Source organism: Sarcophilus harrisii, chromosome 1 (genome assembly GCF_902635505.1).
Source record: "Sarcophilus harrisii chromosome 1, mSarHar1.11, whole genome shotgun sequence".
NCBI lineage: Eukaryota > Metazoa > Chordata > Mammalia > Dasyuromorphia > Dasyuridae > Sarcophilus > Sarcophilus harrisii.
The window spans coordinates 120,534,365-120,606,453 of record NC_045426.1 but is presented as its reverse complement, the minus strand read 5'-3'; positions in this window follow the sequence as shown (position 1 = coordinate 120,606,453).

Below are 72,089 nucleotides of genomic sequence, written 5' to 3'. Positions count from 1 at the left end.
AATACAGTATAAGGAAAAGTGAGGAAGGAGTGGTGGTTCAGGGAATAAGAAAAGCTTCATGGAGAAAATGGCTCTTATGTTGAGATATGAAAGAATTCAAGTCTCAGAAAGATGGAATCTGAAATATGGAGATAAGAATCCCTGAAAGATGGATTGTGGAAGACTGAGATTAAAAAAGAGGTACCATTTCAGGCACAGCAAACAACCTGTGTAAATGCAAGGAGGTAAGAAAAGGAGCACCAAATTTGGCAAATAATGAGGAGGACCATTTAGTTAAAATGTAGAATATGTTCATGGGATAAACATGAAGTAAGACTGGAAAAACAGATAGGAATCAGATTGTACAAGATGTTAATGCAATGATATAAAGAATTTGGTTATGTCCTGTAGGCAAATGGGACCAAGGTTTTTAGAAGTATATGACAATCATGGCCTTGGGAAGATTTTTTTGATAATTATCTTAAGAGTGGATTAGAGATGGGAAAGACTAGATACTAAGGTCTACTTAGGAGGCTATTATAACAAAAGATGATAAGAATACGATAGTAAGATAGAATGGGAACTACATGATTGTTCTCCTTCCTCACCTCTGCCTATTGACTTCCTTCAAGACTCAGCTGAAATCCCACCTTTTACAAGAGACCTTTCCCAGTGTCCCCCCCATGCTATCATCTTCCACTTCCATATCTTATATGTACAGAATATTTTGTCCATTATCTCTTCTGTTGGAATGTGAGCTCCTCAAGGACACAAACACATTTTCTCTTTTCTTTGTTATGGCTGTTGGTTATCATAGTATCTTGCACATAGCTAGTACTTAAGTACTTGTTAATTAATTGGGGAGGTGAGAGCAAATGCAAGAAATGTAGAACTAGAAACCACAAGACTTGCAACTGGTTGGGTTATGGGAAGGAGAATTATGGATGACTTCAAGTTTCCAAATCTGGATGACTAATGCTGCCTTCAATAGAAATAAGAAAGTTTGAAGAACAAGATGAGCAGAAAGAGAACAAGCTCTGATTTGGGCATATTGAATTTAAGAAATCTATAGATATAAAGGGGGAGATATGCTATGCTACAAGCAACTGATGAAATGTGAGTAGAGTGAAAAGAGAGAGCATCAGGTCCTTCCATATAAAGATCTGGGAATCATCAGCAAAAATGTAAAAAGGAAAGGCGACAAGGATACTAAGGACAGACAGAAGCAGGAGAGATCATTACCAAAGAAACCAAGGAAAAATAAAGTGTTTAGGAGTAAGGAAAAATGAACAAAAATAGATTCAAGAGGCTGAGAAGTCAAGCATGATAAGGAGGAGAGAAAATAAGAGTTAGCAGTTAAGAGACCATGAGGCTAATACAGCAATATGGTTTTCATGATCTGACACTTATAAGGACTATAATATTGCTTGCCTTCTCAGTGGGTGGAAGAAAGGGCAAGTATTTGGAATTCAAATTTTTTTAAATGAGTGTTTAAAAAAAAAAGAGGTCAATAATGTTGGTGAAAGCAATTTTAATTAGATTTATAAGATGAGCCCGAGAGTGCCCTGAGTCCAAATTGTCATATCAGTCAACAATCAACAAGCATTTATTAAGCACCTACTATGTGCCAGGTATTGTGTAGGAACTGGACATACAAAGACAAAAGTGAAACAATCTTTGCCCTCAAGAAGCTTACATTCTAACGGAGTGGGGGATATATATGCATATGTAAATAAATACAGAAGGCTTACAAAATGATTAAAGGTAGTTTGAAGGAGAAAAGAAAGACCCATTTATTAATTGCCTAATAACTTCAAGATAATTGTGCTAAGAGCTTTATAAATATTATCTCATTTGATTTATATTTAAATTGAGGAAAGCATTTAACTGCCCCTAAGGAGGCTTTAGCTAGGTCAACAATCCATTTAGGGTTACCCTCTTGGTTAATATCCCTGTATCTGGGGGATTTTAGAAAGAAGTTGTAAAATTAGAATCAAAGTCAAACATCAAATTGTAGAATCAGCATGAGGGTGTATATATGGACAAGCTGGAGGATGGAAAAACCAAACAGGTTCAATCCAGCCACGGACAACACTATTAGTCATAGGAGAGGCTATCATATTCAGTACATGCTCCAGCATAACCCCTGAATCCTTTCTAGTTGGGTAACCATGAGTAAGTCATTCAATCTTTGTGAATTCCAGTTTCTTTATACCTAATAGGTACTTGCACAAGTTACCTCACAGAATAGTTGAAAGAAAAGCATTTTATCAAATTTGAAACTACTTTATAAACTTTGATTTGCTATTGCTGTTTTACTTCTGATCACTGCATGCTGATTATATCACCTTCCTGCTTCCTGAAGACACAAACCAGACAAAGACCAAGATTCACACACAGACTACAAGTGAAAGTGAGCTGCTGCCTTGATCAATTGGACTCACTCACTCTTTCCCCAAAGATGGGGGCCAGTATGATCCAATCAGAGCCTCCTTTTCCTTTACCCATATCTCTAATTTTGCTGCTGAGCAGAACCTTCCAATTTTTTCCATAAAGAAAAGATCTCACAAGTTGCACAAAAAAAAAACCTTCCTGGGAAATAGAGCTGTCCTAGATAAATGGGCCTGATTGAACATCTAACAGGAAGGGGGAGCCAGAATGGGTCTGCATTAGTCTAGTGGGTGTCGATAAAATATGGTTATGGGAAACTTAAATGCAGTTAACCCAGCACCCAGTCTGGCTGGGAATTCAAAGAACGATATACTATTTGCAGCCAAAGTTATTCTGTTTTGAGAAATGAGCTTTTAAATTCATCTCTGTCTTTGGAAAAGATGGAGTACTAGGGGGAAATGCCACATCTATATTTAACTGTAAAGGATTAACTTTAGGCTTCCAAAGAAGTATTTGTCTGGTTTTGCACAGAAGAACTTGCCTCACAAGACTGAAGGTAGTTGTAAACACTGGAGACATATAGGCCAGAGACATTTCCCTCTGTTGATTAAAGAAGAGGAGATGAATTTCAGGGGCTGTTTCTGAAGGGGAACTGGACCCACATTTAAGTTCCTCATTGTGGCTGGAGAGGACTGGCTTGGAAAGGTGGCCATTCTTTCTTGATACCCGGGAGCTAAAAATTTAAATAGGTCATTGCTATTCAACAGAGTGTTTCCACCTTTCAGGTTCTTGAGCATCCTTATCCATCATAAAGTACTCTTTAAAATGAAGGAAAATTTGAGAACCATGAAGTTTCAGAACTGGAAAAGCACTGAGCCATGACTAATCAAAGATCCGCAACTTCTTCAAGAATGAGAATTCCTTCCACTCAGCCCTTTTTGTAGTGTAAAGAAACTGGAAATTGAGTGGATGCCCATCAGTGGAGAATGGCTAAATAAATTACGGTATATGAATGCTATGGAATATTATTGTTCTATAAGAAACGATCATCAGGATGATTTCAGAGAGGTCTGGAGAGACTTTACATGAACTGATGATAAGTGAAATGAGCAGAACCAAGAGATCATTGTACACAGCAACAAGAAGATTATATGATAATCAATTCTGATGCACGTGACTCTCTTCAACAATGAAATGATTCAGGCCAGTTCCAATGATCTTGTGATGAAGAGAACAACCTACACCCAGAGAGTGTGTGGGGACTGATTGTGGATCACAACATAATATTCTCACTCTTTTTGTTATTGTTTGCTTGCCTTGTGTTTTCTTTCTCATGTTTTTTCTCTTTTTGATCTGATTTTTCTTGTGCAGCATGATAATTGTGGAATATGGATAGAAGAATTGCACATGTTTAACATATATTGGATTACTTACTGTCTAGGAGAGAGAGTAAAGAGAATGGAGAAAAATTGGAACACAAGGTTTTACAATGAACATATTTTGAAAATAAAAAGCTTTAATAAAAAAAGAGAATTCCTTCCAGTGACACAGATTGCAACCCAATCTCTCCATATCTTAATAGACATTTGACATGAGTTGCTGTGGCTAAAAAATGATGAGAAGTGATGAGCCTCTTCTCATTTAGTCGAAGTGGTATTCTGTGTGAAATTCTGACTGACAGGTTTCTCCAGACGCTCCATTTTTAAGGAGGATGTCCAAAGTACCTATGAATTCATTCCTCCTCAGGATACACTCCTGATTGTTCTCCTGGACTTTTTCTACCACGTCCCATATGCAGGTATATTAATCTTTTTCCTTCTTGGCCCATTCCACACAAAGCTTTCCAAATTCCTTTTATGTGTTTTCTCCCATTAGAATAGAAGTTCTTTGCTAGAAGAGACTCATTTTTTCCTACTTGTTTTTTTTTTACTCGTAGTAGTTAGAATGATATCTAGGACATAAAAAGAGCCAAATACATGCTTGTTGATTGACTTAACATCCTTCCTGTGATCTAACCAATATAGAATTGTTGTTGTTCAGTCATATCTGACTATTTATGACCCCATTTGGGGTTTTCTTGGCAGAGATACTAGAGTGGTTTACCATTTCCTTCTCCACTCATTTTACAGATGAGGAAACTGAGGCTAACAGGGTTAAGTGAATTGCCCAGAATCACATACCTATTGTCCAAGACCAGATTTGAATTCAGGTCTTCCTAGCTCCAGATCTGGCATTCTCTCTACTACGCCATTAGCTGCTCAAAGACAGCATACAATAGAATTATTATCTCCCTTATCCTTGACACCATGTTCTTATTGATACAACACAGAAGAGCATTAGTTTGAGGTCATTGGGTTTATCTTGTTTTTCTTGTCATGTCATAGATGTTGACCATATTAACCCACCTGTCTATTAAAATCCCCAATTACACAAACTGTTGTCTAACCCTTCTGTCTCTAATACTTGTGTATTTGTTTTGTTAAACTAAGGTCTATTTTTTGATTGGCAATATTCTACCAGTCCTCTCCTGGGTTTGTGAGTGAAGAAAATCTGAGTCTCTGAGCAAACTAAAATAGATCATCATTTAGAAGGCAATGAAGGGGCTCATGATAGGCATGAGTAGCAAAGAAGCTTTGGAATATTCCTTAAAACTGCAGTAAAGTTTTGATATGTATATGCTGAGAGAAAGTATGGAGAGAGGAAAAAGAAAATAATCAAATGGAAATAAAACAGTTTGTTCTAAATATATAACAAGAGCTAAAAACCATTTATTTAGAAGTTGCAAACTGTTAAGGACTCCACATCAGAGGGTCCTTGAGATTAGATGCTCTGTGCTGTCCTATTAACACTACAAAAGAGTTTACCTCCTTGAGATAACAATTTTATGCTGGTCTGTAACATCTTAAACTTAAGTGTTAAACCAGAAATAACTACTAAATTAATCTTGATAATGTATAAACTCCACTTGATCATGTCACTTATTCAGAGTTCTTGAGAAGCCCTCGTGCAGCTGCATGAAATAATAAAATGTGACTCTAACAAATCTGATCCTAAACACAACATGAGGTTTGTTTCTTCAACAGCAAACTACAACAACATAGCAAATAAAGAACTATAAAGAATAAGAGAAAGTAAAGGATGTCATCTAAGAAATGATTGAGCAAAAAAGATGGGCTGGTCATTGAACAAGGCCAAGGCACAACCACTGGAGGGTCTTTGTACTTCACTAGGTGCATCCTCTACATGATATCATTACATCAAGAGAAATTAAAGAAGACTCACAGAATATTGGCTGAACATACACCATCACTCTCCTGTCCATGTTTAACTTATAGAAAGATGTGGAGCACAGCCATATGGGATGGAATGGTGTCAATGTAAATTGTATCATTAGATGGAACATTCACACCAATGGAATCAAAGATCCATTTAGGTATAAATAGAAACCATTTCAATTTAATTCTATTAAATTACCTCTCAGTAGGCCCTTCATTCTAGCTTGTTATTAGATTTTAACTCCGTCATCCAAAATGTTAGCTCTCCCTTCCAATTTCATGTCATCTGCAAGTATAACATGCATACTTTCTATTCCTTTACCCCAGTCATTGATTAAAACAAAAACCTATGAATACAAGGTTATCAATACATTAATGACACTACTCTTTGGGCCCAATAATTCCTCAGATTCATATCCATATAACATAACTGTATTATGATCTAGACAACATCTCTTCAATTTTTCCACAAAGATAGTATTAAAAATGTTTCCCTAAAATGTAGATAAATTACATATATTATATTTCCTCAAGAAATCTAGTTGCTCTAACTAAACAAACAAACAATAAGGAAATAAGATTTGCCTGTCATTACTTGTTTTTCACAAAGGCTGGGTTTGAGTGACCATTTATCTTTCTCTCAAATTAGTTCTTTAATAATACATTTTAGAATTTTGCTTGACTTAAAGTCAAATTATTTGACCTACTGATTTTGCCCTTTGCTCTTTAAAAAATCAGGAAAACATCTGTTCCTCTTCAATTCCCTAGTATTCTTCTCATATCTACTGTCCTTCAATGATCACTATTAGAAACTCAGCAGTCACATCAGCAAGTTCTTTTGGTTCCTCTTAGGCTTAGGTACTTAAACTGTGGACTATAACTCCTTATGAGGTCTCATAACTGAATATTAGAGTTGCAAAATTATGATTTGTTATCAGTAAATGTTTGATGTGTATATCTATTCCATATACCTATATACCTAAAAGTCACATTAAAGTTTCTCAAGCAAAAAGGAGTCATGAATGAAAAAATAAAAAATAAAAAGCCATGCCCTAGGATATAATTCAACTAGATCTGGTGGTATGAACTCATTAAAGGAAAATAGGTCTTTTCATAAATTATCTTTGATTATCTTTAGTTCTGTTGGTTAACAATTTCTGCTCTGTTTTTCCTATTCTAGTCTTTGATGATAAAAAACAGAAGCAAGCAGTTGATCAGTTCAGATTGATCATCATCTCTTTTTCATCATCCCATTTTGTCACCTCTTCTTTCCAAAAAGCTACTCTATTCTTTCTTGAGTCCTCCTTTTGTTTCCAACATAACTTTAAAGTGTTTTATTGGGAGGTTGTGTTTTTTTTAACTGAACAATCATTTTTGACTTGTGTTCGATCTGCATAGCTGGCACTATTTTTACAGGACCATGCTATCCTTTTGTAGTTATCCCCAACAGTCTGTTCATACTTCAGTTTTATAAACTCATTTTTAAAATCTGAGACAATGATATTAGCTAACATTTTTTTTTAGTTTTGAGATTTGCAAAGCACTTCACAAGCTTACATGTATAATCTCATTCAATTTCAATTGAACAATGAGCTCCCTTGAGTAACCATATAACATTTTTTTTCAGTAAGCTCCTTCCTCAGAATCATTTCTATTTGTTTTCAGGGTGACATTTTCTTGAGTGGGTCCCACCCTTCTTTTATCAAATGCTCCTGACGTATCCTTAGGTTGTTGGATTCTACTAACCTTTGAAATTTCTCCCCTCACCCAATCTGGAATGTACATCACAACATGAACCATTTTTCTTCACTTCTCTATTGTTAACTTCATAATAGAGTTGTCACTTGCCCTAATGTTACTGTCATTTCTTGTTTTAAAAGTATTACTAATTCCATAGTATATTAATAGAAAGACAGCTTGATATATCTTTATTAGGGCATTCTATTAGGTCAAAACTACCTGGTCTCTCAGACAGGAACTTAACCCTACTTCAGGCAAGAATCTTAGAAGAGATTTCATTCAATTCTGCTCTTTATTTTGATTTAATGAAGTAAACAAGGATATATTTCCATTCCTTCTTTGTATGATTCTTCATCCTCCATCTAACTTTAGAGTAGGCTCCAAAGTTGACACTGAAAAAAAGACCAACTATTCAAATGACAGACTGCCTCCTGAGGCAAATAATCATGGAAATGGGGCCAGCAAATGATACCACTGATACTACAACAATTCATTCCACTGCTCTAAAGAGGGTTAGTGATCCTAGGTGATGTTATATTCTCAGTGAATGCACTGGCTATGGGACCAATCTTACACTTTCTGGACTGTGAAGTAGATTCAGCCTGCCTTAGTGTCATAATGGTATCCTGGTTATGGAAGGTGACTATATGAAACTATAGCAATGAGAGTGACCACTCAATGACTCAGAGTAATTTATTTTTGTTTGCTAAGTATTAGTAGCTTTCCTATCTAAGTATTTTGAGGAGCTAAAAGAGGCGGAGACATGGGAGTCATTACTCCCTCACTACTGGAGACCTAGATATTTGCATTAATTCTTTGACATCACCAAATAAGCAGCTTTGGTTAATATTTATAATTTTGGTTAGTCAGGGCAAGTCAATAGGACGCCCTTCCACATGACCCAATTTAATTGATTTAATCAAGGGAAATAGATATATCCCTATCCACTGTTATATCATTATATAATTCCCTAATAGGTGTTCTGAGATGGGAGTGAGGAGAGGGAAAGAAGGCAAAATAATGAGGTACAAATGTATGTCTCTTGGTAAGCAACAATATCAAACAGACCATTTTTTTTCACTAAATAGTATTGTCCCTCTACTCCCTCTAGAAAACAAATCAGGTTTCCATGAAGCATATACTGGAATTTTTGTGAACCATGAATTTGCATCTGGACACATAGCCTGTGTTTTCCTAGCCAAATTTGCTTAAGGTCCCCTGATCCAGCAATGAATTAAAAATCTATATTTGTATGCTAGGGGAGAGGGAGAGAGAAGGGTGGAGAAAGAAAGAAGAGGTAGTATCCTGTTTAGGGAGTGCCAGAGATCCATTAGTACTTTGATCCTGGCTATAGTTTTGAAAATATCTCTATTGAGAAGAAAATGAAAAGAAAGACCCAAATCCTACCTTCATAGCTCTTTGGTCCTGTCTCTTTCCTTCTTTCTCCCTAGGACCTTTCTAGTTGGCAATCTTTGCCAATCTTGTCTCAACATAAGCCACCTCCATTGTATCTAGAAGAATTACATTCATAGCCAACTTGCCCATAGATTTGGGCCTTTTACAAATTCTTCTTTCCAGCTGAAATGGTAAGGAGTCACATTGGACAATCTATATTTAAGAAGGGCATTTCCTCAGAATCTTTCAGGGCTATATTATTGTATGAAATATTGAGAGGGTTACTCCCCTTTTTCTAACTCATATACTCTCCATATATTACATATTCACTCCATACACTTTGAGGATGTATTCACTAATTCCTTGACTAAGGCATTTCAGTAGCTGATGAACTAGAGCATGAACTTAAGACATTTCTAAGTGAGGAACAAATATCCCCTGGACTTCCCCAGGGAAGCTAGAGGAGAAGCTTATACAGTACTTTCTTTGATTAAATACATATCTATGAGACATTTAACTCTTCTTTTTTCTTCAAAGTTATGTCTGCCTTTTTGTGGAAACTGTTGAACTTTCCATCAAAAGCATTGTCTCTACTAGCTCTTGGATTTCTCCAGAAAGTATACCAAATTGCCTGGGTCTGCTTGCCTTCAAAAGAAAGCCTCCAGAAATATTCAAGATGAGTTAGAATGATGAAGGGAGTATACATTTTTCTTTTCTGTAAAATGGAGGGATCAGACTAAACCTTGAGGTGTCTTTCAGTGCTAATAATTTGTTTTAAGGTCTCTTTCAGCTTTTAACAGGTTATGAGTTTTAAATTTTCTTCTATATCTGAATATTCTGTGTTCTAAGGTCCCTTCTGCTGGATAGGACATGCATCATCTCTACTAGCTTTGTAAGGGAAGCATGCATGTCTAATGTAAATAACTTTGTATCTTCTCTCCTACTCCCCTACTTTAAGTATTTACCACAGCAGGGACTTAAATAAATTCGATGAATTATAAATGTTTAATGATCTTTTATATCATGAATTCTATGAATCTAAGAAAGTATAAAAAAGTTAATATGGTATAGTAGCTAGAGGGCCAGCCTTGGGATCAGAGAAACCTAGATTCAAGTCCAAGCTCTGACATTTAAGATATACAGATGAACCTGGGCAAGTCATTTAACCTTTCAGTAACACAGATAACTATCCAAGATTAAGTTACAAAAGACTTTCGATTCTGATTCAGTAGATATTAGGAATTCACTATACTGATGAAATTACATGTCCTGAACCCCTCCTCCTCCCCCCAAAAATTTAAGTATAAACACAGCAGAAAGAAATCTAAAGTTGTTCTCAATTTTAGGATACAGAGCTGGGACTCAGACATATTTTGGAACATGAACACAAAACTAAGCACTAGATCTTTTTAGCCAAATTGCCAATGTGAAATGCCCAAGTGAAGGGGGGGGGAAGCTGGGGATGAAAAACAGTTACTATTTCTTAACTAGGGCCTGGGGCAGAGTGAAGTAAATTACATGGATGTAAGGAAGGAGAAATAAATCTTGGGGGGGGGGAAACAAAGGTACTTTGCTTTTGAAATAAGGTAGCAAGAGTGAAAGAAGAGTTAAAATATTTATAAGAATGTAAGAGAGTCTTACATTATACACAAACCAACAGGCCACGCAGCCTTTGAGCAAATCTCTTGAGGGAGACCTTTGAAGTGATCTATGAAGGGAAGGAGTCTCTACATCTACTAGTTGATTCGCAATTTCTCCCCAGTGAAACTCCACACTCAGCCTCTGCACTGTACATATTTGTCCTTGGTGTCTGCAGCAAACCTTTTTGCTTAGCTTTAAAAAAAGAAGAAAAAAGAAAGAAAAGAAAAAGAAAGAGGGTGGAAAACGATAGTGACACTAAAAGAAATTTCACTTGAAAAAAAAACTTTCTGAGGTTCTTTTCCCCTAATTGAGCTAGAGAGAACAATGTTCTTCATCCTCTTTCCCTGAGTCTCCAGTGGGTGTAGCTGGCCCCCTTCGGCAAGCTATCATTGGAGCGGGGCAGGACCTGACGCAGGGCAAGCGGCTTGGAGGCTGTCCCTGTTGCTTCAGAACCATTTTAAAGGACAGCGGCTTTCTTCAGGGAATGCTTAATAATCTCTCCCAGCCTACAGAATGACAGCTAAGATTACAAACTCCAAAAGGATCCAAGAAATACCACCCTGCCCGAGCCCCAGACATTGCATAGCCATTAATAGCGGAGGAAATCATCTATGGAGGAGTGAGGCTTGATATATCTGAAAAAGATAACCAGGCTCTGGAGTCATTTATCAGGAGAGATGAGTAAATGTGAGAGACTGATGAGGATGGGGGTAGGGGCGGAAGGAGAGGTGCAGTACAGCCGGGACTTGCTGCGGCAGAATCTACCTAGTGGCCCTGCTCTCTCCCCAGCTTATTTTCTTCCCACTTGGGTATTTCAATATGAGAGGCCTTCTTGAAAAGAAAAACAATGTCTAAAAGCCGTAGCCTAAGCCTAAAACCTCAAGAATCACCTAGCTAAATACGCACCCAATTCTATATTAAAGGTGAGGAAAGGAGACTCATACATGGTCTGTAAAAGAACTTGCCCAGATAGTAAGTGGCAGAAACAGAATTTTAACTCAAGTCCACTGAACTCTAAATGAAATAATCTGTTCTTTCTATCAGCTGCCTCAATTATCCCCTGCATTTCCATCGATGAAGAGACCCTCTAATTTGCCTGAGGAAGAGAGAAATGACACAACTTCTCTATGCTCCATTCTTGGCTACTCTCCCCAAACCCCTCAGAATCATCTATAGAAAAATGCATCTCTAATCTTCCTTCTCAGATTACTGCTTCCTCATTCCTCTTCTCCATGCCAAAGTTCCTCCACCCATCAGTTTTCATAATCATCCCACTTAAACTCAATATCTTATTCCCAACCCAAGTAGCTATCCCATATCCTTTGGGTACAATTCCTGTTGATGAACTTCTGGTCTCCTCCACCTCAACAATTACAGTCTGTCCCTAGATTACAAAATGTAACTTTAAAAAACATAGGAAAACCTTTTCCTCTCCTTCCTTGCTTTCCCTTCTCTTTTGTTCCTCTACTCTTCTTCTTCCATATCCCACTCTCTTCACCTCTTCCATTCTCTCAGTTCCCTTTCCATCTTTCTCCCTTCCTCTCTTCTTTTTCTCTTTCCTCCCTTCCCTCCCTGTCCTACCCTCTCATTTGTGAGACCAAAAAAGGGATCATAATCATGGCTAGTAAACACAAGTACTCTTGTGAAGTTTGGAAGCAAAACTAACATAATCAAGAACCAATGCTATCAATTGCTAAAGCTTTTGAAAATGCCAGGAACTCCCATTGGCATCTTTACTCAAATTTAAATCCATCTCCTTATCTTCATCTCTTAGTCCCCTATCTACCTCTTCACTTTCCCTTAGAAAGCTTGCCTATTTCCAAGCTTTCAAGTACTTTTCCTATGCAGATAACTCTATGTCCAGTCCTGACGTCTCACCTGTATTATGTGAGCCTTAGGACATGTCTACTCAGATATCCCACTGCAATCACTTCCTCAACACTTTTAAAACTAAACTAATTTATCTCAGATCAACTTTCTCTCCCTCTAGTCTTCCCAAATTCTCTAGTTTTGGTAGATTATAGATTTAGAAGGTCACCTACTCCAACTTTTTCACTTTAGAGATGATTAAACTAAGCTCAAAGAAGGGAGGAATAATTAGCCCAACGTGACAGGTCACAGAACCAGGAGTTAGACATATCTTATGATTTCAAATCAAAAAGTTTATAAAAGAACAAGGCTTTGAATATAGTACAGACAATAAATATTTGTCAAATTTGAAAGATATGACCAATCAATCAAAAGGAAATTTATTAAATCACTTCCCACATTCCAAGCACTGTATTAAGTACCAGGGATAACAATTTTTAAAAAAGCCTACTCCCTATCCTCAAGAACCTTGTATTCTAATGGGAGGGGAAAATATAAATAAATCAGTACAAACAGGAAAAGTACAGAATAGATGAAAAGTAGCCTTAGAAGAAAGGACACTGACAGCTGGGGAAAGAAAGTCTTCTAGGAGACTCCATCTGAGTCTTAATCTTTTAATCCAAGGTTTGTAAGAGTCAAAAATTGGGAAAGGGAGCATTTCAGGCATGAAGAACACTGCTGTATACCAAAGCAAAGGCATGGAGATGAGACATAGAGTGTGAGTAAATAATAAGTAAGCCAGCATGACTGGACTCCAGAGTAGGTGGGAGGAGGGAGAGGAATAGAATGTAAGAAGGTAGGGATCAGAGTAGAAAAAAAGATTTAAATAAATAAATAAGTTGATATCCGATCCTAGACATAAAAAAGGAGACACTGGAGATTTTTGAGTAGAATGAAAAATCACTCTCATATCTAAGTGGAGGGTGGAATGGAGTGGACAGAGATTTTAAGCAGGGAAATCAATTAGAAAGCTATTATTTTACTCCAAGTGAGAGATGATGAAGGCCAGTTAGATTGGTGGCTGTATACATGGAGAGATAGGAGCAGAGGTGAGAGATGTTATAGATGGAGACATAACAAGATTTGACAACTAATTAGATATGTGGAGTAAGAAAGGTTGAGGGCAATTCTGAGGGTGTGAACCTGGATGACTAGAAGGATGGTAGTACCCTCAACAGTAACTTGGAAGCCATACTGAGAATCATCTTTAACTCCTTCATCATAACCTCTTTCCAACATTCAATATCATCAAATCTTTTTGAGTCCTTCAACATCTCTTCCTCTCTATTACTATGGACAACACCCAAATTGTCACCTCATATGTAGATACAACAGTCTCTCAGATGGCTTCCATGTCTCAGCAAGATATTCTTAATACAGCTATTTCCCCAACCAGGAGAATGAAAGGATGATTCTTTAGCTCTTAACAGCTGCAGCCTAACAGAGAGATCCAGGTACATGGTATGGGTATGACAAGTACTAGTCCTGGAGACAGGAGACCTGGGTTACAGATCCAGCTCTAACACTTACTAGCTATGTGATACTGCACAAGTCACTCTACCTCTCAGAGCCTCAGTCACCTCATCCCTGTGGAATGATAACAACATCTTGTAAGGAAAATGTTTGAAAAGTCTTAAAGAGTTATACAAACAGGAATGATTATCCTTCTCACATGAGCAGGGCTAGCCTCCAAGCACTCTAGCTTCAAAGACAGTGACATTGCCTGCAAACTGCATGGAATCTATTCCAGTAAACTCTGTACCAAATGGATCCAAGTAAACTGACACTGTTTGGTCCCATTTCTGATTCTATATATTCCCTTATGTTCCATTCCTGCCCTAAACCCAACCAATACTATGTGATACAGACAAGCTCTTTGCTTCAGCCCGTTGGGTCTCTATTATGATCAGTTTAATTCCTGAACAAGACACTTCCTCTTTTAGCTCCAAGCATTTTTTTCCTTTCTGTGGCCCATGTCTAGAATGCTCTCCCTCCTCATCTCTATCTCCTGGCTTCCATAAGCTTCTTTCAAGTCCCAAATAAATTCAAAAACCTTTCCCAATCTCTTCTAATACATAGCTGTGTCTTCTTCTGTTGCTTATTTCCCATTTATTCTGAATATAGTTCATTTGTACATAATTGTTTTAATGTCATCTTCCTCATTAGAATGTGATCATTTGTGGGGTAAGGACTTTTCTTTTCCTTCTCTTTGTATCCCTAGGACTTAACATAGTGTCCAGGATGTGGGAATTTATTTAAATGCTTATTGACTAACTAGTATTTTGCTACAGAAAACCTCAGCTCCCACTTCTTCCTAATGTACCACGAGTCAGCTTGTTTAGGCCCCGCAGTACCTCACTTTGCAATACTTTAGCCTACATCACGGCATCCTTTTAGCTCTTCTACACCAAAAACCCCACCACTATTATCTCTGGCAAAATCGGACCAGGCAGCCACTAGTTTCCCATCCCTCCAATCCACATAGACCAGATCATTCTCCCAAAACAATGGGAAGAATTTTATATTACATAAAGTTCCTTATTTTAGAAATTACTTAATACATATAGGACAAATTCCAATTCTTTTACCTCAAACTCAAACTCCTCTAGTGTCTAGACCTACCTTTCTAATCTTATTCCACAGTGCTCTCCAGAATATAAGGTAAAGCCTTCAAAATGAGAAAGAGAAAGAGAGCATACTGCTTATTATCAGAGAATTTATACTAGGGAAAAAACCTTATGAATATAATGTATGTGGGAAATTTATCAGTGGCAGATCATCACTTACTATCACAAATTCATACTGTAGAAAAACTCCATAAATGTAATGAAAGTAGAAGACATTTCACCAAAACACAAAACTTATTTCCCATCACCACCTCTCTCTTGGACTAGGGAAATAGCTTCCTAATTGATCTCCAGTCTCTCCCTCCTCTACCCATCCCACATACAGCTCCCAAATAGATATTCAAACCATGTTTCTCCTATACTCAGAAAAGTTCAATAGCTCCCTATTGCCTCTGGAATTTAAAGTCTTTTGCAGTCTGGTTCCAATCTATTCTTCAATAATGAATGCATTTTAATTTTTTTCATGTACTTCACCTTCCACTTAAATTAGCTTGATGGCCTCAGTATAAAATTTCTTCTCCTGCCTTCATGACCTTACACAGGATGTTCCATATGTCTGATGGGCTATTTCCTCACTTCAACCCCTCAACTGCCCAGTTCCTTTGAGGCATTCAGGACTCAACTCAAGAAGACTCTAGGTGACAAGGAAAACCCAGGATGAGCCAGCAGTAAAGATGTCAGCTAGATGGTGCAGTGGAGAGAGTGCCTAGCCTGAAGTAAGGAAGATTATCTCCCTGAGTTCAAATCTGGCTTCAAACATTTACTAGCTGTGTCATTTGACTTTGCCTCAATTTCTCATGGGTAAAATATAGTATCTTTGCCAAGAAAACTCCATATGGGATTACAAAGAGTTGGACATGACTGAACAACAAGGAAGTCATGGTTTTGCTGCCCAGGAAGTCAGAAGCAAGACTGGTAAATCATTCTCACTTCTCTTTTTAACTTTCCTTCACTCTGCTATCTCTGTGCCTTCATTCATGCTGTCCTGCAACACATATATTGTATCTGGGATATACTATAACATATTTAACATATATAAGACTGCCTGCCATCTAGGGGAGGAGGTAGAGGGAGAGAAGGGAAAAGTATCTCAAGGGCACTTGGACTATCCTCCTTTTGTCTCATATTAATCACCTGATCAGAACTTCTCCTTTTCCTCTTATTTATATTCTTGATGTGTCATACCATTTTTGTGTGTGCAAGTCATCATCAGAAACATGCTTGCAACCTGTGTACACCCACCCTGAGTCCTTCCATTGCTCTATGAGGCACCTACAATTTTGAATCTCTAGAGATTATAGTATTTCATGAGTCATAAACATATACCATCTCTGGAAGAATACTGGAATTATAGAAATGGGCTTTTCATAACATAAAGCAAGTTAAGATCATTGAAAACCCTGAACAGTTTTCCAGATGTGATCCAATCAGCTCTCTTCTTCCCACTAAGTTCTGGGACCGACTCATTGTCCATTTTTGTATCTCCTACCTTAGATAATTATACTAATGAACTGAGTGGGTAGCCCATCCAAATGCATTTACAGTCTGACAAAATGCATTTTCATATACTTTGTTTTGCCATTGTAGATAGTTAGTCTCAAATCTTTCATATGACTGTGGATTTAAGTAGGGAGGCTTTATCATGGTTCTAGTCTGAATGGAATTAATGTAATGTAAACTATAGAGAAGAGTTTTTCAAGATTATTGATAAGGAGTCTTGCATTTTGTTTAAATCCCAAACAAGACATACAAGGTTGCATTCATTGTTTCCAGCGTTTTCATCATATCTCCCCAAGTAGATTGCATGCCCCTTGAAAGCTGGCACTAGGCTTCTACTTCTTTCCTATCCACCTGGAATAAAACCTCAGAATTGGAAGAAACCTCAGAGGCCATCTGGTCCAACATGTACATAAACAAGAATTCTCTACAATCCTCCCAATGAGTGATCTTCAGTCCCTCTAGTGAGGGGGAGTTCACTTCTTCATGAAGCAACCCATTCCACTCTTGGATAGCTCTTCTTACTAACAAGTTTTTCCTTACATCAAACCTAAATTCACCCCCACTTCCCAAAAGCTTTAACCTGCCTTCTTGTGCCAGGCTAAATAAATCTAATCTCTCTTCACATGCTAGCCCTTCCAATGTCAAAGAAAGCACTCATATTTCACACCAAATCATCACTTCTCCAAGAAAAACATTCACAATTCCTTCCCAACCAATTTTCATATAACAAGATCTTGATTCCTTTACAATCCTTATTATCCTCCAGTGATCTTCCTAAAATGTGGTGTCGAAAATTAAATGTAACTTTGCTAACTCACCATAATGAGGTATAAGGGTCATATTTCTGTAGAAGATACAACAGTATCACATCACAAAACAATATAGACCAGCAGAAGAGAAAATGAGACCAAAGAGAGCTTGTCACTAGATATAAACTAAGCTATGTAGCCCCAAAAATATTTAGAGATGAAAATGGAAAGATAATTGTATTGGGTAGGTAAAACTACAATATATATTGAAATATATTCAATTCTTGTCACAAACATTCTATTAATATGATGTTTGTATGTTTTCATATAGACCTATGATTTTCTCAGTTTCAGAAGTTCTGACAAGGAAACTCTCTACCAATGCTGATCAGTTGCTCTGAAACTAATAATAATAATAATAATAAATATTTATATAGCATCTACTATGTGCTAAGCATTTTATAATTATTATCTCATTTGAACCTCACAATAATCTTGGAAGGTAAGTGCTATTATTCTCCCATTTTTAACTTGTCCAAGATCACACAACTAGTAAGAGTTTCTAGACCATATTTAAGCTCTGGTCTTCATGACTCCAGACCTAGTGTGTGCAGATTGTGTGTTTGTTGTACTATGGACTTCATTGTTTTTGCCATTTTCTCACATCACAAAATCTATCTTTATGCTGTTTTATAATGCCCAGGTTTTTTGCAGCATTAATAGCTTCTCAATATCATATTGTGCTTTTTTATAATTGTAAAAGATATATATGTGACATTTTGAAATCCTGAATAAATGCTATCAAGATCTGAAAGTAAGCCCCCTAGTTATTTAGAGCTAGAAAAGATCTTACAGAAAACCTGTTCATATTTTTATAAACAAAGCAACTGAATCATAGAGAGGTAAAGTGATTTGCCCAAGATTACACTCTTAACAAGTGGCAGAATCATGACTAGAATTCTGGACCCTGATTCCTAGTTTTGCGATATCTGTATTGCACCACTTGGGAACAGTCACTAGGTTTAACACATTGCTAAGTAAAATTGCTAATAATATTCTTATTAATTTGTAATTATTAATTACTGATAATGTGATTATAACATCATTATGATAATGATCCAAAATTAGATCATTGCATCCCTAGAAATTAGGGAAACAGCATCTTTAAACTGTTGAATGATCTAGATTTAGTAAGGAATACTGTAGAAACTGTACAACATATCATCACAGGTTACAAGAATTTAGTACCTACCACATATGTAGAAAGAAATGATCAAGTGGTCAGAATTATAACCAGAAGCTCTCCATACTTCATAAACTAACAGATGATAATCTCCACACTACAAATACTAATTCCAGAATATCCTTGAGAATCCAACAAACTGCTGTGGAACAAGAGTGTCATCACGGACAAAAGCTCTGCCTGCAATTTTCCTGGACATAACATCAACCCATAAAAAATGTAAGAACAATGTTTTTATTGGCTGCTGCAATGTACAATACTTATAACTTCCTACCCACATGGAAGAAAAGTTTTCAAAATAGTGGAAAAATTAAAACCGCATGAGAATGTAATAAAGAACAGATCCTCTTCTCTGCTGCTGGAAAGTTTCTCAAAATATATAGAGAATATATATTTCTCTATATGGAATACAATAAAAAGAATATACAATATTCTATATATACTATAGAATATATATATACATATATATACACTATGACCCTCATTATTTTTCAACTCTCAAAATAAAGCACAAAGATAATTGTATCTAGGTCTCTATAAATATGAATAAAAGATTCCCCATCCTCCATTTAAGAACTTGAGGTAACAATACCTATCAACTATAGAAGAGCTTTTATGTCACCTCCACAGAAAATGCAGAAGACACATAAAGAACTCACAGTAGCCCATAAACAATCTAATTCTTTTTCCTCATCAATATCTTTTCCCCCAGTCCTATGAAGTATTCCAAACTCAGAGCCTAAGTGGTCATCTGGACCACCTTCAGAAAGTAGGTAGCAGGGGGTGCTAGAGAGGCAATCCCCTAATATTTCAGTGAATCCTCATTTTACTCTAGAGGTACATTTTGGCCACAATACTTTCCCAAGGCTTAGACTTCCCCAAAAGAGAAAACAAGTTTTGAGGATTCTCTGGAGTTGACCTCCTTTCTAGACAGATGGTTAAATAACTCATAATATTAGTAGAAGATAAATTCTATGTTGTCTACTGTCTTTCATAATCATTGTTCTCTCTCTTTCTTCCATCTTGGTCCCATCTACCCTGAAGAGCCCAGCCTCCCTCTTCCTTTGTTAGAACATTGGGCACCCTAAATTCTTGAATTTTGGAGCTAAAGAGGTTATTCTGAGACTGGCACTTACCAGGAATTTCCCCTTCCCCTTCCAGAAAGATGGAATCTAGAACCCAGGGTCCAGAAATTTTCCCCTCAGGTACATATAAATCCCATGTGCCACTGCCCTAAGGCAGCCATTGATGGCTGTGGAATGGAAAAGACTATTTCCATATATAAGATTATTTTCCCAAAGATCCAGGGCTACCTACTCAGCCCCATTTCCCTCTCCTCTAACCCCCAAAAAGGCAAAAAGAAATGAAAGACTGACTCTATAACTGACCCACTCTTTATAGACCTACCAAAAAGGAATAATTCCAACCCACATCATTCTAATTCCTCCCCAGTAATCCTCAATGAAATTATAAATCACAGGGAGATACAAACACAATCCCAAACAACAGCTCACCTCCTTTTAACCTCATCCTTTTGATCAGAGAACTCTTTCTCCAGTGATTCCCTACCTATAGATGAATAGAGTGAGGTTCAGAACAATAATTTGTTCATAATCACATAATTCTCAAGTGCTGGACTCAGAATTCGAAGCCATTTTGAAAGAGATAGTTAATAAACACTTATTTAAATAACTGGAGCTGCTAACAATCCCTCATTTTAATTTCATGAGGCAATTTCTCATCAGTCAAGTGCTCTGTTGTAACCAAATAACACATCTCAGGTGATGGCTATTTTTTTCTAATACCATGGGCACCTCAAATTCTCCCTTTGGTATTCATATCTCCCCAGTCAGTGATTGTCTTTTTTCAAATACCAGAAGCCTTGGATATTGATGTAAAGATCTGAATCTATAAGTAGGTTTGTAAATTAGTATTTCCTAACCACAGGCAGGCAGGGGTTCCACAGTGTATAAAGTAAAAAATAAAAGCCATGTGACTGGAGAGGTGTCTAAAGAGGAATGTGACAAGGTTCAAGAAAAATGTTAGAATTAAGTGAGGTTCACTTGCAGTCTCAGGGGTTCATCTCTGAGGTCAGTGATTCAGAAAGATGATGGCACAGAGAAGATTTGGGGAATATTAGTTTCTTGAGAATGATGAGAAAAAAAAGTCATTGAATCTGTGAAGCTTGAGATGGGAAAGACCTATTAAATGACCTCTTCCTTCTTCAGTGTGTGTGTATGGGACCAAAAAAAATGGCCACTTATTTTATGGGGGTTTGCTCTACTTTTTCAAAGTATATACCTGTCCATGCTTTGTTCACCAAATCTTTTCCCCAAATTGCTATCACAGAGACTTAAACATTGTAAGGCTGCAGGAAAAAGAAATGTTTATTGAATTGAATTGGACCCAGTTCTGCCAAGAGAAAGAAATAAAGGACTGACCTTGGAGAGGTTAACCTAAGTTTGGGGAAGTTTGCTCACTTTGGGGGGAGTTTGTTTATTCTGTCAAGGTACCAGGTCCTACATCATGAAGGATACTATTCTGTACTTTACAGGTGAAGCTCACAAACTCAAAGAGAGTCTGAATTTCTTCCTCAGTGATAAACCTGGATCTCATCCCATATCACCCCAAACTCTAAATTTAAAAATTCTAGCCATTCATCAAGTTCAAATGCCTTCTCCTACATAAAGCCTTTGTTATCCTCCCAACTGATGTGATCCTTCTTTTCTTGGAATCCTCATAGCACTTTTCTTTATACTCTTTGAGAAACTTATATATGGCCTGTATCATAATTGTTTGTAGATAAGTCAGAGAACAAATATTTATTAAGTATGGACCAGGCACTATATTAAGTGAAAATACAAGCAAAAAGAAGGAAGTACTGTCTTCAAGGAACTTATATTCTAAAGGAGGAAGATAACACAAAGAAGCTCTGGAAAAAAAGGGAGTGGTAAGATACCCTGCCAGAGGCATGGTCAGTCTAGAGAGTGAAGGGTCACTGGTTTGAATCTTTTCTCAAAATAGAGGTTCCAAGAAGAACTCATCATTGAAAGAAGGTGACCACAGGGACAAAGGGATAAAGCAAATGAGAATGGTAGTAAAGAAAAATAAACCCTGAATGGGGCTTAGAATCAGGAAGAGCCATGTTCAAATGCCACCTCAGACACTGAATAGCCATGTAACTCTGGAGGTGTTACTTAACCTTTCCATGCCTCAATTCCCTCATCTGTAAAATAAGAGGGTTAAACATGGCCTCTTGGTTCCCTTCTAGCCCTGAATCTGTGATCCAAAGATGCTAGTATCCTACAAAATGTCCATTTACAAAATGTAAAATCTATTTTTCTATGAATCCAACTAAGAGACAGTAGATTTTTCTGTAGCAGTTTTAGCTGACTGGATTCCCCAGCAGCAAGTTATAGCCTTAAACAGAAGAAACTATAATCCCAGACAAAGGACAGTACATGGATGGTCCTATAGGAATGGAAACCTCCCCAGTCTATAAATGGCTCAGAGAAGGGAAAAAGGAGGAGTATTATTTGGAATGATCTCTCCAGTGCATGCTATATAACCAGTGGTTGTCACTTTTCTTTGTTTTTCTTTGACTAAAATTAAAAGGTGTATTTTGACTTGCAATTGTTTGATACTACAGGATCAGGAAGAATTGTGGTTGGGAAATTCAGCAATTTGGTGTAAGTCTTCAAGAAAGTCAAGTAGAGAAATTTCTTTATATTTCTAGATAGGGGTTTCAAACATCACTCTGTCCTATACCAATAAAGAAACTAGGTTCATTGTGAGACCTAAAAATATGCTCAACTATGCAAGCCATGGGACGGGATTCTGGGTATACAAAAGATGAGGCATTTCCAGTTCAGTTCCACTAACATTATTGCTTACTATTCATGGGACTTTGGACAAATCATTTTACTGGACCTCAGGGAATTTTTTGGTTTCTGATTTAAAACTAAAAAATTAGAAGTTAGACTAGATTTTCTCTCAAGGTCCCTTTCAACTCTAAATTCTCTGGTCTTATGGAGTAAAAGTGGTACAACAGGAGAAGGAAGGAAAAAGAGAATAAAAAAAAGGAAAAAGAACAAAATGAAGAATCACGAAATAAACAAAAAGAAAAAATGAGTTTACTGAAAATTGTTTTCAGGACACAAAATATCAAAATTCAAACCTATTCACCTATTCTGATCATAGATTTGGGGTTCAAAGGGACCTTCTAAATATAGCATTAGTCGATATCCCACCTGGCTACAGTAGAGCCACAGAATGTCAGAGCTGGACAGCAGACCATCTGACTCAAGTCTTTTATTTTACCTGTGAGGTGGCTAAGGCCCAGGGAGGGAAAAATCACTTACCTAAAAATCATTAGACTTTCATATGCAATAGAAAGAGCTAGGCCCTAATTTTGAGAAATCTAATAATCTAATAATAACCTAGATATTTTACTTACTCTCTGTGATCTTAATCAAAGAACATAATCTTTCTGGGTCTCACTTTTCTCACCTCTAAAAATGAACTGATTAGACGAGAAGATTTCAGTGGAGCCTTTTAGATCTAAATCTACTGAATTTACTTAATTTTAAGTTCTATAAAAGTAGGGTTCATTTCTTACTTTGTATTTCTCCCATTATTTATCACTATGCTCTACACATAGTAGATGTTTAATATAAACAGTTAATTATGCTTTACATATATAAAATTATATTATGTATACACATCAAGATGGATATATATAAGGTGTGTATAAATATATAATATAATTATTATTTATTATAAATGCTTAAAAGATTCCAGAGTTGGAAAGGACCTTACAAAGTAGCTAATCCAACCCCCCAGTTTACAAATGTGAAAATAAAAGTTCAGGAAGTGATTTGCCCATCTCACTGATGATAATGGAGCCAGGACTAACGCAGGCCCTATGGCCCCAAGGCCAATGATCTTTCTGCTTCCCTAGGCTGCCTGTCTGTTAGTAATTTCTTAGGATACTGCCTGACAGATAAAGTAGTTCTTTCTGGAACAGCACAAGAGCTGGAAAGAATTTTAGTGATCATCTGGTCTAATTATTTCATTTTGAAAAAGAGGAAACTAAGTTCTAAAGACTAAACATGACTTATTCATGGCCCTACAAGTAACATGAGTAGTCACACAGTCAGAATTAGAATCCATTTTCTGATCCCATATCTGGTGTTCTTTCTTCTATCTTCATGTTACCTTTTGTACATCAGCTCATTCCTTCATCTGGGTATTTATAAAGTCACTCTAAGGTATCCAGCCTTATGATAAAAACTGGGGAAGATACAATAATAGGAAAAATTTTTTCCTTGTAAAACAGGAAAATCCAAGTATTATCATCCCCATTTTATAGATGAAAAATCTGGAGCTCAGAAAGCTTCATCTCCTTGGGTAAATAAAATCCAAAGGAACCTATATAAAAACATATTTGTTAATATGTACTCTCCTAAAAAGAATATTGTAGTTGTTATCAAAAGACCTGAGTTAAATCCTTCCTCTGCCATTTACCCCGGGAGGACATGAAAAATCACTTAGGAAAAGTTTCTTGTATGGCCTAGAAGTTGGCTCACTGAGAGAATGTGGGAGAGAGCTGGAAGGAAGTACAGAATGATGACATTACAGGCTTACTTAAGCTCAAAAGTGAAAGTTGTCCTCCATTTGTCTCTTATCCAGTTGGATCCCTTTATCCAAAATTCCCTCAGGCAACCTGGAAACTGAGTCATCTCCTTGGTCTAGTGAGAAAGGCTAAATGAGATGAATACCTCTAATACCACCACCATCATAATTGCCTTCCACTTAATTTTCAGTGGGCCCTGGAAAAACCAGAAGGACTAGAATAGAAATTGGATGTCAAGATAATTGAGAAGGTTGAGGCGACTATTACAAAGTGAGTCATGGCTGAAGAACTTTCCTCCTTGAATTTAAAACTCCCTATTCCTATTTGATGGGGCAGCTGAGGGCATAGTGGATCGAGTCCCAGGCCTGAAGTCACGAAGACTCATCTTCTTGAATTTAAATCTGACCTCAGATTAGCTATGTGATCCTGGGCAATTCACTTAACCCATTCACTTCAGTAATTTTTTTAAGATGACTCTCTCCATAAAGTTCCAATTGATACAAAAAGAGTCAAAGATCCAAGACAGAAATGACATGGGGCAGCAAGTGAATATATTTGGGGAGCAGAAGATGGAGAAAATCTCCCCAGTGTGCTCTGACCATTATAGGAGATGTCACCTCTCTCATTCAAATTTAGTTTTTAATTAAATGCCTTTGCCAGAGAATCAATGTAGAGAAGATATTGGAGCCAGGTCTCCAAACCACCTTGCATTTAACAGAAGTCATTGGCAGCAGTGCCTGATCTGCCCCTAGCCAGTCCCATCAGAATGGAGAGCCTGAGATTTGTCAGAATTGGGATTCTGACAGCTTTTAACCCAGACACAGAGCCTGTGTAGAAAACAGAAGAGGGAGAATTGTCTAAACACCCCCATTCCTGTAATTGAGGCAATTGTACATCATTTTACACGCCAGCTCCTTGACAGGATAACCAGTTATAGCTGAATGTGGGAATTCAATTATGTATCCTCTGACTGAAAGAAAAACCACCCGCTGGCGTGTCAAACATCCAGCAGGTGTGACTGCCTTCCAAAAGTTACCAAATCTCAAGGCCTTCCTGACAAAGAAATAGGAAAGTCATCAACAGTGTCTCTTTTACCCACTGGGAGAGGGGAAAGTGCATCTCCTTCATGGATCTCTGCTCATCAGGTGTGGTAGAAGGTACGCTAGTCTAGGAGTTGGGAGACCTAAGTACTGGTTCCAACATTGTGGGGGATAATTGAAGAAAATGTCAAAATTCCCATTAAAATTAGTGAAAATAAACTTGCATTTTTTTTCTCATCAAAGTTTACAAGTCTCTGAAACCTTCCACAGATCCCAGGTTAAGAACCCCTGGACTAGAGGATCTTTAAAATTGCTTCTGGCTGGAACATGCTGTGCTTTTCAGGTTTAAAACTCTGCATTCTTAAGTTTTAATATTCTGTATTCTAAATTTTAAAGTCCATTCCAGTGCTAACATTCCTTGATTCCTTCCTGCTCTAATATTCTATGTGCTTAGATTCCTTTCAATTATAACATTCTATGTTCTATATATTAAGGCTTCTTCCTGAATTAATATTCTGTTTTTTTTCTAACATTTTATTTTCTAATGCCTTTCAAAATTCTACAATGCAATAATTTATTAATTTTCTATGAAATTTAGCAATTTTCCAAATTTAACCAAATTTACAAAAAATTTACAAATTTTTTTAAAAATCTGAAAAATAGTGAGCTAGTGTACAAGAGAAAGGTGCAAGATTTAGAATAAAACAATTGGATTTAGTTTCTGTTCTGACTTGCCTTGAGAAATTTACTTTCTCTGTCTTTGAGCCTCAGTTTCCTCACCTGTATTATGATTACAGATTGTGGGATCATTGATCTAGAGGTTGAAAGGACTTTAGAAGCCATCTAATCCAATTCTCTCATTTTGCAAATGAGGAAACTAATGTCCAAGGAGGGTCTGTTAAACAAGAGTAACTTAAAGAACAATGATAGAGGATATGAAGATTTGGAAGAGACCCATTTAGAAGATGGCAAGTTGTTCAGCCTAATTGAAGTATAGAGTCTTAGCAGATGAAGTGAGGGTGAGAGGGAATTGGGAGCTAGACTGAGGAAGTAAGTGCCAACCTGAAGAGTTTGAGCTTTATTAGATCATTAAGAGGAAATCACTGAGCTTAGAAATATTGTGTTGTAAGAGATGTTCGGTGATACAATTATGAGAGGATGGATAGACAGACAGCATTAGAGTTTAGATTTAAGACTGGAATTCAAGTCCTCTCTCTGACATATGCTAGCTAAGCAACTATGGGCAGATCAACTACCATCTCAGGACTTCCGAGTATCTTTCTAAAACCATAAACTAAAAATACTTGCTGACTGCATCAGCATAGAGAGTTTGGACACATCATCTTCCCAACACAAAGAGACAGAAAGACAGACTGACACCCAGAGAAAACAAAAGATATTAAAACTTTGAAGAGATATTTCTGATACTCTAAGACGGAATTTTTTTTAAAAGTTACTGAAATCTGATACCATGTAGGAGAACACATTGATGGGACTCTTTCCCCTTTCTTATTTTTCCTATTATCATAAAGAGCAATATCATCCCCAGACTCTCAGGCTTGTGTTATCCTTGACTCCTCACTTTTTTCTTACCCCCTCATATCCAATCTATTGCCAAGTCTGTTGATGTCATCTCTACATCTCTTAAATGCATCCCTTTTTCTCCTCTTACACTGCTATCTCTGGCGCAAGCCTTCATCACTATATACCTGGATTATTGCACTAATCTGCTAATGGATCTGCTGCCTCGAGTCTCTCCCCAATCCAATTCATCTGCCATTCAGCCTCCAAAATTGATGAATTTTTCTAAAGCACAGATTCAATCATGTCACCTCCTCTCCCTTACTCAATAAACTCCAGAGGATCCATATCACTTCCAGAATCAAATTTATTGGCAAAAAAAATCAGGTTTCAAATCTTGGCTTAACTACTTACTGACTGAAAGACCTTGACAAGACACTAAAAGTTGGAGAACATCTTCCACTGACACTTTCACTGTTCTCAAATACAAAGGCTTAGGCAACTCCTCATGAGGTAGCCACAGTACATGCTGCATTGACCAGCTCTTCTTTTAGTCTTCTTCCCTTCTTGAGGCATTTAGATAAGATCAGGTTCAAGATAAAATATGATTTATATCAGTCAAAGGATAAGTAAGAAGGACACCAAGAAGAATCTAAGAATTTGTTTTAGAAGTTGCTTTAAGGCATCCTTTTTAAAAGCAATTGATGTTAATTGATGTTTTTATGATCCCTCCAGCAAATGATAATGGTTACTTCCACATGTCAACTCAAGTCAACAAGTAATTATTAAGCTTTTACTATGTTCCAGAGACCATGCTAAACACTGGGGATACAGAGAAAAACTAAAACAGTCTTTTCTTTCATAGCACTCATATTCTAATGTGGAAGACTACATGTAAACAAATATATTTCCAGGCAAGGGAAACAGTCAAAGTGCTCAGATTTGGGAGATACAGTATTTTATGTGAGGACTAGTAAGAAGGCTAGTATCCCTGGATCCCAGAGTATCTGAAGAAGGGAGAGTATAAGATAATTGGAAGGTAGGAAGGGATCAGATACCCAGACACCAAACAGAGGACATTTGGTCCTACAGGTGAGAGTGAGCCATTTGAGTTTATTGAAAAGGGAGGGGAGGAATAACATGGTCAGATCTTTAGTAAGATTAAATTGACAGCTGAGTGAAGAATGGCTTGGAATGGGGAGACCAGAGACAGGAACACAAACCATCAGCCTACTTTGATAGTCTAGGTCTGAGATAATTGAGAACCTGTCCAGAATGGTAGTAATGTCAGAAGACAGAAAAGGACAGAGAGATGTTATGAAGACATATATATATATATATATATATATATATATATATATATATATATATACATACACACACACACTTTGCTGAGGCAATTGGGGTTAAGTGACTTACCCAGGGTCACACAGATAGGAAATGTTAAGTGTCTGAGACCAGATTTGAACTCAGGTCCTTCTGATTTCAGGGCTGGTGCTCTATCCACTGAGCCACCTAGCTGCCCCATGAAGATAAAATTGACAGGAAGTGATAACAGATTAAATAAAGGAGGGTGAAAGAGTATGAGGAGTTGCGGTCACCTAGATAGCATCTAGGAGGATGATGGTGCACTTGACAGTAACAGGGAAGTTGGGAAGTTGGAAGGGTTTGGGGAGAAAATCAATGAGTTCAATTTTGGAGAAGACTTCAAGGTATCTGCTGGACATCCAGTCCATGACTCTGACAGGTTATTGAAGATGAAAGACTGAAGATTAAGACAGAAATTAGGGCTAAATAGGTAGTTCTGGAAATAATTAGCATAAAGATGATAATTGAAGCCATGAAAATAAATATTACTAAGTGAAACAACATAAAAGAAAAAAGGAGACTCCAGGACAACCCTGTGGGACATCTACCTTTAGCAGACATGACCTGGTCAAAAGATCCAGCCAAGAAGTCTGAGAAATAGTCATATAGGTATGATAGAATAGTGGACATAGGGGGAAATAATGCTTTAAAAAAAGAGGGAGGGAAGAATTGAAAGAAGGTCTGCTAAGAACAAAGTTTGACTGATATAACTTTGTTCCTCTGTACAATGGATGCTATTCCTGGACCTTAAATCCATTCAGCTTTGTGTAGAGGTTCCTGTTTTTTTGTTTTTTGACAGAGGATAAGGATCTAAATAAACCAGTGGAATAATATTTAGATTTTAAAAGGGAGAGAAGGCCCTGCAAAGAGGCTTTCACTTTTTCTACAAAGAAGTTCTCTGATTTTCTAAATTTTGCTTGTATGGCTCATACTCGTAACAACAGTCACCCAGATTGTTGATCCTAATGTAAAAGGGAGATTTGTCAGATATCGATCCATGAAGTTATTCCAGTAAATCACTCTAGGTCTCATCTCTCTTCATCAGAAAACTAAAATCTAGAGATTTATTTCCCAAGGATTTTATTACTCCCCTGATAGGGCTAATCCAATCCATATGTTCAATGCCTGACAACGACAAACAACTGAAATCCAGGACCAGAGTTCTTCTTCCACATACCCAATTGTTTCTTCTCTTCCTTGTTGAAGCTACATGAAGATTCTCAATGATAACCGTGCCATTAAAGATAATGAACAGCGAGAGGCCCACCTTCCAAAGTCATAGAACAAAGAATGTCACAGTTAGAAGGTATCTTAAAACATGGAGTTTAGAACATCAGAGCTAGATGGGAAAATTCCCAATATAGAATGTTAAAGATGGGGGAAACCTAAGAACACTGGAAAATTGATCACTAGAATACATTGATTCAATCTAGATCTTTGCCATTTAGCAGTTATATTATCTCAAACACAATATTTAGCCTCAATTTCATCATTTTGAAAAAAGAAGATTAGAATGGATGAACTCAAAGATCCCTTTTAGTTCAAAATTGCATGATCCAAAAGTATGTAGAATACCCGAGTTCTATCTCTGACTCTGATCCTAATTTATTATATAATTTTGAACAAATAACATCAACCTTCCCTGTGGGTAAAGTCAATGTCACATTTGTATTACTACCCTCACAGAATCATTGTGAGAGATAAATTAGATAATATATCCAGGAATGTATTGTCACTATTAAGTGCTATAGAAATAATTGTTATAGTCATTATTTGGATGAAACTCTTCCACTTTAAATTCTCTGTATGCTTCAATTTTCCCATCTAAAAAATGGGGATAATAAAGCACTCCTCTTCCAGGATTGTTTTAAAGATAAAAGAAGATATGTGCCTTGCAAACTATAGAAATTAGTTATTATTATTAATTATTATTCACAATATTTTAGAGGGATCTCTTTTTTGAAACATCTGGTTAGTCTGGTAATATGGGGAGATGTTTTAGGTAACGTATCCTTTGTGTGAACACTAGCCTCTTGAGTCAGCTCAGCTTCCAGGAACTCTGGAGGGATTAGATAAGCAGAAGGAGAAATTAAAGAGTTAAAAATGTAGCCATCCAGGTACCTGGTCTCTGAATAGTTTGATCAAGTTTGATCATTGCTTAACAAGAGTCTTGGGGTTTATTTGCATTCCTTTATCCATCAAAATCTGACCAAGAGACATTGAGTTGCAAACACTAAGCATTTTGCATTCTCCTATTGTGCTAGAAGCTATTAAAACAACAGCTCAGGAACTAGTCCAGTAGGAATAGAAAGGTCAAAAGACAATCTGTCTCTTGTAAATAAATAATAATAAATTACCATGTTTGAATATACTCAGGAGTCCCCCTGCAGGTCGGCAGATAGGAGGATGTCACCTTAAATTACTGCCTTCTGGTGACAGCCTCTTTCCCCCTCCACCCTGATCCATTTATGTTTTCCTAAACACCCTTTTCCCACCTTGGCTAAGGACATAAACTGGAATTGTCCTCATCAGTGGCAATTGTTTAGGGCACTGATTGGCCAAGATTTGGCATTCCTTCCTTATAACATAGACTTAACCACCTTCATGAGTAGTTCTGCCTGACAAGTGTCTGTGACTAATTTCTGTGATTCCTCCTACTTTAACATCCATAGTAGCTGACTCTTGTTACTATACTAAAACCAAACTTCTTTGCTTGAATTTCAGAGCTATCAATAATCTAGTCCCAAACTGCAGCTCTAATCTAATTTTTAAGTCTAATCTAATTTTAAATCTAATTGGTCCTTCATATACAACCATCCATTGCTTCCTCCAATGTCTTTGCCTATGTTATTGGTTGACTGGAATTCCCTTAGCCTTCTCTCTACCCCTTTTTCCTCTTTTATGTATCTTTTATGTATTTTATGTATCTTTTAAGGACAAGGTCAAGACTTATCTCTTCCACAAAGTCTTCCCTGACAAATATAACACATACTGTAAATTCCTCAAAAGCATGGACCACATCTTAAAATTCTCTTATCTCTCTCACAGCATCTGATACAATTTTAGGTACAGAGAAGATATTTGGTAAGGAATCTTTTTGTTATTGATTGATCCAAAATGATACTCTTACCTACAAAAGACTCGTTCTGATTGGCATCTGGCATGGTAATTGCTGCCTTCAGAAAATCACAGAATTTCAGAGTTGGAAAGAATCCTGAAGCCATCTAAAATTCCCTCGATGACAAATTCAACAAATCACCATCTAACTTCTGCTGGAAAACCTTCACTAATTCCTGAGGCAGTCCATTTTACTTTCATATGACTACAATTGTCAGTTAAGTTTTTCCTTGTATCAAATATAAATCCGCCTCATTGAACCTTACATCTCTTGATTCTAAGTTCTTCCCTCTAGGACCACAAACAGCAAGTCTTTTCCCTCTTTAAAGTGACAATCTTTTTAATATTTGAAATCTCATATTTCCATTCATTCTTTTGGGATAAAAGTCCCCAGTTACTTCAAACAATCTTCATATGACATAACCAAAGGTCCTTTGTCATTCTGGTTAATTTCTGCCAGTTGCTCTCCAATTTATCATTGTCCTTCTTAAAGCATTGTGCCCAAAACTGAATGCAATAATGCAGTTGTGAGCTGACCAAAGTACCATCTCCTCTTTCTTTGTGGCAACTAGACCTCTTTTAAAATAGCCCAAGATTACATTGACACTCTTAGCTGACATAGCATGCTATTATCACAGGTTGAAAGCAGTTATGTGGTATAATGAATAATAATAACAGACAGGGTTGTACAGAGCTTTAAAATTTGCAATGTATTTTACATATCTCATTTGATTCTAATAACAACCCTGGTAGGTGGGTGCTATTATTATCTCCATTTTACAGATGAAGAAACTGAGGCAGACCAAAGTTACATGATTTGTCCAGAGTCATATGTCTAATAAGTACCTGAGGATGAACTAAAAGTCAGATTTTTCAGATTCCAGGCTCAGCCTTCTATCCATGCAATGCCCATCTGCCTCTAATAGATAGAGTATTATATTTGAAGTCAGGAAAACCTGAGTTTTAATCTTGTTTTAAACACTTATTGTGTGTAGTAGGCAAGTTAATCTCTCTAAGTCTCAATAGATTCATCTATAAAATGAGTATAATAATAGTACCTGTCTCAAAAGAATATGATGAGAATTGTGAGAAATCCTAATAAAGGGTTACAGTGACCAAATATTTATGGAAAGGTACTGGAAATCACTTGGAGAGAATTAAATGCATTTTTGCCAAGGTATTGTGTACAAGGTCTTGTAATTCTGCATATACAAGCTTCCATTATTCTGCATGCTGTAGTTAGTATTCAGTACAAGTTCCTACTATTCTTCATGCTATAGGTGATGTTATATATGTTTTGTTGTTCTGAATGCTTCATTGTGGATGATATGAGATAATAGAGTAGTCCTAACTATATAAAATATGACATAACTGTCTCTCCTTTGTAGCCCCAAGCAGATTACCTATATGTTTGACTATATTCTAGGAGCTCCTATATTTCTCTTTATAATAAACTATGATTTAAAGAATAACCATCTCATAGATTAATTTCAACTTAATAGAATCAAATGAGATAATATTTGTAAAGAGTTTTAATAGATGCTTATTCTCATCCCTCATTCAGCCTCAATTTCTTCATTTGTAAAACAGAGATAAAAATAGCACCCAGCCTACAGCATTGTTTTTTGCTGTTGTTGTTGTTGTTTTTTGTTTGTTTGTTTGTTTGTTTTAAATAACTTTTTATTGACAGAACCCATGCCAGGGTAATTTTTTACAACATTATCCCTTGCACTCACTTCTGTTCCAATTTTTCCCCTCCCTCCCTGCACCCCCTCCCCCAAATGGCAAGCAGTCCTATACATGTTAAATAGGTTACAGTAGATCCTGGATACATTATATGTGTGCAGAACTGAACAGTTCTCTTGTTGCACAGGGAGAATTGGATTTAGAAGGTATAAATAACCCGGGAAGAAGAACAAAAATGCAAGCAGTTTATATTCATTTCCTAGTGTTCTTTCTTTGGGTGTAGCTGTTTCTGTCCATCCTTGATCAATTGGAACTAAGTTAGATCTTCTCTTTGTTGAAGAAATCCACTTCCATCAGAATACATCCTCATACAGTATCGTTGTTGAAGTATTGTGTGCAGAACTGAACAGTTCTCTTGTTGCACAGGGAGAATTGGATTTAGAAGGTATAAATAACCCGGGAAGAAGAACAAAAATGCAAGCAGTTTATATTCATTTCCTAGTGTTCTTTCTTTGGGTGTAGCTGTTTCTGTCCATCCTTGATCAATTGGAACTAAGTTAGATCTTCTCTTTGTTGAAGAAATCCACTTCCATCAGAATACATCCTCATACAGTATCGTTGTTGAAGTATAAAATGATCTCCTGGTTCTGCTCATTTCACTCAGCATCAGTTCATGTAAGTCTCACCAATCCTCTTATAGCGTTGTTTTGAAGACCAAATGAGATAGTTTATATAAAGCACTTTGCAAACCTTATAGCTCTAAATAATTGTTAGTAATGATTAGAGTTCCTGAAAGCCCCTTGAATCTTTTTCAGGTAAACAGCCGTATTATAACCACACATCCTGCATCTAATACTTATGGAATTGATATTTTATACCTAAGTGTAAGACCTAACATATAGAGATATCTAAGTGGCACAGCCCTGAAGTCAGTAAGTTCAAATATGGTCTCAGACACTTAATATTTCCTATCTGTGTGACCCTGGAAAGTCACTGAACCCCAAATGCCTCAGAAAAAAACAAAAAACCTAACATTTATTCCTTTTCAATTTCATCTGTTCTAGATGTCAAGACCCTGTTGAATCTTGAGTTACTCATCCAGTATGTTAACTCCCTTCTAGCCTTTTATTAATTAATTGATAAATTGATTAATATGTTTTAGATTCCTTTATTAAAATCATTGATAAAATATTTAATAGCGCTAGAACAAGCACCAATTCCTAAACTTTTTCCCTGGAGACTTCATTCCAATTGTCATCTAAACATTAATGACCATGATTTGAGTCTATCTTTTCAACATGAGTCTTTATTAAATGCTTTAACAAATATAAGGACATTTACATCATTTGCAGCCCTTATTCTGAAGTTTTCTAAAACCAGTTTACACCAGCTTTCATGAAGAGACCTAAACATTATATTTTCAGTGCAAGCATTTATATCTCAGAAGTTGGAAAAGGTCATGAATCAGGCCTTAATTTATTATTTTGTTGATTGTCTAAACTTAAGAAAATGATGAGAAAAATATTAATAATGCAAATCAAATTTAAAAGTGTGTAATGAGACAATTTATTTTCATGAAAGAGTTGTTGAACATTTACTCCTGCCTCTAACTTACCAGTTTAGTATTCATATCTTAAAAAAAAAAAGGTAGTCTTTGTGAAACCATGTGAAACCATGTGAAACCATGGCCCTTGTGACCACCTATTTCTTTTGTAGCTATTCACTAATCAATCCTATAATAATATGGTCTGTAATTTTTCCAGGAATTGAAATCAAGACTCTCAGCCTATACTTTGCACACTCAATTCTCACTCACCACTCCACCTTTATAAAAAAAATTGACCCTACATCTGTTCATCTCAATTGTACAATGTGTCTCTATTTTACACAGTTTTTCAAAGATCTCAAACAGTATGGCTTAGCTATTACATATAGCAATTCTTTCAGTACCTAAGAATACAGTCGCTCTGGATCATGGATCCATGATGTGATGGGGAATTTGCGAAGATTCACCAAATCTCTGAATCATCATTCTTCTTTCTACTGATTCATATGGCAACAAACCATACAGTTTGTCAGGAATCTTTCACATTCAGCTGCCAGGATTCTATGACCTCTGACATAGACACACCCAAAGGAATAGGGAAAATCTCAGAAAGTATTGTCAAGGATACCTATGACCATGTGACACAAAATTTTCATTATCACTTCCCAGGCTTTAGGTTTCCTCAAAGGAATTATAGGATTTAGAACAGAAAGGGGCAATAGATCTCATTTGTTTTTGTTCTTCTGTCATTTAAGTTATATCCAATTCTTTGTGATCTCATTTGGGATTTTCTTAGCAGAGATATTAAAGTTATCTGTCATTTTCTTTTCCAGCTCATTTTATAAATGAGAAAACTGCATCAAACAGGGTTAAATGACTTGTCTAAGATCACATAGCTAGTAGGTGCCTGACGCCAGATTTGAACTCAGGAAGATGAATCTTCCTGATTCTAGACCAGGTGCTCTAACTACTGTACCACCTAACTATCCCATGGATTTCATAGGTTCATAGATTTAGAACTGGCTTAGACTTTGGAAGCTATCTAGTTTAACCCCCTCAGTTTAAAAGCAAGGAAACTGAGACTTAGATACCTAAGTGATTTTATAAGATTGTATGGTGACTAGGTGAGATTTGACCCTGTATTTTCTGCCTCCAAATCCATAGCTCTTTTCATTGTACCATCAAATCAAACTCATTCATTTTATAGGTGAAGAAATCATCTTCCTTAGAGGGAAAATAACTTAGATCACCCATTAGTAACAGAATCAGAATTTGAACTCTCATTTTCTGAATTAAAACACAATTCTCTTTCCACTAAATTATATATTCCAAGAACTTAGCTAATCTATAGCATAACAGAGAGAACAAAATTTCCACCAGAAGACTGAGGAATAAAAATAATCAGGAAATCAACCTGAAAAATCTAACCCATAGACCTATAGTGCTTGGTCCTTAAGAAGTTTTATCTGGCTCTTTTTTTCTCTCCTTCCAAGGTAAGAAGGTAGTCCTTCATTTTCAAAATGATAAACTAACTTAAAAACCATTCCAGAGAATCATGTTTTCTTTTTCTTTTAATTTTAATTTTTTTAATTAACAAGCAATTTTATTAATCTGTTCCTCCTTCTACTCATTACCATTTACTACCACTAAACAAAAAAATCTAAACACTGAAAATAATGTTCTCTTTCTTTTAACATTTCCCACTTACAGGTAGTTTCAAAAAGGGACAAGAGTCTGGTTCTTTTATAAGAAACTATTGCTTTTCTTCTCCACAGATCAATTGTCCTTCCTCCTTGGTTATAAAGATACTGTCAAAAGGAATCTTCTTTTTTTTTTCAGAAGAAATCTTAATATCATCTCTAGAGACTTTGAAGCTTGAGGTGTAAAACTAAAGGATTCAGTGAGGCACAAATGATATTTTCAATCTCTTTACCAAATGAAGGACATAACTTTGGAATAATAATAATAATAATAACTAGCATTTATAGAACACTTTAAGATTTGCAAATCACTTTACAAATATATCATTTGATCCTCACAACAGAGATAGGTGCCATTATTGTTTCCATTTTACATATGAGGAAACTGAGGTTAATAAAAGTTAATTGGCTTGGACAGAGTCATCATCACACTACTAGTATGCAAGGTGAGATTTGAATTCAAATCTTCCTGAATTTCTATCACTCTATCCATTGTACTACCTAGATGTTTAAAGAAAGGAAAAAATGATTTAAGGTTTTGCATCAAGATAATAACACCCGTTTACATTCTACTTTAAAGTTTACAAAAGTCCCTATTCTCTCTACAACACTGTGAGATAGTTCAGTTATGATCATTTCCATTTTACAGATAAGAAAAGGGGCTATGAAAAGTCAAATGACTTAGCCAAAGTGATACAGCTAGTCAGTGTCTTATCTTTAGAGGGATTCAAACCCAGTTCTCCTGGTCAAACCCATTTTTCACAATAATGCAATGGCTTTTGCCATTCTACTTTTATGGTGATGGACAAAGACTTTCACATTTCTGGTTCTCGATTTTCTCAATTGTAAAATGAAAGAATTGGAAAATGTAATGTAAAAGGTCAGTTACAACTCCAGATTCAATGTATATGTGAAAGTCACAGAGACTACCTAAGTGGTTAAGCCTCAAAAGGATGGATTTAGTTTCAGGAACCATGGCTTTTGACACAAGAACAATGATTCTAGACTGCTTCTCCTGAGAAGTGAAAAGAATGTATTTGGCAGGAGATCAAGAGGGCTTTAAGCTGAATTCTGTGGAGGAAGAAAGGGAAATACTCAGATAAAACTGCAAAACTATATGCCATAGAGGGCACCATGGGTGACAGAGAAAGAAGTAGCAGGTGGTACAAAGCAATTGTCAGGTGAAAATAATACAGATGGCAGGTGAGAACCATGCTCATGGCCTCAGATGTCTGTCAATCAGTGCACAAAGTATAAGTAATGATTTAACAGAAGGTAAATATAATTTTCTGGGCATCACCAAAAGTGTCACAGTCAATGGTGAAAATCCTCATCTATGAGCAATCTTCCCCAAAGGCAGGATTCATTGACTTTCTTCATGGCTCTGAGGCTAAATTTACAAGATACCTTCACAGAGTTCAGTGATAAAATCTATGTCCTAGATCACAAGAAGGGTTCTGAAATTTAGAAGAAACTAAGAGAACTTAGACTCCTCCAGTAGATAGTAAAATTAAGCATAGCCAATGAAGAATAATTTGTTAAAATAGGAAGCCATAAGATGGAAGACATACTGTCCCCAAATGGCTGCATCCATAAGAATTCTTTCCTGGTTCCATCCTTCCTTATTCTTTCTCCAGCTCTTCACTCCAGTGAAGATTGCCAGAAGTAACCCTATAGTGGACTCTCTCTGGTCAGTCCTACAAAGAATCCTATGCCATATGGTCTAAGGTCCTCCTACCTTCTCAAATGAATACTGCTTTCCCTGAAGATCAGAATTTCTAGTTAGATGGTCAAGAGATGGGCAATTAAGAGACAGTTTGATCTTGTGTCAAGGGTACAGAGTACATGGGTTCAAATACTGACTTTGCTACTTACTATCTTGTAACTTCAGTCAAATTATTTTACTTTGGGGCTCGAATTTATTCTTCTGTTAAGTGAAAAGATTATATTAGATGATCTCTGAGATCTCTTCTAGCTTTAGATGCTTATTAATAAGTAGTTGAAAATGTACTGGATTGGAAGTCAAGAGAATTGGTTTCTTGTCCAATGGAATTATTAACTCACTATGTGACTTTGGGCATAAAAGATCTCCAATTTCAGATTCCTTCCTTATAAAATCAGAAAGGGGATTAGACCCAATATTCTCTAAACTCACTTCTTTTTAACTTCTTAATTATCCTCACTGGAACCAAAATTACAAATAAAAGGAAATGCTTTGTACATTCTTCATTTTAAGAAATAAAAAATAAAGATAGTTTATCTACCAACTCAGATGTAAAAGCTGATTATCTTACCTGCCACTATTTTTCCAACTATCTACTCCTTCCTTTACCCTCTATACCCTGGAATTTACCCCTATCTACTGAGATTTCCCTTTTTAATGTTATTAATTATTGGCAAGAATTATGAAAAATACAAATAGTGCTGACAGGGTTATGGAAAGACAAATTGGAACACTATAGAGTGAGCTACAAGTTAGCATAATCCCTTTTTTAAAAAATTCTTCAGAATCATGCAAGAAAAGTCACAAAATTGTTCATACCCTTTGACCCAGCAATCCCACATCTGGGAATATATCCTTAAGGAGGTCAATGATAAGTGGAAGGGTCCTATATGTAACAAAATATTCAAAGCAATATTCTTTGTAGCAACAACAAAAAAAAAAAGAACAAAGTCAGTGCCTATCAACTGGAAAGTGATTGAATAAATTGTGGCATGTGGTAAATAAATACCACACAATATTAAATATTACTGTATCATAAAAATTACAAGTGTGAAGAATTCCAAGAAACTTGGGGAAATTTATATGAACTGATGTGGAGCAAAGCAAACAGAAACAAGAAAACAATATACAAAATGATCACAATAATGTAATAATACTGAGAGATATCAGAATTCGGATAAGATCAATGACCAATCATGACTACAAAAAAGTGACAGTGAAATACACCTCGAGACTCTCAGTAGAGAGATGGCAGGTGCTTGATACAGAATAAGATCAGTACTTTCAGAGATGGTCCATTTTGGTTTGTTTTTCCTAATTATACTCCATCACAAAACAAAAGTCTTAGGTGGGGCAGTATCAGGAATAACAACTGTTTCTTTAAAAAAAATCAATAAAACATTTTAAAAGATTACTAATGACCTCCAAATTACCAAATTCAACTGACTTTTCTCAGTTCTCATCCTTCTTGACCTTTCTGCTGCATTTGACTCTGCTGATCATCTTCTTTATAGTCTCACCTTTCTTGGCTACTATGTTCCTATACTCTCTGGATTTTCCTCTTTTCTCTCTCCTTCTCTTTCTCCAATGTTTGATCTATCTTTCCTAATCTCCTAATTGTGAGAACTTGCCAAAGCTCTATCATTGTATTTCTTTCTCCTTTGTACTTTCTTTCTTGAAGTATTTAATAATTCTCAGGGCTTCATGTATCATTACACCGATAACTACCAAAATTTAAATCTCCAGACTTTTCTCTCCACTGACCCTATGTGGTCATTTCTAAGGGTCTAGATGTTTCATTATGACTTCAAACTCATCTTTGACCAAAATATATTTTTCTATTGAGAGCTGGAGGTGTATTTCATCATCACTCTGGAGTGATGATTGGTTATTTATCAGATATGAGTTCTGCTATCTCTCACTGTTATCTTCCTAAATGTTGTTGTAATCACTGTATATGTTGCTGACTTGTTTCTGTTTACTTTGCTTTGTATTCACACGGGGACGTGATATACCAGGAAGCAAACTGGCAAGCTAGAAAGCAAGTTGATCGAGAGCAACCGGGATGTTTAAAAGTTTAATATTACCACAAGTACATATTTAGTTGGAGAAATTTATGGTATTTAACCTGGTGAGAAGAACTAGGGAGGGCATGACAATCAGCTTCAAGTATTTGATGGACTATCATGTAAAAGAGAAATTAAATCTCATCTGCTTGTTTCAGAGGGCAAAACTAGGGACAATGGATAAAAGTTGCAAAGAGGCAGTTTTATAATTAATGTAAAGAAAAAACTTCCTAATGAGATTCTGTAAATCAGGGTGCTTTCAAGGAGAGTAACTGCCTCTCCTTCATCATACACAAAAAATAATCTCTTCAAGAAAATATTGGGTGATTATCTGTTGGTTATGTTGTAGAAGAGATTCCTCATCAAATGTGGTTTAGACTAGAAGTCCTCTGAGTTCTCTTCCAATTCTGAGATTCTCTGATATCCAAAATTAAACATATTTTCCCTGGATACTTTTTTCCAGTTATGGTCTATCATTTTCCCAACTGCCAAGCTCAAAATCTTGGAGACATTATTCACTCCTTCATCTTCATGTCCTTTCTCCTTTCTTTTTTCCCAGCCAATGAAATCTTATTGATTCTTCCTTCAAAATTTCTTTCATCATCCCCTCATTCTGCATTCTCATTGTTACTACCCTTTCCAAGCCCTTATCACCTATCCTATTGCAACAGCTTCCTATATCAGCTGACAGTAATCTCGCCCACTTCCAATCTTTCCTTCACACTGTTACTAAAGTAATCTTCCTAAAATGCCAATTTCAACTTGTCACTCTTCTCCCTCAGACTTGAAAGGATTCAAGATTTCATCAGTACGCACACTTTCTCTACTGACACAGAGACATATAGCCCATCCTTAAAGCCTTTCAGCTTGGCAATTCCTGCCAGAACTTGTATTCTACTGCTAAAGCCTTCAAGAACCCAGGGTGACCTCCATGCCATAATCAGGCAATGGAATTGCTATTATTATTCCCTAATCATTATAGTTGCTATTTTTCCCTAGCTTAAGAAGCCAGTGTAACTTTATACTACCTACTACATTACTCATTTGTGCTTTTACCTTTCTCACAGTCTCAGTCCTTTAAAACTTGCTCTTCATCTCAAGTCCCTCCATATTTTCACTGTTATGATTTAATTTCCCCTCCCCTGCTGTTACCAATAACAATAGTTAGTTCAATAAAGCACAATCTGTCACCTTAAATTTCTTGTCCCTGTCTCCACGATTCCTACCTTTAGTCACTTCTAACATCCACCTTTTCCACTACTATTCTTGAGCCATCAAATGCTACTAAAGTCATGAAACCAGGAACTAGTACACCACAAATTTATCAAACCTCAAGTGGCCCTTATGACTGTGTAAAAATACTTTCTTCATCTCTTGTTGACTCTCTCTAAACTCCCCAAAGTGGTTGTTCCAAATTTTCTCTATCCTAAGCCCCCCCCAACTCCACCTCTGCCCCCTTCCTCAGCAAATATAGTCGAGAAAAATACAATATTACAATACAATACAATATTACAATACAAAATTACAAATTACAAAATACAAAATTACAATACAAGGATGTAAGAGGAATATCTGGAGATCAGGAGCAAGGTGAACCAAGGGGGACAAATCTTACAGGTTTATATCTCACATCCCACAAATAGGAAATTTGCTACAATGGTTAACCACAAAGGTTAAATGAAATAGAAGAAAGAAGAAAGGATTACAGAACTTGGAAGTTTGAAGGGTAAGAATTCTTCTGTGACCTACTAAAAGTGTGTTGTGTTTGTGCTTTTGCCATATAACACCTATGTGGATATAAAATTCAAATTGGTCTTTCTTCTAAAAGATAAAATGAAAGGGCTAAAGTAAAAAAGAAAAAACATTTAACATTCCCTGAAAATTAAAATTACTTAGCACCTTAAAGTTTGCAAAGCACTTCCTTAAAACAATACCATAAGGTACATAATTCATAACCCCATTTTTGTCAGTGAGGAAACTGAAGATGAGAATTAGTGATTTGCCCATAGTCACGACATTTCTAAGTATCAACAGCAGGATTTGAAGAGCTTGGTGTCTGAGTTAGGGTTCTTTAGGATCACTTTTCACATTAAGAAGTCTACAAACTTGAACTAGGGAACTTTATTTCTAATTTTGACATAATTATGGAACACACAGTTAAAAGGATGGTTTGTCAAATCAGAAGAACATAGGATAGTTTACCTCTCAGATCTGTGGAGGAGGAAGGAATTTGTGACCAAAGAAGAACTAGAAATCATTATTGATCACAAAATAGAAAATTTTGATTATATTAAGTTAAAAAGGTTTTGTACAAACAAAGCTAATGAAGACAAGATTAGAAGGGAAGAAATAGTCTGGGAAAACATTTTTATATTCAAAGGTTTTGATAAAGGCCTCATTTCTAAAAAAAAATATAGAGAACTGACTCAACTTTATAAGAATTCAAGCCATTCTCCAATTGATAAATGGTCAAAGGATATGAATAGACAATTTTCAGATAAAGAAATTGAAACTATATCTAGTATACCACATATGAAAAGGTGCTCCAAGTCACTATTGATCAGAAAAATGCTAATTAAGACAACTGAGATACCACTACACACCTGTCAGATTGACTAAGATAGCAAGAAAAGATAATGACAAATGTTGAGGGGAAGTGGGAAAACTGGGACACTGATACATTGTCGGTGGAACTGTGAACAGATATAACCATTCTAGAGAACAATTTGAAACTATGCCCAAAGAGTTATCAAACTGTGCATACCCTTTGACCCAGAAATGTTATTACTGGTCTTATATCCCAAAGAGATCTTAAAGGAGAGAAAGGGACCCACATGTGCAAAAATGTTTGTGGCAGCCCTCTTTGTGGTTGCAAGAAACTGGAAACTGAATGGATGTCCATCAATTGGAGAATGGCTGAATAAATTGTGATATATGAATGTTATGGAATATTATTGTTCAGTAAGAAATGACCAGCAGGATGAATACAGAGAGGCCTGGAGACACTTACATGAACTGATGCTGAGTGAAATGAGCAAAACCAGAACATTATACATGGCAACAACAAGACTAAATGATGATCAGTTCTGATGGACATGGCTCTCTCCAATAGTGAAATAATTCAAACAATTCCAATTAATTGTTCAGTGATGAAGAGAACCATTTACACACAAAGAGAGGACCATGGGAGCTGAGTGCAGACCACAATATAGTATTGCCACTCTTTCTGTTGTTGTTTGCTTGCATTTTGTTTTCTTTCCCAATTTTTTTCCTTCTTCATCTGATTTTTCTTATGCAGCAAGATAACTGTATAAATTTGTATGCATATGTTGGATTTAATATATACTTTAACATATTTAATATGTATTGGACTACCTGCCATCTAGGGGAGGGGATGGGGGGAAGAAGGAGATAATTTGGAACAGAAAGCTTTTTAAGGGTCAATGTTGAAAAATTACCCATGCATATGTTTTTGTAAATAAAAAGCTTTAATAAAAAAATTTTAAAGGATGGTTTCTGAGCATTTAGAAAATGAAACAATGATCATTAAAATCACTAATAGTCATTAAGAACAAGTCATGCTAAACTCACCTCAATTCTTTTTGGGGGGGAGGGGAAGGACAACTAGACTGATGGAAGAAGAGAATGTTGTAAAAATTAAGCATATTTAAATTTTAATTAAATATTTAACAAAATCTTTCATACTATTCTTATGAGAGAGAAAAAGAGAAAGAGACTAGACAGACTAGACTAGATTATATGTTGGAACTAAACCAGTTAAATGTGAATCAAAGTCAAGTTGGAAAGAAATTCTCAGTGTAATTTTGTAAGATCTGTAAGATCTGTAAAATTCTGTAAGATAAAATGCTGTTTAGCATTTTATTAATGAATTGACTTTTCTTATATAGTTGTCAGAACTTTTTTTAAAAATCATGGATTTTGTTGAGGTTTTGTAGGGTTCCTGAGTATAATGAAACAGCAAAATATTATCCGGAAACGAAAGCATCTATGGTACTTCATCATCTGGAAGGAATTCTTTCAACTTGCGTTTTATGCTGACCATCCTTTATGCATAGGTTTTTCTTCTCCTTTCTTAATGTTAAAAAAAAATTTTAGAACAATCTTAGATGTAATTTCATCCATCAAGGTGTGTGATTTTAACATACACATTGAAGATAATTGGAGGAAAAAACCTTTAATGCTTCATTTTGCTCTATCAAAATAATTCATTTTATTATAGGCCGAGGCACCTAGGTGGTATGATGGATAGAAGTCAGGAAGATATGAATTCAAATCTAACTTCAGACATGTGAACTTTGGCAAGTCACTTAATTTCTGTCTGCCTCAGTTTTCTCACTTGTAAAATTCAGATAACAATAACTACCTCTTAGAGTTGTTATGAAGATCAAATGCAAAGCCCTTGATGTAAACACTTTACGAAAGTTAGCTCACCATGTAAATATTAGCTTTCATTATTATAGTCAAACAATAAACAATAGCAATTTTGTATTCTCTACATCTTTCAGTCAACTGTGCAACTGTAAATATATGGTCCATCAAAGAATGCTATGTGCAAACACCTACATTTCTTTCATATTTTCATCAAAATCACCTTCACTGTATAGGTAGATCATTTTTATGAAAAATTTTATAGGTCATTTGAGTCAGTAGTCAGTGATCCTCTCTCAAACCCCTTTTTAATAATAATATTGTTCATGACTATTTCTAGTCATGTACTAACTTACCCTCCTTTGGTTCTATCAAGAATCAGTCCCCTAGCACCTTTAAAATTGTGTTGCCTTCAACATGTACTTCTTTTTGTGTACTTGGTCTGATCCGTCTGCTCTTTATGCCTTCACTTTCTTTAGTATCTACTTACTTTTATGCAACATCAAATATTATAATTCAAATGTGAAGCTATAAATTATATGTGGCGGGTTTCACTCTCATTCAAATAACTTAAATTTGGTGTATAATTCAAATGTCATGATTTCACTCTCTTGATGAAGAGAAGAATTTATTATAAAAATGCAATCAAGTCAACAAACATTAAAAATGTTTACTATATGCCAAGCACTGTAATAAGCACCAGAGTTACAAAGAAAAGAAAAAAAAACAGTTCCTGCTGTCCAGGAGTTCATAGTCTTGTAGAAGAGACAGCACATAAAACTATAGAGAAACAATACACGCACAAGATAAATTAGAATTAATCCCAGAAGGAAAGTACTAACATTGACTAACGTTAGTCTAACATTACAGATCTAATATTAATTGAAATTTGAGAGAAGCAAGCATACCTTTTGTATTTTTCATTGTTATGTTGTGGTTCTTCCAGTTTTATATTTTAACTGTCTGGGGGATGATTTGACTTAATTGGGTCTTATCTCAAGCTTTCTTGGACCTGCTTCTCGCTTCACCACTTTTTACTATTTTTAATGAAGCAATACTGCTCATAATCTTCCACTATTTGTCTCTGAAAGTTTTTGGAAATGAATTCATATTCTAAAACCAGTGTAGTCCTTGGCTGAGAAATCAAGTATTTGCTGGATGAGGTGGCTTCTGGTATCTTTTGGCCTCTTTATTTCTGTGATTGCTTTACTTTAATAAATTTACATAGAGAATGGTCCAAATCAATGAACTATCCATTTCCTACTTTGGGACATCTAGAGTTTATTTTGACCAAGTCAAGTTGGAGTTATTTTAAATGTACTTCGCACCTTTCTTTTATCAAGTATTTATTTCACTCACAAGTTAATGGTCTGACTATACATAAATAGACAGTTTGGAATTAGTTCATATATTGATAATATATCTTGTCTCAGGATATGTCAATAGCTGTTAGTAAAGTATTGTTAAACCTTAAGGTGATAAAATCGAGTCATATATACAAATATATGTACATATATACTCACACATTCATATATATGCATGTATGAATATATGGAGAGAGAGAAAGAGAGAGAGAAAATGAGATTATTGGGCATATTTAAATGTGGGTATTATTGGACTCCTGTTGGTAAATAAGTTTTGGCCCCACGGTTGTACAATGTTCTCTTTCATGGGCTCAGACAAATAGTTTATAGGTGAGTTTATTAGTATGTGTAGTAAGTGAGTTTATACTGTTAAAACTAGTTCTTAAATAACTAGGAGGCCACAATTCTCCTTCATATAGACATATCCAAAAGAGAAATATGTTGCCAGCTCAAAAGCAAACTCTGATCTGAGAATGATAACACCTTATCCATTTTATACTTATTCTTTAATAATAGAGATATCAGACTAGGAAAGGCTAAAAATTGCTGCTTAATTTTAGAATTATTAAAGTTAATGAATAGAAAAGATCACATAGTGAGTAAATAGCAGGTAGGAGTTTCTGATATGTTCTCCATACAGAGACAGAGTCTGGGATGAGAAGGCAGGATAGAATGGCAGATCAAGCATTAACCCAAGATTTCAGAAACCTGGATATATTCAGTAGTGTCCCTAGTTATGTGACAAATCATATTACCTCTCTACTTTCCCCTAGGAAAAAATGAAGATGTGTTAAATTATCTCTGTAGTCCCTTGAATCTCTAACATTCTGTATCTCTATAAATAAACATGTAAAAGGCTTAAACTTTTAGAACTCATTTTATTCACTGTGTCTATTTCATATCCAGGCAAACATTCCATGGAATATCTTCTGCACTGAATTATTTTTCATTAGCTGAAATACTACTGGGGTAAACGAAAATGATTTGTAAAGTAACATGAATTGTGGTTCAATAGCAAAAGCTTTATTTGAAGCAGAATTAAATAACAGAATTGACATGAATATAATGCAATTACCTTCTTAGTCCTCTCAAAATTCCTTTACAAAGAAGATAACTGTCTCATCAAAGCCATGACCACCAATATGCTAAAAATAAACTTTTTGAGTAGTTGGTGAATAACAGGTATTCATAATTCAATAGCTTGGTAGTATGTTTTTTTTTTTAAAAGGACAGAGCCATAAAATTTTTTGTGATCAAGAAACATGGTGGTGTTATTTTGGAAAGAGCCCTAGAATGGGAGTCAGCATATTTTTGTCTTAATCACAACTCTGCAATTAATAGCTCTCTGAACTTGGGCAAATCATTCATTTTCTATGGGACTCAATTTCTTCATCTCAAAGATGAAATGGTTGGTCTTGATGAACTCCAATCATTACACTTATGGGTCTATGGTTTTGAGCTTTTGTTTTTAAAGAAGAAAGTTTGAGCCATAGCACTAAGAATGCAGTATTCAAGAAAAGGCATAACTTTAACAGAGACAAGCATTTATTTCTTCCTACTAAAATGAATCCTTGATAGGTTCATCAAAACTTCCCAGAAACTATGAACCATTTTTAGTTTGGCATCAATGATGATTTAAAATTCCTTTTAAAACAGATTCTTTTCCTATCTTGGGTTGAATCTAGGAATTTTCATCAAACTTACTGATTTACTTTGACACTTGGAGGATGGATAGATTATTGGGATAATCAGTGAGAGCTCTCTTTTCACTAAGGGAGACCCTAATCAATCCTGGTCTCTTACCAATGTGATTCTTGTCCATGTCTTTTTCTAAATACTCTAAAGAGAATCTCAGAAATATTCTGAGAGTCCTCCTGTGATTCTTGAAATATTTTGTGCAGTGGCAGCTAGGTGATGCAGTGAATAAAGCACCAACTGGAGTCAGGAAGACCTGACTTTAAATCCTGCTTCAGATACTTGATACTTACTAGCTGTATGACCCTGAGCAAATTACTTAAGCCTAATTGCCTCACCAAAAAAAGAAAGAAAGAAAGAAAGAAAGAATTCTTGAAGCATTTTCACTGACTATCTGTCATACTTCAAAGATACTACATGGCTGACCCAACCCCCAGGGCAGTCATACATATCATCCTTAATGTCTTTTGTTTCATTTTACGCCTGCAAGTCATTACTGATTAAAATTTTTCAGCTTATATACACTCACCATGTGTCCTTTCTTTGCCCTTTAGTTCACCTGCCATTGTAATTTTTCAGAGATCTTTGGGTTGCATTATTTCTTGTGTCACATATATATTAATATATCCTACTGTCACATATAGTGTCACATATCATTAGACAATATTGTTATTAAAAATGGGATTTTTCCAAATGCTCCTATCTGAGGTTCTTCATCCATTCAACTATGGGCCCAACACATACTTCATCTGAAATGCCTACTTCATAAAGGAAGGAAAAAGCCTATTTTATATATTTATATAAATTATAAATTGATAATAACTTTATAAATTTATGTTGGTCTTCAAAGTTTACAAAGTACTTTATATATATATATATATATATTTATCTTCAGCCTCTGTGTAGTATCACAAGGATTATCAGATAAAGAAAGTAAGTCTCAGAGAGGTTGTAACTTCCCTAAGATCTCATAGAAAATAACTATGTGAAATCAGTATTCATACCGAGGTCTCTCCAAATTCAACCCTCTATTTACTATATCAAGCTGCTTCTCTGCTATTAAAGATCAGTGTAGTATATGGGACCCACAAAAAATAGAGATATGGGGCATAGAGTATACAAATAGATTAGATTACTTTAGTAATTGTATACAAATGATCATCCTATTCAGATCCTATAAGTAGAAAAGATCAAGCAGAGAGATTTAAGTTATTTGCTAAGGGTCACATAGGTAGTAAGAATCAGAGACAGGATGCTCTGATTCTAAGCTGTGTCAATGCTCTTTGGATCTGGGCCATAGGGAGATTGAGTTTTGACAAAACATATATAGGTAGTGAATAGCAGAGTTAAGGTTCAAACCCAGATTCCCTGATTCCAGATCAAGTCCTATTTCTGCCACACCATGGTACAAAGGCAAAAATCTTGCTTGAGAAACATTTAAGGTGGTTGTGATGTCTGCAGTCAGCTGAGGGATTGTCCCAATGCTCCTGTAATTCAGACAGCCTCTCAGCTGGACAGCAACCAGTGCTGATTTAGAATGGAACTGGAATACTTAGCCAATCTCTGCTATCTAGGTGGCCTTTCAGCCCAGGAGGGTGAAAAGTACTTCTAGATCTTTTTGGCTAAAGAATGTATACGCTAACACCTCTAGGAGAGCTGTTCAGTGTGAAAAAAAGGGAAAGGAAATATGTTGCCTGGCAAACCAAGTGCTAAGCCTTTAGGCGTGAATTTCCAACTCTATTCCTCCTCTGTTCATCCTTGGGATGTTAATCCATTTCTCTTCATGATAAAGAAGTAGCCCATGATCAATGTTAATATCATAGAACTTGGAATTGAAAAGCATCTTAGAGATGGGCTGATCCAAACCTTGCATTTTACAAATGAAGACGCATAAGGGGAAACAAACAAGTCACTTATCTTAGGCTGCATGGTTAGTTTAAAAAGGGGGGGAAAGGTTCCTCTCATGCTAAATCTTAGGCTCCTTCCATTCTGCCAAACCAGCATATATACAGCAGCCCTTGAGCTTTTTTCACATTACTCAGAGCTGAATTATTCTTTTCCTTATTGTTGAATTTTAGAATTAGATAACAAATGTGATTAGATCACAAATTCACAAAATGTTATATTTGAACTGGACAGAAACTTAAAGCACAAAATTTCAGAGTTCAATATTTCTTTGAGGATCAATTAGTCCAATCCACTCATTTCACAGATAAGAAAAGAGCTCCCGGAGGGGAAGTGAGTGACTTATCTGAGATCATGCATCTATTTAGTAGCAGAGGATTGGATTAAAACACAAGTTTCCTGGTTCCAGTCTAATATTCTTTTTCTTAGAGATAATGTAAGTTGCTTTTACTTTACAGAAAAAGTTGTTCCACCATCTGGATCCAGTGTCAAGATAAAAATCAAGAAGATTGGAGATGACCCCAGATGCAGTGGAAGACCTTGTCCTTAAGCTAAGGTCTTTAACAGGTCTCAAAACCTTACAAGGAAGGAATGTAAAGGATAAAGAGGAGGGGATCACACGGTGACAGTTCCCAGATAAGCTTATCGTGAAATTCTACAGTCCGCAAAGGCATATCATGAATTTGTCTCAAGCTCAAATGTTGCCAATAGATGATTATCAAATAGTTTTTACTGTTACTTTTCACTTTTACTGTTAATCCCTCAGAGTTCAAATCCTAACTCAGATGTTTATTAGCTATTGGACAAATGATTTAATCTTTCTTCATCTGTAAAATGAGGATTAAGATAATACTTATACCTGCCTTTTAGGTTTGTTGTGAGAATAAAATAAGATAATAGATGTAAAGCACTATAGAAAAATGAAATTCTGTATAAAGACCCCAGAATTTAGAGACCATCTCCAAAGATCTGGGGATCACAAAAGAAGAAAACAGGTTTAAATTCCTTGTGGCGATATAAATATGATTTCTTTCTAGTGTCAAACAAAGATGAGAAAAGATTATTTTCAAATGTCTCATGTGACTGTCACAGAATGTCAGAACTACAAGAGAACTTAGGATATAGAACATAGAACATAAAATATAACTGGAAGGGATGTTAAACTAAAAAATAAATATTTGAAATTAGAAGGGACCTTAGAACTCAGAGAATAAATTGTCAGTATTGGAAAGCTCTTTAAGCATCCCCCTTTTTTAAATTAAAGAGAAAACAGGATCAGGGAAAGGAAAAAACTTAGATAGGGAGTGGCGAAATCCCTAGACTAGAATCCTGCTTTCACTCTCATGTGAATCCACAGAGAACACTTCAGTCTTAGAATGAAGTTATAGATTGAGAAGAACCTTGAACTTTTGTACTAGTAGATCTTTCATCATCCCTCCCCAGATCAGTATTGGAATTCATAGTCTCTAGGGGGTGGGGGTAGGGTAAAATAGGAGATTAGGAAAGAATGAGTTTGGTTTGCCTCATGGAAGACTAGTTTTGATTACTTCATGGAAGCCACTTGCTTCATGGTAGCCTCTAAAGGTGGCACATGTCCCTGGCACACCTAAGTGTTACATGGCAATCTTTATGAGTCAGTGGTATCCAACCTGACAAGAAGGAAGGTGCCTGAGTGTGCAATCAGCACTTTTTGTCCTTCCAGGAGACCCAAAATGACTTCAGTGCTGACAAAGAACTGCCAGTACTGTTTCTCTTCTCGGTTACAGTCAGCAGCATCTACTGATTCAATCACAAGCCTAGTATTGGCATTAGAAGGGCCCTTGGAGGTCAGCTAGTCCAGCTTTCCACTCAGCATGGGAACCTTGCCCACAACATTTCTGGAATACAAAATGACAACAACTCACATTTCTACTGTGCTTTGCTTTACAATTCGCAAAACACTTTGCTCACAATGACCATGTTAAATAAGTGATTATTATCCCCATTTTGCAGGTGAGGACTCTCAGCTGCAGATCTTGAAACATGAGTTTTCTAGAGTGTCAAGAGGATTCAGCATATAGCTCCAGAGATGAAGGAGCAGAAAGGGACTGGGCCATGATACCATGATACAGAGGATCAAAAAACCAAAATGTGACCTTTTGTTTCTGTGAGTTGTTGAGGAAGGTACAATGAAAAAAGATGTTGTCTCTAGAAACCTTAATTGTTTTCCTCCTGAAGGGCATTTCAAACTTTTAAGACTAGAGATTTACATGGCTATGTGGAATGGAGAAGTATCACCAGAACATTGGGATTGCCTTTCTAGAAGCTCCAAGATTGTTTTCTTTTGGGAAGAGTCCAAGATCTTACCTTTAGGTCAGTACCATAAGCCCAAAGACCTATGTATATCCTTGGAATAAAAGTGAGACAGCAAAATGTAGGGTAGCTCAAATTTGTCTCCTTTTCTCCAAGAATCTAATCCATATATGACTATAAGAATATAAGGCTATATAGCTTCCCATGAAGCAAGTAAAACTTTTAGAGAGAAAGGACAATTGCATATAGGCTACTCTAGGTCCTATGTGTTTGCTACATTGTCTGTTGGGTGACATAAAGACTGTCCTGTACTCCATATGCATTGTCATTTTGAGTTCCTGTATGAGAACTGGGGAGCCTTTATCCTATATCTGTGAAAACCAAGACTAAACTATATTCTGGGGTTCCCAGAAGGAGCAAAGTGAGTCAGAGCTATGATTGAGAAAAGAAAAAAAGAAGCTCTCAAGATTAAACCTAATCCATGTAAACCCAGATTTGGGGACTCTAGAGAATGAGTCACATATAGTTTGGCTAAATCTGCTGATCATGTCAGAGTGAGTTGTTTTTCCCCCCTGGGTGTCATGCTTTGAGAATTAAAGTACCTCAGATCAACTTTCAGACACAAGCCTATTGAACCTAATTTGGAGTCTGTTAATAGGATTTGAGATTGGTAGAACTCCTTATGGGAGCTAGGGAGGGAAGGAAACCACTTAGCTCATGGAAACCTCTTTTAAAGCAGACAGATAATCTAATCTAGACCCTTCATTTTATGGATGAGGAAACTGAGACCCAGGAAGTAAACTGATTTTTCTAAGGTCACAGTTAAATAATAGAACTGGGATTCAAACTCAGATCTTCAGTGGATAAGAGCACTGGGTGCCATCCTTATTAATCTGATCATCTTAGACTACTTCTGTATTCCCTCTCATTGCCTATAAAAATAAGCAGACTAACATTTCTTTCATTCCAAAAGTTCCTATTTTCTTGGGATCACAGACAAAACACAGTCCAAGACCTGAGTTCCAAAGCCCAGATACATGCTATCACCAGACAACAGGAGACAGATTTTCAACATTCCTACTAAGAATTTTTCTGGGATTCATAGTCCTATGCACAATCTCTAGTTGCTCCAACTGCAAAAGTGACAAGATTTCACCCATTGTTAATATACTTTGCCCAAAGCTAAAGGCCAATATCCAGCCTCCAACTCAGTCTACACCTGCCTTATGACTTCATGGAGGCTGGGGCTGTCACCTGATGAGGATTCTTCCTATTTGCATAGCTATACCTGCTTCTCTTCCTCTACACTACTATTGGACTTTTGCAATTTTTCATCCTAATATGTTTTCTCCACCTCAGCTTCCATTGTGTATTCTTAAGTTGCAGTGGATAATGTAGAGTGTTGTATGTTGAATCTTTAGATCTGGGTTCAAATATTGCCACAGACACTAACTGTGTGACAATGGTCAAAGTCACAACTTCAAAGAGCCTCAGTTTTCTTATCTTTAAAATGGTGATCATCACACTATCTGCCTCACAAAGTAATTGCAAGGAAAGTACTTTGGAAACTTTAGAAAACTCAATACAAATGTGAATTATTATTCTTGTATGGAGGATTTTCTTCCCCACCATTTATTCCTCTCTCTCTGCTTCCTACATTCTTCCCCACTCCTCTCTCTACACTCCATGCTGCACTTCCTTCTCTCCCCCCTATAAACATCTTTCCTCCTCACTATCCAATATATTCCTGAGCTCTGATCTCCATACAACTCTGCCCTTTGCACTCTCATTTGCCATTTCTCTTTCTCTCTCTCTATTCCATATATACCCTGCCCTTCTATCTCTTTCAATTATCCCTCTCCTTTCCTTTTTTTCTATGCAGCCCTGATATTTCTGCCACCCCATTGCTCCCTCCCCATATGTTTCCATATATCTCTTTCATCCTACCCTCTATAGTTTTTCTCTATCCCTACAGAGAGTTTTCCCATTTTCTAATCTCCCTTATGGCTCCCTTCCTCTATTCTTCATGCACATTTCTTATCCCTCCTGTTTACCCTATGCTTCTCAATATCCCCAAAATGGTCCTAATCTCTTTGTCTCCCTCTCTGTTTCCTAGTCAGTCCCACTCCCCTTGCCATCAATCACAGATGCTTTGCTGTGCTGGCACAGGCTGTCAGTGGCCAGAGGCCAATAAAGGGACCAAAAGATGCTCCTGAGGGAGATGGCTGAAGAGGCGGAGGCGGAGGTGGAGGGGAAGGTACAGACAAAGGCACGGAATAAGAGACAGACCATCCTTTCCTCCCTCCTCTTCCCTATCCTGTCCTGTCCTCTCCCCAGGACAAAAAGCTCTGAGCCATCTTTAAACCAAATTGCCTCACAAATGACAAATAACATGAAAATAGGCTTCATAACCCGGAATAATGAAAGAAATCATTCCCTCCTTCTCTCAGGCAATGGTTTGTATTAAAGGAGCCCTTCAGCGAGAATAGCTGGCAAGCACAGAACAATTTTCTTGTCCTCACTCATAGCAGCAAACATGTGGTTCTACCAGCAAGAAGGCTGTCACTTATTGCAGGACCCACCATTTGCCGGGAGATCACACAGGTTAGCTTGACACTAGCTGATAAATTTTAAATTACCTCTTTACTCTCTGTGACCCAGGGCAGAAAAGTGGATAGAGGGGAAGGGCATTTTTATCTTAATAGAAATGATATCAGTGACATAAATCCTCACTACCCTCCCTGCAAAGTGAGGGTCATCTTCAGCACCTTTACCCTCACTGGTTGCCCTGAAAATTTAACAGGAGAGCAAAAGCTGCCCCAAGTATGATAACTACTCTGAAAAGTTCCCATTTTGTTGATAGGTACAATGAGGCCTGAAAGAAGGGAAAGAGAGGATACTGAATTTGGATTCAGAAAACAAGTTTATATCCATCCCCACCTCTGTTACTAATTTAGTGGCTTTAAAGAAGTCATTTTTCCCCTAAAATGAAGGATCATAGAGCTGGAAGTAGTCTCAGAGGGTATCAAGTCCAACCCTCTCCTTTTGTAGATAAGGAAACTAAGCCTGGGATGGGGTAAAGTGGTTCCCCTAAAATTACACAGGTAGGAAGCATCAAAGGCAGCTTTCAAACCTAGGCCCAAGTTGGACTAGACAATCCTAAAATCTCTTGTTCTAGTCTAATATGATCATATTATAATTCACAGAGTTCCTTCCCTAGCAGTTAATATAGTCATAGGATGTTGTCCCAGATGACAAAATGTTGATATAATAAAAAAGATATTATCTGTGATTATATCAACTGAGCTTGAAAAGGAGATGATAAAGAATCCAATGTCCCTCACTTTATACTTCTCTTACACTGTGATAGGGAGTCAAATGACTTGGACTTGAATCCTCTCTTTATTACTTACTATCTTTGGGATTTGGGGATTTGGGGATTTCCTCTTCTTGAGAACTCATTTTCTTCATCTTTTAAATGAAGTTTTGGATTAAGTGACTTTTAGGATCCCCATTAGCTATAAATGCTATTGGCCCTTGGTTCACACTCCATTCTTTAATCTGGCATCAGGCTGAGAAAGTCACATTACCTGAGAAGCTGCAATGAACGAAGATGTAAATAAGGGGGGGATTCTGAACCATCAGAATTGATGGACAAACTGTAAGCCTCACTTAATGCAACCACATCCAATTCAATTCAACAAGTATTTCTTAAGTACTTTCTATATACAAAGCCCTGTATTAAGCTCTAGAGTTACAAAAATGATAAAGGACCCCAACCCATTTTTCATGGAGTTTGTTGCCCTGAATATAACAGCCTTTTAATATATACTTATTGGATTGGGTAAGTATAGATGAACTAGAATGAATACTATATCTCTCTTTCCAAGGATATAAAGTAGGGAGGAGGAGGGAACAGAATAGTCAAGTTTGAGTGAAGATCAGAAATAGAAAGAAAAGCGACATTTCTCAGTCAAGTAGAATTTAAACATGAGGAGAAACTATATGTAGCCTCCCTTGGCTATACCCCACTTTTCCATTAGAGATGGAAAAGAGGGTCAGAGTCTTGTTCAGGCCAGCTGATAAACAGCAGGTCAGGATGCAATCCAAGAGTTATAGGTTGCTGCCTATGCAACTGAATTATGAGCTAAAAATAGGCAAGGACAAGATTCTACCTCTTGTCCCATCTGAACACTGGCCTCCTTAGAGAATATGGGTGGATAAAGCTCTGGGGAGTATGTTTTGTTGCATGAACTCCTTTTGTTCATCCACAGTGTGTGTGTGTGTGTGTGTGTGTGTGTGTGTGTGTAATGTATCAAAAAGCAGTTGATAGGACTAAAGAACTGAATCATGTCTGGTTTCAGGGATGGTTTACAATCTGGTTAAACATTGCTGAAATATAGAGGAAGTTAGGGCATATAGTTCCAAATCACAAATAGTTGTTTAAATGTATCCCCAATTGTATTTTTTTAATTGCCTAAGTATAAAAAAACCACATCATTGTATACAGTCAAGCATGCCTGTCTGCTTCTGTTTCAGATATTATTACATGGTCAGATGGCTAGCATTCAATGAAAGAAAGAAGATGCAAGGAGAAAGATGTGTTTCCTAGTGGTAGGGTCCTCAGAATAATCTTAATTGAGCAAATATTTAAGAACTATATCTTTTAGAACTAAGGCCCCACTGGGGCTACCTAGAATAAGGGAAATCTGGGGATAAGAGGTCACTTAATCTCTGAGTACCACAGAGGGCTCAACATATACCAAACGTTCCCTCTGGCTTTGAATAGATCATATAATTTCCAGACTGTGAGATTTCTCAAAATCTGATTCTCTTTGGGTATGGAACAGGTTAGTGACTAGCAGTACTTCTTCATGATTAAATGATGTAAAATCTAAGCTAGAAAACATGGTTACCTTGATACCAGATCAGAAATTACTTACAGATGTTACAAAGTCCCAAAGAAAGTGTATTCGAAGACTAACAGTCACCATTTTGTTTCAAGGAGGATATAAATCCTCAAGTCACACTTCATATGTATTGAAGGACTCCTTTAGCCCTAAATGAATTTGGCCAGAAGGTCAACATTCAAAGCAAACACCACAATGTCTAGCACACAACAGGCATTTAGTAAGTGGTTGTTAAATTGAATGAAGTGGGCAGGCAGGTAGAGATGAAGTGGCAAACCACCTTGTTGAAACAGGTCTCACTTCACTTCATCAGAGAAAGAGAGAGAGAGAGAGAGAGAGAGAGAGAGAGAGAGAGAGAGAGAGAGAGAGAAAGAGAGAGAGACAGAGAAACAGAGAGAACATGTACCTTAGAACAGAGAAAAAAATATTAGCCCTGAAAGAAACATTAGAGATCATGAACATGTCTTCCTCATTTCAAAGGTGAGGAAACTGGGGGTCAGGGATGTGAGAAGACCTAACCATAGCACAGATTTATTGGCAAATTCCAAACTAGAACCCAGTATCCAGACTCCTAGCCCAGTTCCCTTTATACTACACACTGGTCAAAAGCACCTTTCTTCACCTTCATTTGCTTGGTTTTTTTTTTCTTTTGTCTGCATGTAGCAAAGCTCTGGGGATGAGAAAAGCAGACATCCAAGTGAAAACCATTAATTTTCTCAGAGGCTTTTATCTCAGCAACAGCAAAGATAATTGCTAAAAATAGGTGAGCTCACACCATGGCACAATTAAACATCGTCATTTTGGTACCATTGCTTTTTCCTGCATAGTGGGCTCTGCTGGGAGTGAGATTAGCTTGACGCCTGTGACACATTTTCTCACCAACTGATGTGTAATAAATATTATTGCCCAGGGATTCTGAGGTTAGCAGGGGGCAGAAAGAAACTATCAGAGTTACCAAGCATTTTCACCACCACCTAATGTAACAAAATGACCCTGGAAAGAGGAAAGGGATCCAGCTTCTGAAGCCCAATCCTTGTGATAGTGGGTTCACCTGTGTTTATTTCCTTTCCTATTTAAATGGTCCCCAAACTAATGGCATATCAGTCCCTACTAAAATGTTGAAAGAGCTTGAAGGGACATAAAAGCATAGAATGTCCCAAGGGACATGTTAGAAGGTATCTAAAGATCTAGTCCCACTCTTTGTTTAAATATGAAGAAAATGAGACATACAGTAAATAGTTTACCCAAAGTTAAAAGTAAACTAGAGCTAGAACTCACAAGTTCTCCTAGATCTAATGCCAGTAAAATATCTATTTCACCAAGATTTGTATACATGGAATTAACACATTCCATGTCTCTACTAGTCCCAAGATTTCATGATTTGCCTCTAAAAAGGTCCCGATTATCATTTTGAAAGTGTGCTGAATTCAGAGGAAGGGGAGATCTGATTTTATAACTTGCTCTCATTCATTCCCTTTGTAATTATGGGCATTAAGTGCTCTGAGTTTCTGTTTCCTCCTTGTAAAATAAGCTGTATGTTAAGTATCTAAAGTGTTTATCTCACAGGGCTGTCCTGAGGACTAAATGAGATAATATATGTAAAGTATTTTTAAAGGTAATTTTCTTTTCCCTCTCTACAGGCTTTCTCTGTGACCTCAACTCCCATAAGTTTAATGATCAGATGACTTTCAGATCCAAACCTCTGCTTGCCCCACTTCCATTATAAACTTCCATTCTCACATTACCAATCTCATATTGAACATTTTGAACCTGATGTGTCACAGTCCTCTCAAACCCAAATCCAAATTCTGATTCCAAATCCAAAATTCAGAAAAGAACTTCCATCATGGAAATCCTTCTTGTTGTTTCTCTTTTCTTTGGAGGTGATGTCATGACAGGCAAGTGAGGATTTCTGAAGTGAAGGAGAGCTATGCAAGGTCAGCAGCCTCACCTTCTCCTCCAGAGCCATTGGGGTGCAGTAGTCAGATATATATTAAGACAACTGGAAATAGTCCTGAATAGCAATGGGAGACCTTGGCCTTTTTAAGCTAAGGTCTTTGGCAGGTCTTAGTTTCATTGAAGCAATGCCCATTCAGTGATTTAAGACTAAGTAAGAACTGAGGCAAAGAATGGTTTCTTTTACCTAGTTAAAAATAAATAAAATCTGAGATGGGAAGACCCCCCCAGGTTTCTGGCCAAAATAGAAACAATTAAGAAACAATTTCAATTTATGTTCCCTCTGGATCAAGAAATCCCCAAACAGTGATCAATTAGCCTTGATCTGGGACTTATTGTTGGCCAATCAATAAGAGCCAAAGTGATTTGAGTTGCAGGCATGGTCCTTAAGAAAAAAATTTAGCAGGTAAAGTCTATTTCTATCAAAACTACCATCCACCAGTAACCTGGTATATAATGGATATTTAATAAATGCTTACTTATTGAGAACAAATCCCTGTCCCATTGTTAGACTCACTCTATTCCCCAGCTTCCAATAAGTAAATCACCAACTTCTCTATCCTTCTTCTTGTCCTATCTATAATATATCTTCAAAACTCTCCAATGAGGGAGGCAAACATTTAAGTAAGTTAGTTCTGGTGATGTTGTGTTAGTCTAGAAAAATATGAATCAATTTTTCTTAATAATGGGAAGAAATGGGTTTATGGGAATTTCAAGAGATCAAAAGAGTACCCCTAGAATTAGAATCTCCTTACTACTATTGATGAGACTATTCAGTATTTTAGAGGAATCATTCAAATAAGCATAAACTAGAGACCTAAATGAATTCTGTGGGTATTAAAAGAAGTTGAAATATATTTCCATCTATGATAATTTATCATCCATACTTGCACACATTTAAGAAACATTTAAATTGCAATTTGTGTAGCAAGGTAATAGAGCCTATGTGACCAGGAGACTTGAGTTTGCATCTTTGCTGCTGCAATTTACTAGCTGTATGATAATAGGCAAGTCCCTGAGCTTTCCCAAGCCTCAGTTTCTCATCTTTAAAATTGGAATAATAGAACTTGTAACATATATACTTGTATTATGTATATGCACACATATATGTATATATTTATACAATATTCCTGTTGTGAGGAAAGTGCTTTGTAATTTTTACTCATGATTTCATTTGGTGAAGAGGCTCCTGGGTGGGGAATCTCCCTCAATTATCCATTATACAACTTTATAGTCTTAGAGAATTGTCTAGAGATTAAAAGATTTAGGCAGGGACACAAGGCCTGTATGTGGCAAAAGTCGGACTTAAAATGAGATCATCCTAACTCCAAGACCAGTTCTCTATCCAGGGAACCACACACTTTGTTTTGTAAATTTTATAAACTATGAATATTTGTTAAAATGTGATTGGTCATTTGTATCTTTACATACATACACACATACACACACACACACACACACGACTCTAAGTTCTTTATAGACAGCAATTATGTGTTATTTATCTTTATATCTTCCAGCACCCAGCACAGAGACCTTCACAGAAAAAGCATTTAAATGATAGTTAAATGAATTTATTTGCATGTACAGATTCGGTCCAACTGTATCCTAGAACACTGAGATTTCATAGGAGTCAGTAGAGTGCAAAGGGATTTCATAACTGAATTTGAGCTTTAAATGTTTTGAAGGAATTGAAGAATTTTCTTACAGGGTGGGTGCAAGATATTATTATTGAATCCAATTCTTTCACCTTCCTCTAGTTCCAAATTACATTTGCCTCTTTTTTCTGAAAACCTACATTTGTACCCAAGGGCAATGAGGACAAAGTAATAAAGGAAACATTTAAATATGAAAAACAAACAGATATATGAGGGAATCATAGGGTTCTGAGAGAAGAAAGAAAAGGTTTTTGCAGTTAGAGTGAAAAGTCCCTGGATTTGGGAATCAGAAGATTCAGATTTGAAACTCTTCACAAATCACTTCACTATCTGAGCCTCAGTAAATCAAAATCTATAAAATCAAAATAACAAGACCCACAATATCTACCTCATTGGACAGTTGTAAGGAAAGTGCTAAGTAAACCTCAAAATACTATAAAATGCATCATCATTATTATTATTATTACTATCTTTATTATTGTACTACCTACCCACCAAGACTTTTTACAAAATTACCTTTAAACTTATAAATTGACAAATCAAGGGGATCTATTATTTCTTACTCAGCTTCTATTTGCTATTATCCCCACTTACTAGATGATGAAATCATGGGACCTTAATAACATACACAATGGGGCCTTGAACACAGGATGCATCCAGTAAACATGTGTTTAATTCATTAATACATACATAATTCATTATGTAGCACAAATTTAGGGCTAGAAAGTATCTTAGAGATCATTTACCCTAGTCTCTTCAATTTACAGAGGAAGAAACCAAGGATAAAATAACTTTGCCAAAGTTATAGACATTAAGTGGCAGAAAAGAGATTTGACTCCAGGATTTCTAATTATAAATCCAACCCACTTTCCACTTCTGGGACGCCCAAAGCCACTCTGAACCCAAAATCTAGGATCTTTATACCATCTCTACACCCCCAATAACCCAATAAGTCAAATCCAATACTAACAAAACTGATTTGTCCTCATCTCTTGCCTCTTCTGCAAATGCCATGCCCAGGATACCAGATCAATTGTTTTCTAAGAAGGAAAACCTGTCTTAGCAGCAGTTTTTGTCTGAGGTTTATGGCTCTGCTCCTTTCCCATGATTCCCTAGGGTTATCGGCATCTCAGAAGTGCCTCCCTGGGCCTCTGCCTCATGATACAGCCATTTTTTTTTTGAGTGAAAAATCATTTTTCTCCATTAGCATGAAGGTCATGTGTGTCTCTGGGTATCAAACCACTGTCAGGTCATGATTCATTTTCTCTTCAACTCTTCCAGGTGGGCTTTTCCACTGGCAAGAAAAAGAATATAAATATTTGTCCTACATACAGAATGGCTATTTAATGATCTGTGAAAACAAATGAACAATTGAAGAAAATCAGAGTTTAAATAGAACCCAAGTTATGTTTGCAGGTGAGCTTTTATAATGTTTCCAAAGGAAGAAGAATATCTGATTTTTCTTCAAAGAAATCTTAAAACAAAAGCCCTTGATAATAGCCTAACACTAAGAAAAGAATCCAGTAATTTTATGTGTACATGAGCAATTTTATATTTCAATTGTGTATACATGGTATAGTGAAATGGGCGCTGACCATTTAGTTTTTGTTATTCTTGTTTGGTCACTTTTTTCTCAGTTGTGCCTGACTCTTTATGACCTCATTTGAGATTTTCTTGACAAAGATACCAAAGTAGTTTACCATTTCCTTCTCTAGCTCATTTTACAGACAAGGAAACTGAGGGAATTAGAGCCATACAACTATTAAGTGTCAGACTCCAAATTTGAACTCAGGAAAATGAGTTTTCTTGACTCTAGACCCAATACTCTATGTCCTATACCACTTAGCTGCCCAGAGGACATAAATTCAAATCCCTTCTCTGATATTTACTACCTGTGTGACCTTGGACAAATCATTTAGTTTCCCTAGACCTCAGTTTTTTCATTTGTAAAATGAAAGGTCTCTGAGGTCCTCTCCAACTCTCCAACTCCAGCTCCAACTCCAACTCCAACATATCAGATGTTGTTCCCCAATAAAATATAAGATCCACAAGGACCAAGAATATTTTGTTCTTATAGCCCCAACATCTAGCATAATACTCAGTACATGAAAAGCAATTATTAGTTCTTATGAAATGAATGAAATGTGAAAAAAAATCTATCTTTATTTAACTTCTCCCATAGATTTGTTTGTGGTAGACAACCTGTAATACTAAATCAATAATCAACTAAACATTTGAAGTTAGACTTACCTTCTGATTATCCAATATTGATGGGTAATCAATGTCTCTATTAATAGCATTATTTGCTTTTAAAACTCTATGCATGATGACTATGATAACATAAACAAAAATAATACTAAAAGTCAATCAAACTCAAGTTAAATGCAATGATTAATTTTGATCCCTGATGACAGATGATCAAACATATTTCCTTCCTCTCAGTAGAAAGTTTACTGAGTATAAGTGAAGAATGTTACATTTTCAAACAAAGTTATTGTATCACTCAGTTTTCTTTAACCTTTATTTGGTTTTGTTATAAGAAAGGTAGTAAAGGAGGGAGACAGGGCATATATCAGAAAATGACTATGATATTTTTAAAAACCCTCAATAAAACCAGTGAATTCTGTTTATGTTCTCCATAATGTTTGTTAAGAAAATTGTTCCAGGAATTGATTTGGGGCTACAATTGACTCTTCTCTCCAATCGACAACTCTGAAAATTTTTAAAGAAAGTTATCAATAGGATAGCAACCTAAACAGATGACTTTATTCCCAAAAAAAGACAATGGGAAGCATTTAATAAATATTTATAACTCCCCTATCTATAAAAGACATTTCTAATTTGTTACAAACGAACAAATCTATCAAAAATGAGTGTTAATATAATTCTTAGCCATATCCCTAGAGACAAACACTAACGTCCCTGAAAAGAAGAAAGAATTGGATTGCAAATCAATATTGGTCCTAAGGACTATTGAGTAGGTTTTGACATGAGGTCACCAAACTTCCTAAAGAGTTAGCAAAAGACAATAGGGGTCACCTGCTTTTGTAATAAGCAGAGAAAGGGAGCCAAGCGGCTTTCTCAAACATGATCACAGCTTCCAGAGAAAGAGAATAAGCTGAAGGGAAGAGCGGAAGGTCTGTGTCTCCTTCTCTAGTGAGGTCATGTAGATATTTCTAATTACTTAAAACCTCCATAGATACCCTTGATGTTGGGAGGCAAATTTGTACTTTAAGTATCACAAATAATGCCAGATCTGAGAGCCCTTGGAGGTAGAAGAGGGAAGAATAGTGCCCATTTCTATAGGACAAACCACTTTTAAATCAAAGAGGTCTGGTCCATTTTAACAACGGAGCCATTACTTCCTTCCTGCAGCTTGATGCTCTCACTATTGACCCTTTTTCTGAGAATTGGTGTTCTATCAAGTGTAGAGATGCATTGCTATGCCTCCCATTCAAAAAAACTAGAGAGCAGAGAAGCTATGAATCACCAAATACAGTGAAGGGACTAAAACTTTGCCTTTTGACTTGGGCAACAACCTCTGAAAAATAGTATGCTTCCTCTCTAAAGCAATCTTTCACGGCCCCCCAACCATGGCTTCTCACATACTCATCATGGCCATTCTTCCATTACTTTGCTGGGCCCCAGATTGATATATCTGAAAATCCTATAAACATTACACCTCTCTGATATCCTCCAGGGGCTAGGAGGTAAGGAGTCATCTGCTATATTTGGGGATGCAAGATGGGGCACAGGCTTGACTCTCTGGGAAATGGGCCACCTCTTCCTCTAGCACAAATATACCTGATGATACAGACTGTTTCTAGAATCTTACCTCCATCCTCCATCAGGAAAAAAATGCATTTGTCCCCCATGCCAGTATCATTAGTCACAACTCTGCCCAGGAGAGATAAGCAGGCAAGCTCCTAACTCAAAGATAAAAGGGAGGTAAATGCAGATTGACACTTATGTACATGAAAATTATAAATAACTTGCATCTTTAATAAAAGCACATGGTTTAATGTCAGAAAACGGCAGTTTCCATGAAACATCTTTGCATATATACGATGAAAGAAAACAGGCTTTATTAAGAACTCCTCATCCTGACAAAAGCCACTCAACTTGAATGAAGCAATGTAAATGCTCCTGCAAATTATACTTGTGGTGTTGCATTTTGTGTGTGGAAAGGAAAAAACACTTCCTGATTCAGCACAGGCTAATGAGAACAAATTATATCTCTACATTTTAGGGTAACTTCCAGCAATAAAACTTGGAAGTCCAAATGCTGGACATTTCTCAAAGTTTCAGGAGTCCATTCCATGGATCATGCACAAGAGCTCCACTGACTACTTTCAAAAAAAAACAAGTAATCTAGTTGTGAATGTATTCAGTGACTTGCTATAACAAAGGAAACTCTAGGTAGTCCCCCAACCTATAATTGTAGCACAGGGGTAGAATTCTATATCAGTTTAAAAAGAAAGACCACTTTCTGACTAATCTCTTCTTTGGAATCAATATGTGACAAGTAATTCATACTTCCTTGAACTTTCCACAATGGGATGGAGAGAAGCTACCTTTCCCTCATCTCTGCATCTCAGATAGGTCTCAGATAGATCAGCTGACCTTAGGCCTTTGTCTTTGGCTTCTCTTTCTGCTCTGTTGAACAGACATTTTCAACACTGGAGGCAGTCTTGTGAGCTTGAAAAGTCTGAATTGGGATCCTCCAAGCTGATTAATAGCAAAAAGAGTTTCTGCATCAAAGATGATCACTAGCAGGAGGGTGAATCCCTTGTCTTGCTGGCCAGAAAACATGAACCTGGAGAGACTTTTGGATAGTGCAAAGCTGCAGTGGAGATGTAATATTCATCAGTCCCTCACACCACTTCACAATGTAGCACTTAAGTCTTAACCCATTGGGAGAGTAAAAAAGTAGATGTTACTGCTATTGTTTGTTTATGTCTTGTGTCAATAAACATCTATGAAGCTTTTGTATTAAACATCTTATTTGTGTGAAAGAAATATCTATCCTATAAATGATTTACATGGTATTTTGAGTACCTATCAATTCCACCTCCCTCTTTGGAGAACACTCTAGACATGAGCCAGATGTATCAATGTATCCAGGCAGAGAGAGGACACTTAAACAGAGAGGGAAGGGACCCAGCTGTGATGATGATCATGATGGTGGTGGTCATGGTACTGATACTATGTAACTAATTAAGTAACCAAAACAAATAATTTAAGAACATTGGTAGTAAAACAATAGATCTTTATTTTAAGGAGAAGCTTAGGGTCAATTAAATAACTCCAATTTTCCAATGAAATCCAACAAAGCCAGGGGATATATACTGCTGCAAGTCATGGAACACTAAATTCTCTAAAGAATCCAAGTTGAGAATCTTTAGATACAATTGGGCTGCAACACATTACAAAGAACTATAGTAAAATGTGATGAAAGGATGTCATCAAAAAATATATGGATGAAAAAGAATTAGGGCTAAATTAAGGGTGACTTCAGTGAGGAACAGATCTCCTATGAGCTAGGAGTCAGTCTTGCAGCATATGAAAAAAGTTTGTAGACAGTACCTGGGATAGAGACAGCATGATATAATTTCAAAAGGTATTCGATTCGGAGGTAAAAGAATCTTATATTCTTACCTGACCCTTCAGCACTCAATAGCCATATGCATATAAACAAATCACACTGAATCTCTATTTCTTAATATATAAGATAATATCTGTAGCATCTATCTCATATAGATATTTTGAGCACCAAATTGGATAACGTGTGTAAAGTTCTTTGTAAAATTATATAAATTTAGCAAAAGTACACAATCTCTCCAGGACTACTTTCCTATTATCACTGAGGATCTACCCATGCTTGAGTTTAATATACTCTACTTTAACTCAGTCCTTACCCACTATTAACTTCTTTTTAGATCCAGATGCAAAATTTCTCTTTAACCATTTACTATAAGAAAAGCAAACCATTTTATATTTAGATTAGAAAAGGAAAATAAATATCAATTAGCTTTAGACACAAGTAGCACAAAAACACAGTATATACAATCAATTCACATTATCAAGGTTCTTTCCTCCCTGACCTCCCCCTTTCTCTGTCTTTTCTCTCTTTTTTTATCTCTCCCTTTTTCTTTTGTGCACAAACACACACACACACACACACACACACACACACACACACACACACACACACATTCATTCTCCCAGCAACAACCAAATAACTAAAGTACCTAAGTGTCTAGAATTCTATGATTTAGTTACTATCACAGAATAATTTGCATTACTAAGATTTTTAGTAGTCCTGTATTGTCCTGTTGAAAGCTGAAGTCTCAGGTGATACACATCAGATTAGTTCACTCAAATGGAACTATAACCATCCTTCTTGCTCTACCATATTTCATTTATAGAAAATTACAAGCTACTGCCTAGTACCATGACTAGTGTACTTAAGACCCCAGTTCTTTTTTATTCTCTTATCCTTCTCTGTACTCTTTCCTCTCCCATCACTAACTCTGTCCTTAGCTTCTCTATTTAATTTGATCTCCTGGGAAGAAGCAAATAAAGCCAAATCAGAGCATCAAGGACCTGGCAAAAAAAAACAGAAAATTACTCTCTTTACAAGAATATTAACAATTACTTGCTTGTTTCTGGTACATTTTGTCTCTAATTTCCTGTAGTACTTCAAATAAAAAGAAGTTCATCCATTAAATCAACAGAAAGTATGTTCACCTGGTAATAAAAAGCAATTGAAAAGGGTTAAGCTAAGAAGTCTTAAGTTTTTTTTTTTCAAAAAAACATCAACAACTCTCTGACTATTAATATCAAGCAAGTCATAAAACAAGGAATTGTATGCTCAATAAAGGTGTCTGCCATTGTCATGGAATACGTCCAGTGCAGAATCTAAATTAAATCATGATTCCCTATAAACAGTATAAAATGTTCCTTTTTGTGGCTAACATCATCAAATCAAGTTAACAAGCATTTATTGAGCTCTTACTTATATGTCAAATATTGTGCTATGACAGTTCTATCCATCATACTGATTGTATCAAGCCAAATCATCAAATGAGAATTTTTTAAGTACATACCATGTGCCAAAGACTAGAAATACAAAAGTGAGGTAGTCCCTCAGGTATTGGTAATTATGTAGGCAGTCCTTTAGGTACAGATATATTATATGATAATATAAGCCCTTAAAGAGTTAAGCTTCTATTAGAGTGATAAAATACACCCAAAGATTTTTTTTTAAAATACTGTGATTGGAGAGATCAGGAAAGACCTCTTAAATAAGGTTGTTCTTAAATTAAGACTTAAAGGAAAGTAGATATTTCAAGGTTCTATTTGTGGAAAAAGTCAGAGAGGTAGAAGATGGTAAATCATATTTAGGAAACAAGCAGAGCAGGTAGGTTGACATAAAAAGGATCAGTCAGTCAGCCAATAAATATTTATTTAAGCACTTAATATGTACCAAGCACTTGAGATATTTTTTAAAATGTAAAAGACAGTCTGTGCTCTCATGGGGTTCATATTCTTATGTGTCCACCCCCCCCAAAAAAAAAAAACTATAGGCAAGATGAATCAAAAATAATTAACAAAGTAAAGGCTCTAAAATTAAAAGTGTGTGAGGGCACGTGATATACATTTAACCTGGGAAGAGTGAAGGGTTTTAAATACCTAGCAGAGGAGCTGGTATTTTAATCTAAAGATAATATGGAGCTAATGAAGTTTCTTGAACAGAAGTAGCATGATCAAATCCTAGAACACAGCTAATCCTACTAAATGGAACCTGTAAACATTGAAAAGAATTCAACTGTTGAACTCAGTGTAACCCTTACCGTTTGATCTGGTTCTACAGACTTTGTTCTTTATTTTAATTGTACCTGCTGAAAAAATCAATGGAATTAAGAATCCCTGTGGTCCAGGATATAGTATTTGCATATAGATATGTATATAGATAACCCAAAGAACTTCTCTAGCTACCCACACTAAAAATACAAAATGAGCTGGTCCAAGAACTGAACAAAAAGAAGAGACTGTTTTATATTGCCTTCAGAAAATTAGATAGTTCTTCCTGAAATAACATATCTTCTCCCTGAAATAGGGGCCTATCTTTCTAATACCAATATTTTTTCATGTTGTATTGGCTGCAAGCCAGAGAATACCACATAACTTGAAGGGTTAAAACTGAGGATCACTTTAAGATCAACAGAGGTGCATGGCATACATAAGCAGATTATATCCAGCACATTATAATTAACAGTTATACATGAGGAATTGGGGTGGGGGTCACAGAGGAAGCCAAGTTAGCAAAGAAAAGGCAAGAATTCAGCTGAACTCTCAAATTCTTCTCCAAAAATTTCAAAATAATGCCTTAACTCAAATTCTAAAGCAGCAAAGCCAACAAAAGGATAGGGTAAAACAATTTTCCAGACCAAGACAACTTAGGGTGACAGGAAAGTGGTGTTCAGGGAACACAATACAGGCTTCCCTATGACAATGCCAGCAGCAGGCCTTAGAGAGGACTACAACAGTGGCAGCAACAGCTGGGAGCTCTCAATACACAGATGGTGTGAAGGTTGGATAACTGGTCATAAAGAGATTAACCTTGCTAGCCAGGGGTTCAGGACCCTGTTGCATTGCTCATGTGCAGTTTCAGATCATCACTCCAATGCAAAGAATACCACTAGCTTTTGCAGCCACAGGTAGCAGGGGCCCTGGTCACAATTTCAGGGTGAAGAAAATTACCTGTGGTCACTCCCAAGGGAGTAGAAATCCAAGTGTCATTTCTAAGGTATAAAAAAACACTAACACTTTTCTGTATAAAGACCAGAGCACATGCCAAAGAGCAGTGACCATCCTTTTTATATCAGACCACCTAAGAAGCACCAAAAACTTACAGACCTTCAGAACTAGCTCTGAAAACATCAGGAAAAAAACCTGAAGCTTGAGACAGTATCCCCTTCATCTTAGGAACAGAGCTCAATTTTGACATAAATTTAAAACCCAAAGAAATCATCTGGGGAAATGAGCAAACAAAAAAAAAATCCTGGCATTAAAAGTTATTATGGTAACAGAAAAGATCAAGACAAAACTCAGAAAAATACAATGTCAAAACAACTATAACCAAAGCCTCAAATAAAAATATGAATTGGATATAAGACCAACAAGAATTCCTAGAAAAATCAGCAAAAAGAGTTTAAACATTAACTAAGAAAGGTAGAAGAAAAATTGGGGAAAGAAATGAGAGTGATGTAAGAACACAAAAAGAGAGTCAATAGCTTAGTAAAAGAGGCACAGACAATATTGAATAAAATAACATCTTAAAGAATAGAAGTGACCAAATCATAAAGGAGACACAATAATCCCTTGAAAAGAACTACTTGAAAAACAGAATTGCCCGAATAGAAAAACAGATACAAAAATTTGCTGAAGAAAAGAACTCCTTAAAAATTGGTCAATGGGGAAAAGAAGTACAAAAGCTCAGTGAAGAAAACAACTTCTTAAAAATTAGAATTGGCCATATGGAAGCTAATGACTCATCAAGAAACAATAAAACAAGATTTAAAAAAATTGAAAAAGTAGAAGAAAATTTGAAATGTCTCATTGGAAAACAATTTGACATCAGAAATAAATTGAAGAGAGATAATTTAAGGATTATTATGATAATAATTAAGGCATGGTCAAAAAAGTACCTAGACATCATCATTCAAGAAATTGTCAAGGAAATTATCCTAGAAACAAAGGATAAAATAGCAACTGAAAGAATACACCAATCAACTCCTGAAAGAGCTCACAAAATAAAAACTCCCAGGAATATTATAGCTTCTTTCCATAGTTCTCAAGTCAAGGAGAAAAGATTACAAATAGCCAAAAATAAATTGGGCATTACTAACTTCAGCCTCTTGTGGCATTGGCATAGTTGTCTTGGATCCCTACCCCTCATTCCTTACTTCTTATTAGGCAATTTAGAAAATACCCACATTTTACTGCTCCCAGGTGTACTACTATCTTCCCCTATAGATAATAGGATATTCTTCTATTAGTGCCAGCTGTCTCTTTGTCTAAAATTATATAATTTTGAGCCCTGGAGACCACACTACAAAAATTGCACAGTTCCAGGTCTAAAACTTACCCCACTGTGTCCTATTCTCAGTAGGAAACACAGAGACTGTTTTCCATTGCTATCTGTCCCTCCTTCTCTCACAGGTAGAAATCAAATTGTATTTTTTTTTAAAAAAATAAGAGATAGCACAGATGAAGCAGCATAAAGGATGTCAGTACAAAAATATATAATCAAAAAAAAGTTGGTTCACTGTGAAGACCAAGAGATCTAGATCACTAAGTAGACCCCTCCCCTAGTGGTAGATCAATGGGAAGACAGAAATAAGACCGGCTCAGGATGAATCCCCAACTATGGATTGATTACAATCAAAATCATAGAAGGGAGTACCTGGCATCAATGAAATTGCATATCCACAGAAGTATCAAAGTCTGTATAACCAGATCAAAGGGCAGAAGTTATATTGAGTTCAACAGCCTTTGGCACTAAGCTTTTTCCACTGCTTCCTGACAAAAGAATGGCCTTTTTGAGTGTGAATCACTGTGAGCCAAGCCCTTCACTTAGCCTGATGAAGGGTAGTCACTAATTCAGGCTCCAGCAGACAGATTCTGTCACAAATCTGTCAGTAAATCTGGAAATAATTTTCATGGGCCAGAGTTGCCTCCATCAAATAGATTTTCCATTTTTATACAAATTGATGACCTAGCATCAAATTTTGAATCATATTGATAAAGTTAACAGAGGATTGGAAGTTTCAAAAATGTTCATTGGACTGTGGGACACATTAAGAGAACTATTCTTTACTCTAAACGACTAAAGCAAGAATTAGAAATTTCCCTATCAAGAGAAATAATAAAATAAATATACAATTGCACAATGAAAACATTTTGTTTGAAGAAAATTATTTTTATATTCAGGCAAAAGAAATCTTTGATTTCCTCAAAGCCTTATAAGTCAAGATAACAGAAGTTTTGCAAGATACCTCATTGGATTTTGAATTCCTTTATGGTCCTGCACTGACAAATTAACTGAGTTAAAAACCACTGCAAACAATTTAGATGTGGAAGCTAACAAGGATCTCATTGCTTGAAAAGCTCCAAGAATTAGATACAAATTCTGCTGCCTCCCAAGGAATCAGCAATAACTCTTGATCATTATGAACAAATACAGGACTATACCCTTGGGTGCTGCTCTCCAAACACCTAAACAATATTATGCATTTTTTTGGACTTTATGCATTTCTATTACATCATCTGGAAGGTATTTCAGCTGGGTGAAAGTAATGAAAAATCACAGAATCACAGATTTTCAGAATTAGAAAAGACTTCAGCAGTTAGTCCAACCCATATGCCAAAAAGAATCCTTACCTTAAAAAATTGTTATCCAGTGTTAGCTTAAGGACCACCAATTAGGGGGAAACGTCCCCTTTTTACCTCCAGAGGTAGCTCATTCCACTTTTGAACGGTTCTAATTGTTAGGCAGCATTTCCTTAGGTCAAGGTTTAAATTTCTTTTAAATTGATCCTTTGAAACTTTCACCCATTGTTCCTAGAGATGTTTTCTAGGATCAGACAAAATAATTTGATTCCCTCTTCAAGTAAATAGTATCCTAATTTTACAATGAGATTAAGTGATTTGTTTCACAGCAAGCAAATGGAAAGCCAAGACCCAAACCCAGATTTTTCTAAGGCCAATTTAGGGAAGTTTATACAAAGACTACTTCTCCAAGATCCCTCTGTCCCTTAGCTACACTACAACTATAAGGACAGGCATGAATTAGCAAAGAGGCAGTACCATATTGGGGAAAGATTATGAGAGACCTGGGGTTCAAGATTAGGTCTGCCAATAGATATACAAGGTTTAAAATTTCATTTATCCTCTCCAGGTCTCTGTAAAATGAAGGAAACTGGACTAGGTGATCTCCAAAATTTCTTCTCACTCTAAATCTCTAATATGCGATTTAAAAAAGGAGATTATATATATATTCTTCCCTGGAATGTCCTACAAGGTTTTTCTTTGACATTAAACAAAT